Source organism: Psammomys obesus, unplaced genomic scaffold (genome assembly GCF_907164565.1).
Source record: "Psammomys obesus unplaced genomic scaffold, mPsaObe1.curated_primary_1811, whole genome shotgun sequence".
Taxonomy (NCBI): domain Eukaryota; kingdom Metazoa; phylum Chordata; class Mammalia; order Rodentia; family Muridae; genus Psammomys; species Psammomys obesus.
In genome coordinates, this window is record NW_026590767.1 from 1 (window position 1) to 65,935 (window position 65,935).

The 65,935-nt window shown below is 48.6% G+C and overlaps 6 protein-coding genes across 8 annotated transcripts in view; 3 read left to right on the forward strand and 3 right to left on the reverse strand.

The window, feature by feature from the left end:
* Positions 1 to 57: 57 nt before the first annotated feature.
* On the reverse strand, positions 58 to 505 carry LOC129678223 (cytochrome c oxidase subunit 6A2, mitochondrial; the record flags this gene model as incomplete). Its single annotated transcript, XM_055608956.1, is given in 2 exon segments — positions 58 to 194; positions 367 to 505. Coding segments are annotated over 2 exon segments (210 nt in total), but the record flags the coding sequence as incomplete, so codon positions are not given.
* A 19,952-nt stretch (positions 506 to 20,457) lies between these two features.
* On the reverse strand, positions 20,458 to 23,755 carry LOC129678147 (zinc finger protein 239-like). Its single transcript, XM_055608844.1, has one exon. It carries the CDS (start codon positions 23,742 to 23,744, stop codon positions 22,734 to 22,736), a length of 1,011 nt encoding a protein of 336 aa, XP_055464819.1. The 5' UTR covers positions 23,745 to 23,755; the 3' UTR covers positions 20,458 to 22,733.
* Positions 23,756 to 24,355: 600 nt separating this feature from the next.
* Positions 24,356 to 31,059, forward strand: Armc5 (armadillo repeat containing 5). The gene is made up of 6 exons (XM_055608842.1): positions 24,356 to 24,849; positions 26,214 to 26,321; positions 26,407 to 27,193; positions 28,593 to 29,089; positions 29,735 to 29,867; positions 29,967 to 31,059. Exons 1-6 carry the CDS (start codon positions 24,387 to 24,389, stop codon positions 30,757 to 30,759), a joined length of 2,781 nt encoding a protein of 926 aa, XP_055464817.1. The 5' UTR covers positions 24,356 to 24,386; the 3' UTR covers positions 30,760 to 31,059.
* Positions 31,060 to 32,800: 1,741 nt separating this feature from the next.
* On the forward strand, positions 32,801 to 39,800 carry Tgfb1i1 (transforming growth factor beta 1 induced transcript 1). Of its 2 annotated transcripts, none has more exons than XM_055608974.1 (11): positions 32,801 to 32,859; positions 33,954 to 34,069; positions 34,197 to 34,249; positions 34,361 to 34,503; positions 34,669 to 34,756; positions 34,871 to 34,976; positions 35,089 to 35,283; positions 38,203 to 38,376; positions 38,592 to 38,673; positions 38,860 to 39,008; positions 39,175 to 39,800. In XM_055608974.1, exons 1-11 carry the CDS (start codon positions 32,847 to 32,849, stop codon positions 39,439 to 39,441), a joined length of 1,386 nt encoding a protein of 461 aa, XP_055464949.1. In that variant the 5' UTR covers positions 32,801 to 32,846; the 3' UTR covers positions 39,442 to 39,800. The 2 variants fall into 2 exon arrangements, with proteins under 2 accessions (XP_055464949.1, XP_055464951.1); XM_055608976.1 differs by lacking the exon at positions 32,801 to 32,859 and adding an exon at positions 33,584 to 33,602.
* A 7,875-nt stretch (positions 39,801 to 47,675) lies between these two features.
* On the forward strand, positions 47,676 to 53,415 carry Slc5a2 (solute carrier family 5 member 2). Its single transcript, XM_055608874.1, has 14 exons — positions 47,676 to 47,806; positions 48,237 to 48,308; positions 48,382 to 48,486; positions 49,178 to 49,342; positions 49,639 to 49,744; positions 50,421 to 50,501; positions 50,652 to 50,881; positions 51,173 to 51,308; positions 51,533 to 51,640; positions 51,738 to 51,888; positions 51,985 to 52,153; positions 52,225 to 52,440; positions 52,980 to 53,109; positions 53,192 to 53,415. The coding sequence occupies exons 1-14, from the start codon at positions 47,687 to 47,689 to the stop codon at positions 53,413 to 53,415; spliced, it is 2,013 nt and encodes a 670-aa protein (XP_055464849.1). The 5' UTR covers positions 47,676 to 47,686.
* Positions 52,612 to 65,935, reverse strand: part of Rusf1 (RUS family member 1) — a 25,064-nt gene continuing 11,740 nt past the window's right edge. Inside the window, exons 4-13 of one of the 2 annotated variants that reach the window (XM_055608875.1) lie at positions 65,310 to 65,342; positions 65,104 to 65,209; positions 62,775 to 62,876; positions 57,264 to 57,334; positions 56,996 to 57,180; positions 56,856 to 56,913; positions 55,498 to 55,568; positions 54,538 to 54,681; positions 54,360 to 54,437; positions 52,612 to 53,816 (exon numbers count right to left, since the gene is read on the reverse strand). In XM_055608875.1, the coding sequence (XP_055464850.1) occupies positions 53,719 to 53,816; positions 54,360 to 54,437; positions 54,538 to 54,681; positions 55,498 to 55,568; positions 56,856 to 56,913; positions 56,996 to 57,180; positions 57,264 to 57,334; positions 62,775 to 62,876; positions 65,104 to 65,209; positions 65,310 to 65,342 (946 nt within the window). In that variant the 3' untranslated portion in view covers positions 52,612 to 53,718. The remainder of the gene's footprint in view (positions 53,817 to 54,359; positions 54,438 to 54,537; positions 54,682 to 55,497; positions 55,569 to 56,855; positions 56,914 to 56,995; positions 57,181 to 57,263; positions 57,335 to 62,774; positions 62,877 to 65,103; positions 65,210 to 65,309; positions 65,343 to 65,935) is intronic. The other variant, XM_055608876.1, reaches the window with a different exon arrangement.

Sequence of the window (65,935 nt, forward strand, 5' to 3'; positions counted from 1 at the left end):
CCCCCCCCCCGTGTCGTCCCCTCCCCACCGCACGCTCTCACTCATCCTCTGGCATACCTTGGTGCGGATGCGCAGGTGGTGGTAAGGGATGAACTCCGGGCGCTCTCGGTGGCCAGCGTGCATCCAGCAGTTGAAGGTGCAGAGGGCCACGCTGGGCAGAGCCAGCACAAAGGTCAGGAAGCGCCAGGTGTTGGCTGGGGGAGCAAAGGTGAGGGTGAGAGAGAAGCTATCACTGGGCCTAGAGGTGTGAAAGATCACTGCCTGGTGGGTCAGGAGAGAGGAGGCAGGAGAGGGAGGGGGAAGGAGCAGAGCAAGAGAGCAGATGGGCTAGGCTACTAGGTCAGAGCTAGGCCTGGCCCCACTCACCTCCTGCCCCTCCATGGTCTCCTTTAGCTGCGCTGGCCAAGCCCCGACTCAAGACCTTAAGAGGCAGAGCCATCGCTGAAGGGAAGCTGGAAATGGCGCTGTCCTTTTCTCTCTCCTTCACCTAACCCTGGAGGCTCGCCTCCCCTCTCTGAGCCAATCACCTGTTGAGCCGGCACATAGATGGCTATTTTTAGGGGCTCTCTCTATCTAAAGTGGGTCTGACTGGCAGGAGATCCTCTTCGGGCAGCTGACGCAATATGCCTTTTATTTTGGCAAGAGAACATTTAAAGTAAAATAGGCACTTGGCTTGGTGATACAAGCTTGTGGTCCCAGCACTTGAAATGTGTAGGATAAGAGTTCAAGGCTACCTTTGTCTGCTTAGCTTGAACTACGTGGTGCTGGGAGGCTGTGGATGTAGTTCAGCTGGCAGAATGCCTGTTATGTCTGCCTACCTGGTACCCGCAATGCCCTGAGTTCTCTCCCTAGTGCTACATAATCTCAGTGCAGTGGCACATATCTTTAATGCTAGCACTTGGGATATGAAGGCAGGAGCATCAGGAGTTCAAGGCCATGCTAGACTACATACCAAGATCAAAGCTATCCTGGCCTACACTATCTATCTATCTAAATAAATAAAAATATACTATTTTTCATAGTGGCGGGGAATGATTTGGGTTAATATTCTGTTCTCAATGGCTAGCGCAGTGTAAACCTGTAACATGCATAAAGGTAATGAGGTGCCCACTCTAAAAATTATTTCTCTGGCTGGAGAGATGGCTCAGCAGTTAAGAGCACTGGCTGTTCTTCCTAAAGGTCCTGAGTTCAATTCCCAGTAACCACATGGTGGCTCAGAACCATCTATAATGAGATCTGGTGCCCTCTTCTGGTGTGTAGGCACACATGCAGGCAGAATAGTGTATAAATAAATCTTTAAAATTTTTTTTTTCTCAGTGCTGGGAGTTGAATCCCTGGGTTGTGTATGCTAACTAAATGCTCTTCTGCTGAGCTCAGTCCTGGTCTTTGCTTGGTTTCGCTTTGTATTAGTGTGTGTGCTCACACGTGGCATAGCACTGCGTAGAGGTCAGAGAACAACCTCGTGGGGTTTGTTCTCTCCTGCTACCTTTAAGTGGATTCTGGGAACCAAGAGCAGGTCACAGGTTTGCATAGTGAGCACCTTTGCCCACCGCTCCATCCAGCTGGCTCAAGAAACGCTGAGGCACAGGGGGAGAAAAAGAGTGTGAGACCCGGAAGTGGAGAGTGCGGACAAGCTCTACCCTCAGCTGCTGGACTTTCTGTTCCTTCTCTCTGAGATGGACGCTCACTCTGTAGGCTGGGCTGGAGCCAAACTCATGACGTGTCTGCATTAGTTTTGTAAGCATTGAGGTTACAGGTGCGGATTCTATTCCGCTCTGAGTACAGTCTAGCAGGGTGCCCCCAGCTTTGAGCAAAGTCTGAGGTGTCTAACCAACTTATAAAAGAAAAGTGAATGAGGCGCATTTTCAAGAAAGGGCTCTACACCTATACCTCCTATTGACTTTAAACTCAGGCCAGTGGGGCAGCTCGGCTCAGCAGATCCGGATGCCTGAGGTTACACCTGATGACCGGAGTTTGATTCCCAAGACCCAAGAGTTAGGAGGAGAGACTCCTGAACATCGTCTCCACTCTCCCACGAATGAACAAACGTAAATGTAATAGAAGCTGAATGGTTTCCGCCTACCCAGGCTCCTCCTCCAGCTTGTCCTCCTTTTGACTTCTCCCTGAGCTGTAATGGATTCTTCAGTCACTTTTGCTCTGTTTTAGGGCTGCTGTGGCAACACAGGACTTTACGTTTTCCTGTCTCGTCCCTCTCTATACTACACATAGCTCCCTCTAATCCCCTTCCTTTTTATTACCACTTTGGCTATTGAAGAATACAGAAAGAGGGACAGAGTCTAGGCCCCCCTTCCCTCCTCAGTAGTCACTCAGGTTTGCTGAGAAGTTCCACCCCTGCTTTCTCTGCCTGTCTCAGCCACTCGGTGACTGCGCCAAATGTCACTACTGTCCTCTGCTGCCATCGTGTGGTGCACTTGGCCACGTACTGGAAGATTTTTATTTAAGATTCTCTACAGAATCACGTGGGGTTGTTGATTTTTGTGCTGCCGGGACTGAACCTAGAGGCTAGACACCCTCTGCAGACTCACATTCCCAGCCCCTGTTTTGTTTCTTTTTCCCTTGCTTGTTTTTGTTTTCAGACAAGCTTTCACTGTGTACCCCTGTCTGGCCTGGCTTGTAAATCCTCCTGAGAGGCACGCCAGCGGGGTTTTGTCTTAACTGCTTCTGTGTGGAAACTGTGGCATCTTCACCCATCACTGTCCTGAGCTCTCCACTGCACCATTCATTAGAATCCCAACCCTGGAAGTCTAGATTGTTCTTTGCTTCAGGCTGAGAAAAACAAGCAAACAAACAAACCAAAACAAAAACAAACTCACCAATTGCCAAGCTCTGCTGTGCAGCATCCCAGCCTTCTGTTAGACATTTGCCAAGTGGTGATGGTGAAGGGCTTGGAGGGATGAGCCATACCAGTCTTGCTTATGCCTCTTCCTTGGGACACTACATGGTATTTTTAGCGGGAGCTCTGTGGGTTCCTGTTAATGTCACCACATGTTCCTGGGGAAACAAGAAGGAGTAGATGTGGTACAGAAATGACCTGTCCCCTATCATTTTTAAAGAACATTAATGGACAAGGACAGGATGTTCTCTGGATGTATAGGCATAAATCATTAGTGAAAGCAAATAGTTTCCCCAGAATATCTGTCCTCACAGGTACAGCAAGGCTAACATTAATTCTTTGAGCTAGGCGCCACACTTTGGAGCATGGTGGCTATGCCTATAGAAAACATTTAGTCAACAGTACTGTGTGGCCAAGGGGAAGAAGCGGCTCTGTGCTTACCATTTGCAAATGTCCCCTTGAGTTCCTCAAGATTCTGCCATCGGCTTCTGGGTTTGTTGCTGGAGCCAGGCTGTAGAGCTCTTCAACCTTTGCCATGCACTGACCAACCAGCTTCTGGGTGAGGTGGGGGCAGGGCTGACGAGCCTGCCTTCCTCCCTGGATGCTGACTTGGAGGGAACGAACTCAGTGGGCTTTTGCAGTCCAAGGCTCTCCTTCCTCCGGGTGGGGGAGGGTTGCTGTCTTTACCTAGGCATGGTGGGGACACCTGCAACGTTTTGTTTAAACGAGCCCAGAGTTCAGCCTGTTGCTCTGGCTGGTCCTCTGCAGAAGTGTCTGCATTATATTTCTTTGGAACTGGCCTGGGGACTCCTCATAAAACCAGGTGTTAACTGCCCAGCCCCAGGACTGCCTTTGCGAAGAGGAGAAGTGACTGTAGATGAGAGGATGTGCCAATTGAGCTACATACAGGGCTCTTTCCAGCTGGGCAGTAGCTTTAGGAGCCAGGCTTCTCTGCTGACACTCTCATCATGTGACAGTTCAGGAAACAAACTGCTGTTCAGATCTTCGTCACTTGAGATATTTATGATGTGGGTAGAGACTCTCTGAGAGGAAAATCTGTCCCCTGTCAGGTGAGACAGGAGGAGCAGTTCGTCTTCCCTACAGATGAGGAGGGGATCTCTCTGGCCCAGCCTCCTGGGACAGGGACAGGGGCAGTAGACTCCGGCAAGTCTCCGCTCCCGATGCTTCCCTGCTCTGACAGAGCCAGCGTCCCCTCCAAAGGAAAGGTGCTGCTGCTGTGGAGGTATACCACCCAGGTACTCTTACATAGCACACAGGCTATAAATCAACCCCATTTTGTTCAAGTATTCAATTCTCCATAACCAGGTCGTATTTTTGTAATTTTTATTGCTAAAACTACTCTTGGTTTCAAGTACTATTTCAGATTAGTAAACTTCAAGATTACCTTCAAACTTGCCCTGCTTTGCCATCATTAGGCTTTACTTTGACATTTTTACAACATTTACATGAGACTGTATAATGGGAGACATAAATTGCCCTCTGCCTCCTACTGTGTCTCTGTAAAGAAATTACATTTAAATTTAGAATGATTACAAGTATAGTTCTAGGCATATTAAAAACATTTACTTACTTACTTATGGGGTGATTATTAACTCATATTTTAACTACCTTTGTTTTAAGAATTAATAGTAAACTAGAAACTCCCATAAGATTAGTATTTTATAAATTAGGGTAATTTGTCTTTGTTAAAATTTTGAGCCTTAATGAATAACAAATTGTGAATTGAAGCTCTTTTTTAGTACCTAAATAAACTTCAAACCATAAATACAAGCCACAGAGAAACTTGGAACCTCGTTTTGATGATTCTTTTATAGTACTCCTCTATAAAATCTAAGTTTACCAGATCATACATTAAGTATGCTGTTTTCTTTAATTGTATACATTTTGTTTTGCTAGTTTCCATAGTAAAAACTATTTCAGAAACTCTTAAAGTTGGAAGTTACTTCAGTTCTTATTATATTCAAAAGATGAAAGGTGGCTTTATCCATTTTTAGCATTTATTTTCCCCCAAACTGGCATTTTATTTTCTTATTTTAAAATTCTTGTTTCTAAAGAAAGATCTCCTGGAATGTCAAGATCTGACATTATCACTCTATCAAGCAACCTCATCTTTATCATAAGTCTATGATTCAGGAGAGAGGATCAGATTGATTTTCATACGTAGACTTTCATAAGTATAAAGTTGTGTGCAATGAATCTCAGTTTTCCCAAAGAGCAAGGTTTAACAAAATTAATGAAGCCTCAGTGATTAGACACACACGTTAAGTAAGTCTTTGCTATCATAACTAGATCATTATAACCTTTAGAACATTAAAAGCTCTTATCAGTAAACATATTATCAATCCCCACCCCTCATAAACCTTATATTACTTATTCAGATCTTCTGTGACTTTGATTTATGTTTTTTTGTTTGTTTGTTTGTTTTAGCTTTGGGCCATTGTTTTATTTTTAGTTTTAGGACAAAACTCATGTATTGTATCTATATGTGATTCACTTTAATCTAAAATATTTAAATTATTTTTATTAAAGATATAGTTATATCCTTCCTTTGCAACATTTTAACTTCTTATTTCTTGTAACTTTTAAGTAAACTTGTTTCTGCTTGCAAGTTTTTAAATTATTTTTATTTTTATTAATTACAGTTTATTGACTTTGTATCACCCCTGTAGCTCCCTCCCTCCTCCCCTCTCAATACTGTCCTCCCTCCCTCTTCTCCACTGTGCCTCTCCCTGAGTCCACTGATAGGGGAGGTCCTCCTCCTCTTCTCTCTGATCCTAGTCTATCAGGTCTCAACAACAGAAGTGGCTGCATTGTCTTCCTCTGTGGCCTGGTAAGGCTGTTCCCCCCTCAGGGGGACGTGATCAAAGAGCAGGCCAATCAGTTCATGTCAGAGACAGTCCCTGTCCCCATTACTGTGGAACCCACTTGGACACTGAACTGCCATGGGCTACATCTGTGCAGGGGTTCCAGGCCATCACCATGAGTGGTCCTTGGTTGAAGCATCAGTCTCAGGAAAGACCCCTGTGCCCAGACTTTTTGAATCTGTTGCTCTCCTTGTAGAGCTCCTGTCCTCTCCAGGTCTTACTACCTTCCACTTCTCTCATAAGATTCCCTGCACTCTGCCCAAAGTTTGGCTGAGTTTCAGCATCTGCCTCAATACCCTGCAGGGTAGAGCCTTTCAGAGGCCCTCTGTGGTAGGCTCCTGTCCTGTTCCCTGTTTTCTCCCTCTTCTGATGTCTATCCTCTTTGCCTTTCTGAATGGGGATTGAGCATCTTAGCCAGAGTCCTCCTTCTTGATTAGCTTTGTTAGGTGTACAGATTTTAGTATGTTTATCTTATATTATATGTCTAATATCCACTTATGAGTGAGTATATACCCTGTGTGTCTTTCTGCTTCTGGGATACCTCACTCAGGATGATCTTTTCCAGTTCCCACCATTTACCTGCAAATTTCATGATTTCTTTGTTGTTGTTGTTGTTTTTTTTTTTTTTTCTGAGTAATATTCCATTGTGTAGATGTACCACACTTTCTGTATCCATTCCTCAACTGAGGGGCATCTGGGCTGTTTCCAGCTTCTGGCTATTACAAATAAAGCTGCTACAAACATGGTTGAGCAGATGTCCTTGTTGTGTACTTGAGCATCTGCTTGCACTTTTATATCCTTTTAACCTTTACCTGTGGTCTCAGACTCTTAGCAAATTCAAACCTCAGCAAGAACTTTGGAGAGATATTTTGAACAAGGAACATTTTTTTATACCCAAGAACTTTCAGGAAAAAAGTATTTAGGACTAAAGATCTTTACAGACTGTATTAGTGTTCTCTAGAGAAAAAAACAAACAGAATATATGCATATATTAGAGTGACTTACAGGTTATGGTCCAACTGGACCATAAAAGGAAAAGTATTGCCTCATGATCTCCAAGACCAAGTTCTCAGGACAAAAGAGATTTATTTTCCCCAGAGGGACAAAGGGCAGAGAATAAGAGACAAAGAGAGACAAAGGAGATAGAGAATGAGAAAGAAGGGGAAGGGAATAAGACAGAGGGAAGAGGGGTGTTTGTCCTGGGGGACAAAGGACTATCTCTGGCACATAGGAAAAAAAAACAGTCATTTATAAAGTATGAGGGGAAACCTTGTGTCAGAATGAGGTGTTTAATTTTAATTGGACGTGTTAACTAGGTGAGCCAAAGGAACCTCTGATTGCTGGACTTCAATACTTTGATTGATGGACCTTGGTAGTCAGCCTCAGAAAGAGGAAGTGGCCAAATAAGGGAATAGACCTTGGTGGCTAGCTTTAGGAATGTGGGAATTTAGGAATGTAATCTAACAGTTCTTAGCAAGGCAGAGGGAATGCTGGAGAAGGTCAAGGCCTGCCAGAGCCATGCTCAGGCTGGCCAAAGTCCCTTTAGCAACTGTTCCAGCAATGGCTATCTCGGATGGAAAGTCCAGAATCCAGTAGTCCACAAGGCTGGATGTCTTGGCTGGTCTTCAGTATGTCTGGGAATCCTGAAGAAGTAGGCTCTAATGCCAGTGTAGAACTGAACGTGCCAGGGAGGGGGTGTAAGCAGGCAGAGTAAAAACTTTCTTTGTCTTTTGGATAAGCTGCCACTAGAAGGTGTGGCTGAGATTTAGGGTGGATCCTCCTGCCGCGGAAGATCTGGATTTAGGGTGGATCTTCCCAAATTTAGTTAAGAAAAGCTCGTCACGAGTGTTCTTAGCCACTTGGGTTTTAGTTCCCTCCAGATGCAGTCACGCCGACAACCCAGAATAGCCATCCCTCATGTCAACCCTGTAATTACATCTTCAGATGACAAGTCATATATATTACGTTTTTCTCATTAAAAATCATGTGAAATGTTACCTCTTATTTTCTGTCTGAGTTCTGGACACATCCAGCCTTCTTAACTTTTATATGTAAGTCCTTTAAAACAAAACAAAACAAGTTTTAATACCATGAGATAAAGTTAACAAATACATTGTTAGAAAGTTTCCTATGAGGGTGGCCTAAACAATATCTATTTCTATTAGAGTCTTCATCCAGTATGCACTCCAGCTCCCTGATAGCTGCATACTTTGCAACCCCCTTTTCTTAATCTTTCCTAAGCTATATTGGCCTGGTGTGTCCCCAAATTCTTGAGGTTGTATGCTATTGGGGCCTAATTCCTATAACTGGCTGGGCAGAGTGACTGGCCACTGTGCTGGATGTTAAGTGACCCCGTCCATCTTTCCTTTCATGAAGGAATATTAAGACTTAACAAGCCAAGCTGTGATCATTTCAGGCAGGGACAAGTGGGAATAGATGTCAGTTGTTTCTATCAGAGATTCTATGTAACATCTATGTAAATGAAAACAGTGCCCAAATTACATATGCAGGACCATCTAATTGAATGGCTCCTCCACTGATGAGATCAATCCAATTGAAACAAATTAAAAACAAAAGCAGGCTTGTTGGGGGCAGCTCTTTGGCAGGTTCTTCAGTTCCAAAGAATGGGGCTGAGAAAGTCACGCCCCAGGGCTAGGGTGGGGACATTTTCTTGAATGTAGGCAAAGGGCGATGACATATGTCAGCCATGGCTGGGACTGTGCCCAAGTACGGTCAAGAGCTGAGGACTTTCGATGCCTGGCAGCACCAGGGGAAGAGGCTGGAACAGCTGGGAGGAACGTGGAACTGGGCTGTTGGTGCCTTTCCTTTGTTCGGAAGCTTCCTAGTGGGGCTGGGGGTCCCAGTGGGGCTGGGGGAAAGAAGGCAGATGGAGTTTCCCCAGCTTGTACAGGAGCCAGCACAAGTTTCAGCCAAACACTAATAAACTAATATCACCCGTGAGGAAATTTGAACCAAAACTGTTTGGTTCTAAAGTGGGCAGGTCAGATTCCATTTCCTCGAGCAGCTTCTCGGCAATCTTAAACAGCATATGGCAATTTACCGATATTACCAATGCCCCATTTTAAATAAAAATGAACCCAGTGGTTTACATTGGATAGCAAACTCATTGTTGTGTCCAGTGACACTTATAAGGACCCAAAGCAACTGCCCTGTTTTATTCTGTGTAGAGTTGTCCAAATGTGTCTTATCTGCCGGGTCTTATGGGGACTCACAAGAGACAAACAGCATCTTGCTTTGAATAAAAAAATAATAATAACAAAATAAAGCCAGAACATTTGATTTTAAGAGATCTACAAATTAATAGGAGTATAGGTGCATGGTAGTTTGCACTCATGATCAAACAGGATCAAACTGATAGAGATGTCTTTTTTTTTTTTTTATTGATATTTAGACATTCCCTGACTGGAACTACTTGAAAGCCTATACTCATAATCAATTGTGTGTGCTTGCAGATGGGGGAAATCAACCTGAAAAGCTCAGGTATTTTCCCTTTAAATGCTCTCTTTTCCCTCCTCTTAAACTCATAAGTACCTGTAACAGGAGAACATTTAAAATAAAACCATTTTAAAAAATAACAGATATCTAAAGGGACTCAGAAAAGATGGTATAAGGTTGTTGCAGGAACACCAAGAGTATCCAGGCTTGGTGGGGAACAAAACAAAGACAGATGCATGGAGCAAAGGGGTTTCAAGAAGGGAAAAAAATATTCCATAGAAACAGCATGCATTAAGGGCGCCTCGTAGTTTACAGTTCCAGTCTTTCACAAACTGCAGAACCGATAGAATTCTATTGTGGTACACATGGGATCAGCAACCATATGGATCAGAACCATCTTGTTCTGGGCAGGATTTATAGGGTTTCTCAGGCGGAAGGAGGTTCTGGGTTTGATAGGTTCCTGACTGTTGTGTTGCAGTTTCTTCTGGGATCAAAACCTCATCTTGGAGAGAAATGGGAAATCTTAAAGACAGGATGCTTTCTAGGATGTGTAACTACAAGATATTCTAAGGGGAGGTGAAATACTGCTGCGAAGCTCTTTACCATGGAAAGTAAACAATTCAAAATAGCTTCAGGAAGTACATGAAGCTGACTAGTTTCACTAGACCGTCTTCCCCCGGAGTAAACAGTAAAGACTGCTGAGAGTCGCTCTCAGAGAAGACCTGCTGCCCGGAAGAAGCAGAAGCAGCTCAGCTGAGCCACCCGGAAAGAACACGCTGCAATCTATCGTGCTGCCTGTAGGCTGTGCACAGTGCTCCAGGTTTGCAGCTTTTGTGTCTTGTCACCCATGCTGGGGTGGCCTCAAAGATGCAGCTGTCTTTGAGTTATTTTTGCTCCTATAAGTAACCCCTCACCCATATTCCTGGGAAACTCATTGGTTCATCAGGCTCGACTTTGGTGGCACAGCGGTTTTAATGAAAATGGCCCCTCTAGGCTCCTCTATCTGAGTATGTGGGCTCCAGCTGATAGAACTGTTTGGGAACAATGAAGAGGCATGGCCTTGTTGGGGGAGGCGTATCAGTGCAGATGTGCTTTGAGGTTCCAAAGCCAGTGCCATTCTTAGTTCTCTGCCTTGTGGTACCTTACCTTATCCTGCAGGTTCCCTGGTGAGTTTTCTTTATCTCCAAAAGAATGTAGGGAGACAGCGAGCCATTCAGAGGAAGTTCCTAAAATACTGTCAGGGAGCTCTCTAGTTTCATTTTCCAAGACTGGGCTGAGCACAAAGGGTTAGCGTGGAAGAAATCATGCTGGACCTCCATTTGTTAAAGAGGGATCCCCCCCTTCCCAGTAATACATTCTCAGAGACAATCCAGCTCTTGAATTAGCACACAGTTGTAGCCTCTCCCAATAGCTTAAAAGCCTGACCAGAAATATTTCATAACTTGAATAGGATTAGACATTGCCACAGTCTTGTCTATGTGGCCATTAGCCATCCTAGGGTGATGTTTTTCATCCCACCCAAGGGAGATTTTCCCCAGAGCTAAGCAAGTTTTACAGAAGCTAAAATGTGCAGGTTTCTAGTTAAGGCAGTTTTATATTTAGCAAACAGAACTTGCTGTCCATGCTCTTTTCCAGAAAAAGAAGAGCACGCAGCAGGTTTAGAAAAGCAGGCAGGCACCAATCATTCAGTTTCAGATTTGTTGTCTCAGGTCAGAGACATTCCTACTGTGTTTCTTACTCTGCTGCAACCTGGTATTTTTTTTTAGTAAGCTTGTTAATCATGACTGATTAACATTAAAGCTTGATGTTTTCCTTCTCCTTCACCATAACATTCCAGCTTTTCTGTGCTGCCACAGCCGTCCCTTCCTATAAAACCTGTCACTAGTCTAATCCAGGCTTCCTTTATCTTACCTCTAAATTACAGTGTTTGCTACATGGCCTTCATTGGAGGTGTGACAGGATGGGGGTTGCGAGGTTTATTTGTTACCGTAGAGTTTCCTGTTCTGTGGCAAGGCATAGCAAGAACATGCTACAATTTGAGCAGCACACTGGGATAAAGAGTAAGGCACTCGTCTTCTGGCCAGGACTTTACCTATCCTGCTAGAGCCCCATCTGCTCTAGGAATTAACACAGTGGTCCTCTACCCTAGCTGCAGAACAGAACTATGCAGGACATTTACAAAATTGTTTTGCCTCAGCTATAGTGAAAATCAGCCAGTGTTGAGAAACTCCAAGCTAAAGGACTCGGCTTGCCCTTATTTACCTTCTAGCCTCAACCTCTTACTGCAGCTGCTTTCTGAGAAAGGGATCCTAGGATGTTGATAAACTGACAAACAAAGGCCAAAGCCCTAAATTGAGGTGTTCACGGCTGTCAGCATGGGCACAGATGACAATTGCTAACATCATTAAAACTGTCAGAGCTTAAGTAAGTGTCTCTGCTAAGATCACTGAACTTTTAGTCAAAATGATATGGTAGAAAGGTATGACAGAAAGCAGGCCCTGAGCGTGTGCGGTTATGCCAGAGTGACAGCAGTGCTGTGGTGAAGGACTTGGTCAGGTGGAAAACCTAGGGCCATCGTAGGAAGGAGTTGGTATTCTAAATGGGATAATCGAGTTCCAGGAAACAGAAGAGGGAAGCTACGAGGCTGGTGGAATTGCTTGCCTCACCCCTCCCACTGTGTGGAGACATGCAGTATCTCACTAAGTATTCTGGGGTGAGGTCTTCACAAAGACCCCTGTTTCCGCGTGGTACCATGTGAGGTTCCTCCCCTTCACAAGTCAGGCTCCCAAAGGTGCAGCCTGGCAGAGGAGCCCTCCAGTCTCTAGACAGGGTCCAGCCTCAGCTGGAGAAGGCTGTTGGCACGGGAGAGGGACCTGGCCTCACAGGGGCCGCCCAGAGGGAACGCTTGCCTTCACCAAAGAGAAGAATTTCAGGATGAGCCAGTATGAGGCAGAGTTGGGGTTCGTTAGAGGAGAACATGATGCAGATTTCAAGCACCAGACACACACCTGAGAGTTGGGGTGTGGGCTTCTCTGAGAGAGTTGTGCTGACTTGCTATGCTAGTCAGGATTTTGGGAGAATTCAAAGTCATCATTTTCAAAGTGTTCTCAAGGAAAGTAAGTGAGATCCTGGCATAGCACCTGGGTTTACACTTGATACAGTGAGACTCTAGATCACCAGAGTACAGAAAATTATCTCCACTGTAAACAGAGTTTCCCCAGAAAATGTTTGGGAGAAAAGTGAGGCCCTAGCAAGGTCAGGCATATTCGGGCCTTAAGCCTGGCTCGTGCTATTTTAATATTATTCATATCTAATACATAATATAGATATGGGGGCTTATCTCAATGCAACCTTCACAGCAAATGTGCTGGAATTCTTGCTTCAGGCAGGGAAGCAGCTTCAGTCTCCTGGGGAAGAGGGGCCCTCTCCCATCCAGAGCTTCATATATCACTTCCTTGCCTTTCTCTTCTGCCTCAGACTCCCTCTAATTGTGGTCCTACTAAAATGTTGATTACAAGAGTATGTGGCTTTCATAGGCTTGCTGATTTTTCTTATGTGCTGGGGCTAGGAGAGCTCTCTGCCACTGAATAGATCCCTAAATATCCCTTTCTCTACTGCTCTCATGAGATCACCGAGGCTAGTCTAAAGCTTCATCCTTCCTCCATCTCTGGACCAGAAGGCCGTGGAGCCCTGCGGGCTATTCTGGTTTAGTCCTCTTATTGCGTATCTCTGCTCTCTGGGTTGAACATGCTCACTGCCATCTTAAAGCAGGACAATGAGGTCAATCACACACATGAAACCCTCGGATGAACCTATTCACACCCCCTCATGGAGGGAAAGGGGTGTTTCACCATGCTCTTTCCTGAAGTTACATAAGACGTAACCAATTGAGGGACCTCCCTATCCTCAGGCTCTTCCGTAGTGTAGCTGTCTAAATGGCCCAGAGAATACCCAAATGTTTGGTTTATAGGTATGCTCCACCATTCTCAGCACTTGGCTGATTTTTTTTTAGCTTTGGGAGTCCCCTAAATTGTGTACAATAAACTGCTGGCTCTTTTCTGCCTCTGCCCTGGTACTGCATCTAGAAACAACTCCAATTAAATTTTGAGCTTTGCCAGAGCTTCAAGTAACTCTGGGTACGTCACATCCTTCCCCAAAACAAAGAAAAATATTCTATTCAAATCCATCTTGGTGAGCCACTGAGTTTATTGTGGTTATTTACTGGAGTATGAGCCAGTCTAATGCAGTTGTGGGACTGGGAAGTTCTATCCCCACATCTGGTTTAGAGGCAGTTGCATCACTAAAGATTTCCACCTGCATCATGGACGACTCCAGAAAAACTGCACCACTAAGGAGTTCCTTGGGCAATTTATTGACAGCCTCACTATGGACGAGCCTGAGAGCAGGGAGTTCCTTCAGTTGGTTGCCTTTTGCATAACTTCAGGGAAGAGTATCATGAAGCCCCCCTTCCCTCCATGAGAGAGTGCTGGTCCATGTGAGTGGTCGACTCTGGAACTCTGCTGGATAAGACTGAATGAAGAATGACCGACTAGCCAAACTGAGCTATTATGATGGACTCCCTTTTCTCAGTGGGGTTCTAAAGGTCCCCCCCCACTAATCTGGATACCCCAGGTCTTGTAAGGAGCATCACATAGCCCTTGGGGAGATTATAGGCCAGGCCCTATTCTGATTTAAAAAAAAAAAACAAACAAACAAACAAAAACACACACACACAAAAACAACCTAGAGATTCCTGGAGATACTATGCTAACAAGACACTGAGGTGTCTAGACTTTCCAAATGACCTTTGGCTGTACCTGAAGACTTTCCCCTGCCCAGCTTTCTTACAGAACCAAGGACCACCACCCCAGGGGCAGCATGACCCACAATGAGGTGGGGTCTCTCATGGAGTCACTACTTAAGAAAATGCCCTATAGGCTTGCCTACAGCCTGATCTTATGGAGGCATTTTCCCAATTGGGGTTCCCTCCTTTTAGATGACTCTAGTTTGTGTCAAGTTGACATAAAACTAGCCAGGACATGTAGCACTCATTTTTAAAACACTATTTTGGGGTTTCTTAAAGCCTCTTCCTTTTAACCCCCAACCTTAGGTAGGAGAGAGAAGGTTTGTGGGAAGAGGGGATGAAGAACCTTTTATTTCTGTTTAGGGTCAATGGGTTCCCTGGGGCTATACTAATCTTGGTCAACAGCAAACATAGCAGGCAGTCTCCTCCCAGCCGCTGTGTTGAAATGTTTCTCTATGTCTATCACACCATCCATCTCTGATCACTCCAAACTGCTACATGCCACATGCCAACACTGCACGCCACACTTTCTCCCTCCAGGTTCCCATATTTATATCCCTCAGAGTCCTAGACCACCACACACCTCTCCCTGCTTCAGGAGGAAGGCCTTTATCAGCTGACAAAGGCCATGCCCCACATGAGACAGCCATCACTTGTAGTCAAACTAAAGCCCACACTGAAATCTCACACTTGGGATTAAAACAAAAACATATTTACGTGACATAACTGAGTTTACAAAGAAACCAAAACTTCCATTATAAGAACACTAAACATGTATTTGGCTATTTCCAAAATCTTGTGAAAAGATTTTAGAACTTTGAGCCTTTAAAAGCCAGAGTGTTCAAATCGTAGTGGACTGCTCTGTGGCAGTGCAGAAGATAAAAGAGTTGATGGATGTCTGGCTGGTGAATTTCCAGAGGGAAGTTTAAAGGTCCCTCCAAGACTCTATAAGGGCCACTGTATGGTATTGTGAATTAATATCTACTAAAGTGAAGCTTTTGCTTTGCTGGGACAGCGGATACTGGTCAGCTAAGGCTGAAGAACTGAAAGAATCAGACTAACTTTGTAACCTATGTTTCTTTAATTGCCTTATAACTTATATTTTCAAGTTTTAGGCCCACATTAATTAAAGCCTCTTAGTGCTTCTCGAGAGCTGAGGAATGTAAAAGTTCCTGACATTAGCCATCTGTGAGGGCAGAGATAAGGAAGAGAACAAGCAGAGATCTCTACTAAATGGAGAGAAAATCACTGGCTGGCACCTGTGAGATGAGCTTTGTTTGGAAACTGGGCCAAATGGCCCCAATCCTTCTCCTGAATAGCTCCTGACCTTTGATCCAAAGCCTGTAACCCCCACTTCTCAGAACTGACAGGGGATGAGTTAATCATTTTCCCACCTTTAACTGTGGCTATATCTCATATGGCAGGAAATTCCACACTGACTTGAAGATCAGATATTTACGACAGGGATGATCGGACCTAAGGGTGCCCAGAACCAACAAATTATTTTAAAAGTTAAATACCTCATCCAATCATGAATTGCCAAGAAGGCAACCCCTAGAATTCCCCATGCCTTGTCTTTTAAAAACCTAAGGTCTTTGTCTCCCGGGGCCACTCCTTGCTGACCAGCAGGGGTGACCCCATTATACAATGGTCAAAATGAACCTTTTGCGACTTTGCAACTATGGATGATTAGTTTCCTGGGTTCTCTTCATACCTTCTTATATTTAGGCTCATGCTGGGCCTAACAGAACCAGTTGTGATTGAAAAGGGAGCTGCATCATCAAAGTGAAATTTCCTCAGGTTAACACACAGACGCTATGGTCCAGAATGGGCAGAAGCTGCATCTTATGCTGGCATGCTGATATTACAATCCAGAGATCAGAAAGCCTCTTAACACTGCCCTTGGAAAAGTTGGCAACTAGACACTGCAAACTACTACAGGAAATTCCCAGTTGCTTCTACTTTCTGATCACTGAAAAACAGCCAATTGCTGCATGAAAAAAAAAAATAGCTCCTTTCTAATTTCCACATTCTAGATCTCATGCAAGAATTCCCCAGCACTCCCTACCAAAAAAAAAAAAAAAAAAAAAAAAAAAAAAAAAAAAAAAAAAAAAAAAGCAAAAAACCAACATCTTACCAATTTGTTGTACAACAATTTCCTTTGAACTGAAACCTTTCACACCGCAGGGAGGATTCTTAAGACTCAGGAAACAAACAATTCGGTACTCTCAGGACATCCCTGAAACTTACCAGATGCATGTGGCCCGTCCCTCCCCAAGGTTATATAAGTAGCAGGGTCTGCTGCGGAGACTCTCCAGCCTTTGAGCTGTGTGTTACTTGTGCAGAGAGCTCTGAGGTTTCACCTTTCATGAATTATCACCCAAGCTGGTGTGAGCTTTTGGTGACCCTGTACATAACCCTTTACTCAGACTCTGGTAACTGCAATAAACGCAATGGTTCCAATCATATGCTGGTTTTCTATCTAGGGCAAGTAGACATCTGTACATGTCTCCCCAGGAAGACTGCCACACAACACTGTTATACTGGCCCTTCTTTCCCTTCCAGACTTGCTCACTGTCACCTGAGGTAAGGTAGGTGGTGAGAAGGGGCCAAACAAGACTATCTTTACATAATGCTGCCCAGCCCCAGGCTTCTGGAAGGCCATACACAGCTGTGCGTTGTTTGGAAAAACAATTTGCTTTGCTTACATATTATTGTATGGCATTTATTTAGGATTCTCTTATTGAATAGAGGAAAGCAGAGGGAGGACCTCAAGTCTTTCTGGTGAAGCTTACCTTCTCTGAAGAGCTTACCTGAATCTCCTGGGAATTGGTCCTTTTTGTTTCTCAAGGTACAATTCATACCACCAGTTGTGCTTATCATTCAGACTTACAGTCAAGCCTACTGATATCTCTAGTAGCAGTTTAACCTAACATTAAACTGAAGAAGCCTGTGTGTGACTGGGACTAAGGTTGGTATGCAAGAAGCCATGGGTCCAATTGTCAGCACCTCAACACTGCATAAATATTGGGTGTGGTTTGATTGCATCTGTAATAACAATATTTGGGGGATGTGGAGGCAGGAGGATTAGAAATTTAAGGTTGTCTCCAGCATATAGTGAATTAAAGGCCATCATGAATTATCTGAGATTCCGTCTCAAAACCCAAACAAAAAGCCCTGTGGGCTGAGATGTTTATTTCACCTATTGTTTTATTATCAGAAGCTAGCACAGTATATTTGTAAGTGAATGAGCAATCCATTAACAATCATTAAGGTCATCTTTTAATACAGTGGCAATTTTTGGCATATAGCCTACTGTCTTAAACTAAACATTCCCAAACCACCATACTATATGAGTCTGTGAATTTATATATTTACAGTAGAGATGGAAACTAGGGTCTGCAAGGCAAGAACTGCCCATAAGCCACAGCCTTCCCCTCTTTTAGACAGGGTCTCATGATGTAACCCAGGACAGCCTTGACCTTGTGGTTCTCCTCCTATTACTTCCTGTTCAGACCGATTTTCCTAAAATTATTTTTAAACGGAAAATCACAAAAGTGATTAAAATCCAATGCAAAACCAAAAACCTTTCCCTGCACAAATTGAGAATAATGTCCAAATGTACAGCCTCTGGATACTTTAGCACGTGTTTTCTTCATACAAGACCATTCTCTTGCTTAAGTAGTACCATCAAAATTAGGAAGCTAATTTTGGTATCAAAACCTTAGATCCAACTCCAGCTTTCCTAGCTAGCTTAAAATTATTTGCTATAGCAAAAAGGGTCTAGAACCTGTTGCATTAATCACCATGTCTCTTTAGTCTTCATTATTCTAGAACAGTGTATCAGCTTTCTTTGATTTTTATTACCTTAAAACCATTTATTGCTGGTATGGTGCTAATTCAGGGCCTTCCAGAGCTAGGGAATTCCCAAGCACAGGCACACAGATGTGTGTATGCACAATCATCTGTACTTATTTCTGTGTACACATTTACTGAAGACCTTGTCTGCTGGTATTTTTAGTTCTAATCTTAGGTTTCTTCTAAACTTAGGATTCTTTCTTTCATTTATGTTTCCTTTCCTGACAGAAAAATCTGACTTTCATTTTCCTTAATATATGTGCTTATTTTGTCAGTGGCCAGTTTATCGGTCTCTTATGGCTCCTGAATCCTTCCTTCGTTAATGCTCCCTATCCTATGCCAGCCCATCTGTCACGTGGATGGATACACTTTTCACTTGGCCAAGTATACTGCCCACAGAAGATGCTTATTTTGCTGTTTGCCCAGCTAGACACCTTTGAATCTAATTGTTCAGGAAGGGAAAGAAAGGGAAGTGGGGAATCAACATGGAAGAGCAGGTCTTTCTTTCCTCTTAACCTGCTATTAAAAACAAGTTCACTGGTTTAGAAACTGGGTTTCATTTCATTCAGTTTGATGCTACATTAAAAAAAAAAAGTGCATGAGCTTGAGCGCATGTCTGCTGTTTGAACACTCAGAGGCAAGGCCTCTTACTTCATTCCTGGAGAGCAGTGGATATTAGTAAACCTAGAGAGGCCTCATCTGGCAAGCATGACTTCTGTTCCTCTCTTTTAACCTGTCACTTATGTATCTTCTAGGATGTCTTAGAATCTGTGGTCAGTTCAAAGCTGACATGGTGAAGAGATTTAGATTGTGTGGGTGGGCCCCATGACCAGAAAAGGAGCCTGGGGTTCTCTTGTGAGAACCAAGGCTACCCATATTGGAATCCCCATCATGACTTCTTGCAGTTAATACTACAGGGAAACACTGTGAGCCTCCAGGTCAGAGCTAGTACTCAGAGCATCTTTGTATGCTGAATTGAAGTTCTCATTCCCACATTTTTCTAGTCATGGACCTAGATGGATCCTCCTCCTTTCTCCAACCTTCCACCTCTGAACACCTGTGGTATAGGGATGATGTGTGTCTGGGGTTGAGGGAAATGAGAAGCAACATGCTCATGATTCTGAATAGCTATGTGGGGGAAGCAATGGGAAGAAAGTTGATACAAGGCCCTGCTCAGAAGGCTTTGAGGTCCATACCCTAAGCCAAAATCAGGCTTACTCAGATCTTCACACACAGAATGTAGGTGGGGGATAGGAGCACATTACTAGAACATAGAGTTGGCTGAAAACTCATGCCTCTCTCCTGGAGAATTGGGATTAAAAGTATGTACCATGTCTGACATGAAACTCATTTGCTGGCCTTGCATCAGCCCTGCCCCCATTCTGTTTCCAACTGGTCCCTGAATCTGAGGATGTCCAGAGATTTACCTGTCTCCACCCTTGAAATTAAGAGCTCTGGGACTCTCAGTCCTGCGGCTCATGAGTGAGGTAGGAGATGGCACGTGTGCCCTAAGCCAACCCAACCTCATCCTTTCTTCAAACTGGCTTTTTCCCCTTTACTCCCCTAGGAAATGAATCCAAGCCTAGAGAGGAGAAATTGTAAATTATGTGGCTCCTTTTTAGGGCTGTCTGCCCCACAGTTGGATTGCTGGGACTCAGCAGGGCCATCACAGGCCTTCCTCTACTATAGTATGCCTAGGGACATGACCTGGCAGGGAGTAGGCACACCTCCCCAAAGGCCTGCCACACCAGAGGAGCCTGCAGCTGGTCCAGACTCTAGCTGCCAGGCACAGCCACACTTACCATACAGCAGGGGTCTTTATATACCAGCAGGATCACATGAGACAATCTGATGCCAGTACTTCAATCTAGAACTAGACAGGAGCTGGGCCATCCAGCCCACTTTGACACTCCGAGTTCCCTAGCCCCTAATAGTTAGAGTTTCCATATTTGCTTGATTTGCCCAACAGCTCAGTGAACCAACCAGGGCTTGATACTTAGACCTCTTCCTAACAAAGGCACAGAAAAGTCTGCCTTGCTGAATCTGTGTGCCCGGCCCATGTCCTCTCTCAGAGAAGGAAGCTCTAACGGGTGATAACTTGGGTGGAGAGGTATGCAGGGAAATATGCAGATTCAGAGGAGGAGGACAAGTCAGTCACTGAGCAGTGTTAGGGAAGGGGAAGAAAGAAAAAGAGTAGGATAGGAACACAATGGGTAAAGGGACGTTTTTGCTTCATTCTATGAAGGTTCCTTCTTATTCATGGCAGTGTTTGGGATATGGCTTCTATAGAGTTAGATGAATAATAAAAGTCTTCATGTTGAGTCAGAAATACAATAGGAATGATGGAATAACCACTACTATTCTAAAGATCTTATCTTGGGCTGGCAGTTAAGAGTACCTACCACTCTTGCCGAGGACTTGAGTTTGGTTCCCAGCATCAACATCAGGGTATTAATGCTTTTAACTCCAGTCCCAGGGAATCCAATACCCTCTGGCCAACAGACACCTGTATGTATGTGGTGCACACAAACTCACATAAAAAAAAAAAAAAGATAAAAAAAGGAAAAAAAAAAGATAAAACACTGATGAATACACAAACAGAAAAACTAATAATCTGTATTTGAATGTGCAATTTGATTGAAGTTTGCATCAGTTTAAACCATACACAAACATGGCCAAATGTTTGGCATTCCTGGCCTAAAGCTGGTCACATATTTGGGAAATGGTATTTGTTGGATCAAGCCCATCCTTCCTGCTTTTGAGAGCTGCTTCTATGGATGTTCAGGAAGTTTGATGCTGTTTTTTCCCCGTAATAGAGTAGGTCCGGAGATAGCTTGCTTCTGTGCCCACCTGTGCCATATGCACAACATATCTGCAGGTATGGGTACAACACTCACCTAAAGTAACAGTGCCAAAGGCCAAAAGCAAGCAGTGTAAGCAGAACCCGATCATAACAACTGTTTATTGAGTGCCAACTATGTATGTGCTATGCTCAGATATTCAACTCAAACTTTGGGTTGTGTTTTTTGAAGTGCTATTGATGAGAAACACATCAAGAATCATTTCTTTAATTACTTACTCCTGCTCAGAGTAACTTTCTCCTACCCAGCTTGAGGGGGCAGAATTGTTCGTTAGTTATCATGTGGGTCATCCCCTTTAGAGTTGCTCCAGGTGACACCCTTTCTCCAATGTCAGCACCATTCACTCTGTTATTACTGGTCCATTGCCTTTATGGGACAACAGGCTACTCTAGGACTGTATAGTTCATTTCTGCAATCTTAGAAGATGATCCATGAGTTCCCATGATGCTTTCTGAATGATAGAACCAGCAGGACTCCAGACTTGAGAACTGAGGTTTACTGAACCACTCCCCTAACCAGGTACTTCATGAAGGCAGGAATATCCATGGAGTATTCACAGCCTGGTGAGGTAGACTGCATGTTTCACAGATGATGAAACTAAGACCAGAGAGGCAACTAGGCACACAACTAGGAAGAGAAAAACCTGGATACTTAGAAATTGAGACTGGTAACTTGCTACTCCTCCTCTTCAGCCTATATAGAGTTCTAAATTCAGCAAGCTAAATGTCTGCAAAACTAGAGAGCAGGGGACCAGAGTCTGCAGTTAAGGACGAAAAGATGGTTACAAAGGTGTTACTACATCTTTGAACAGAGAACTCTATCCTCAACCTTAATAGGGTTAGTCCATGCCTCTCAGGAAAACAAGCAGTACCTCATTGCTTGGACTATGCTGAATCAAAGATTATGTGGTGTTCTGGGACTCTACAGACTCCCATATACACTAATTCTAGTAGTAGAAATACATCTGTGTGGGCAACCTGCCTTTATGTCAGACAAAAAGGCTACATGGAATCTCCAAAGCCTGGAAGTCTTCATTATTATTTCACTATTGGAAAAGGGGGCTGGGGGAACAGAGGGGTTTCCAAGAGAAGGGAATGAGAACTAGAAAAGGGCCAGATGACAAATCCTGGGCCTCTGCCCATGCCTAGAAATACCATAAAGCATCCTGAACTCAAAGTATGTTTTTTTTTGTCCCACCTCAGTCCCCAAGACCCTAGCATAAACAATAAAGATAGTTATTCCATGGTTAGAATTATTTGAATGGGATTCTACACCCAGAGATTATGTAACAATCTGAAGCGTGGATTTTCTTGTCCTTTTGCCAGAACATAACCTTTTATGATGCCCTTTGGTCCACCTTCAACCTCTGGCCTGTAGTCCTCTTCCTCTGGGGAAAAGCAATTGTTGCTTTTGTTATGGTTAACCTATTTTGAGCAGCTGGGGCAGAGCTATGTGGCCCTGGTCAGCAAAACTTCCCTCTATTGGACATAGTGAATGAAATCTCATAGAACAAGACCGCTGTGTGTGTTTTAAATCTTGACCGTCTGAAGGTGGTAGCCACAGCTCTAGTACTGTGTTTGTCTAGCCTGGGGTTCCTGTCTCAACCCAGATGGCATAAATCACCTCAGGGATGCAGAAAAGAGGTCTGCTTTAAAGCCATGTTCCCTTCAGGCTTTTCGGGACTGTACCAAACCCAGAAACAAAGTCTAAACTAAAATTGAAGCAGGGATAACTGTAGCTCTCGGGACATCCATTGGTGCTCGACAAGGCTGAGAGCTAAGAGCAAAGGCCTTGCCACATTCCAGGCAGGAGGTCTTCTTGCTGTGGTGGGTCACCTGGTGCAAGAGCAGGCGGGGAACCTGAGCGAAGTCCTTGGCCCACTTGCTGCAAATGCTAAGGCCTTTGGCCTGTGTGCACATGCTGGTCTTGTCCACAGGAAACTTCCTAGGGTTTCTTCCATGTGTGAACACTGAGGGGGCTGTGGTGTAAGATTTTGCCGCCTTCTGGAAAGGTCACTAGCTCAAGCGGATGCACCGGTGCTCGGTGAGCATGGCCCTCTCACTGAAGCCCCGCCCACATTCAAGACACCTGAAGGGCGGCTCTCCACTGTGAGTGCGCTGGTGCCGTAGGCAGTTTGAGCTGTTAGTGAAGTTCTTGCCACACTCACAGCAGTTGTAGGGCTTCTCGCCTGTATGTGAACGCTGGTGTTCCAGCAGATAGGAACTGCGCCCAAAGCTGTCTCCACACCAGGCACAGAAGTAGGGTTTCTCCCCAGTGTGACAGTGCTGGTGCTGTAAAAGGTTAGAGCTCAGGCTGAAACTCTTGCCACAGAGTCCACAGCGGTAGGGTTTCTCGCCAGTGTGAGTTCGCTGGTGCTGGATCAAGTTGGAGCTAACCCTGAAAGTCTTACCACACTCATCACAAGCATAGGGCTTTTCCCCCGTGTGCACCCGCTTATGTTTTGCTAGGTCTGCACTGCGACCAAAGGCCTCTCCGCACTCCGTGCACTTATGAGGCCGGAGACCTGAGTGAGAACGCCGGTGTTTAGTGAGGTTAGAGCTTAGGCTAAAGCAGCGGCCACATTCTGGGCAAGGGTACGGCTTCTCCCCAGTGTGCACTCTGTAATGCTTAACCAGATCTGAGCCACGCCGGAAGCTTTTGTCACACTCTGGACAGCTGTAAGGCCGGTCACACCCATGGCTGCTTTGATGGTGAATGAGGTCAGAGAGGCTGGCTACGGCTAGCACACAATTCCGGCACCTGAGAGCTTTGGGGACTGCGGGATCGCTAGTCTTGGCAAAGGCTTCTTCCTCAGGGCCAGAGCCTGACCTACATAGGTACTGCCGGCCTAGCAACTTTTCCTCGGCCGCTGGTCGCTCTGGTCTCGCCAGGAGGAGGCGCCCACGCAGTGCAGCCTCGCGACCGAGGGGCGACCTGGGGGCTCCCGGGAATTTTGACGTCCGGCTCTCCAGCAGCTTCGCCCCATCTTGATTCTCCCTGGCCACTTCTGGAGCCGCAAGTTCCATTGCGGGCGGAAAGCGCTCCGATTCTTAAAAGCCGCTTAACTCATCGGCCTAGCAGGAAAAAGAGGCGCTGGAGGCCAGCCCCGGAAACGGAAAGGTCCGAAAGCCCGAGCGGCTCTGGGAAGCGGCGGCGAACTTTCTCGGCAGGCTGAAGTCTCTCGTCTCGAACTTACCCCTTTGGATACGGCTTGGGGCTCTCCACCACCGCGCCCGAGGGTCGCCAAGAAAGCCTGAACCTCGCTGACAAGGACGTGCCGGAAGCGAAGTAGCTAAGACACGTCGGGCAGCCCAGGACAGCCCTGAGATGACAGAGCGGGGCGTGTGGGTCCGGAGGCCGCAGCTCGCGCTTCGACCCCGGGAGGAGGTTCTCACCCATCCTAAACTGCTCTAAGCTGGGCGCTGACTACATATCCCAGCATGCACCGCACGCGCCTTTTCCTCTCACCCAGATAAATACCATTCTCGCCATGTCTTCTGCGACTGTGCAAGTACCCGAGTTCCAGAATCTTGAACTTCAACTTCCGACTCGCATGATAACTGCGGCGGCGCTATTCGGAGCAGCAGCCTGGCCACGCCCCCCTCTTCCAGTTCCGCTCTCTCAGAGACCCGGCAAGGCGCGGGGCGGAGCCTTAGGCCCGGGCCAAGATGGCGGCTGCGAGACCGGCCCTCACAGACTCGCTCTCGTTTTGCCTCGCGCAGCTCGCGGCGGCGGCCGGGGAGGGGCCAGGTGGGGGAAAGGACCCAGCTACCAACGAGACACCCCTGGGCCGCGCGCTCTTAGCTCTTCGCACGCGCCACATCAAGGCGGCAGAGGGAATTGAGCGCTTCCGGGCACGCGGCGGACTCCGCCCCCTTCTCGCCCTGCTCCGCCGAACGGCTGCAGCGGGCCCCGACCCGTCCCAAGCAGGCTCTGGCTCCGCCCCTTCGTCGCTTGCGTCAGCGGGTTCTCCTCCCGGCCCCGCCCCCGCCGCCGAGTCGTCTCGGACGCCTTCGTCGCCAGTGCGCCTGCGCAAGACGCTAGATTTGGCGCTCAGCATTCTAGCCAACTGCTGCACGGAAGGGGCGTGCCGGGCCGAAGTGCGTAGACTTGGAGGCATTCTCTCTTTGGGTAAGTGCCCCGCCCCCGGTTTTTAGAAAGGCTCCACCCAAAGGACCTGTGCAGGCCTTAGGTCTTTAGGCCGCGCCTCTGAGTACGGGCTTTGTGAGGGTACCCAGCCACTCACTCCTCAGGTGTCATGCTGTGTGACGTCACCGCTCTCCCCGGAGACTATACCCGGACCTGCCCCCCTCCCCCGCGTCACTTTCAAGCAAATGCTTTGTGCTTTTTGTTTTTGTGGCTTATAACGGACAGTGCTTTACTGCTGTGTCAGTCCCTGTGCAAGGCTTTCTCGTGGGTGAGCTGGAGGCCAGAAAGGGTAGTTTTAAAAGTTCAGAAAATGGACTTAAAAAAGTGGTGCCCTCAGACAGCGTGCGAATCACCCAACCCCTCTGAAGATAGAATTCCTTCTGTAAGAACAATAGCTGCCCGGCAAGCCTGAAGTTGGGAATGAAATGAAATTCAAATGTAGAATGCCCAGACTCCAAGCCTAGGCCAGTAAACAGATTTCAGCCAAGGTTAAACCTTTCTGTGTATTGGTTGATTTGGCGCCTCCTAATGGTAATAATGGGAACAAAGTTGGGTCATTGCTTGTCCTCGGTTTTGACAAAAATCTTAATTTTTAAATTAAAAGGATTTTAAAAAAGATTAAAGTGAAACATCTAAAGCTTACATAGAATGGATGCACTTGTACAGTAATGCATTTGACAATAGACTTGACAGTAGTCCTCAGTAACCAAGGTGTCTCTAACACTGCTTTCACCTTGTCTACTGTACTGGGCGGTATTACCTTTTGATGGGCAGGAACGAAAGCTGACTCGGTTCAAGCCAAGTTACCTGGACTACCGTGACGACTACCGTGACCGCTCCCGTGGTTTTTCCTGCCCTCTGCCTTTCTCTTGTAATACCCCACCACCACAGTTGCCAGGCTGTGTCCTCTCATTCCCCTTCCTAAAGCCCCTCTGTGGCTTCTGTTCCCTTCATGTTTATATTTTGACTTCTTGGACAGGTATTTGAGGGGCTTTATAAAACCACTGGACAGACACTATTATCCTGGGGCATTTGGAAAAGCTGCTTCCAAACCTGAGGCACTCTAGCCTTTTCACTTACTATCCTTCTGGCCAATATCCAGTCAGTCCTCCAGCTCTTGCTCACCTTTTGGCATCTTCTGAAGACCTTTCCAATCCTCTCAAATCACACTTTTTTTCTCCCCTTCTTTCTTCGCCCCTCCCATCTCTCTTTGGATTGTTGGGGTTTGATACAAGCTAGACAAGCATTCTACCACTGACCTACATCCCCAGACATTTACATTCTTGAGATGATTGATTAGCGACCAATAAGGGACGGAGCCCTCAAGAAAACAAACTGTCTTGCAGTGACCATTCTTCAGTGTGTGAAGACAGACAGCATCCAGAACCGAACAGCCCGTGCTCTGGGGAACTTAGCCATGGAGCCTGAGAGCTGCGGAGATATCCACTCTGCTGGTGAGAAGGCTGTACGAGTGGGCTTACCTGAAGAAGGGCCTAGATGTCTACCCTTGCTCATTATGTACCTTCCTCCTCCTTCCAGGTGCTGTTCCCTTTCTTGTTGAGAGTCTGACAGCCTGCCAGGACTCACAGTGCCTACAGAGTATAGTCCGTGCCCTCCGCAACTTGGCAGACTCACCCCAGCACCGCCTAGCCCTGGCACAGCAGGGAGCAGTGCGGCCACTGGCTGAGCTCCTGGCTACTGCCCCAGACCCTGCACTGACCTCGGCCCTAGTCCGTGCTCTGTTGGAACTCAGCCGAGGCTGCTCCCGGGCCTGTGCTGAACAGCTAAGTCTGGGAGGGGGACTGGGCCCCCTTGTCAGCCTGGCCTCTCACCCAAAACGGGCAATTCGTGAGGCAGCCATCCTGATCCTTGCCAATCTGTGTGCTCAGGGCCTGGTGCGGCCTGCCCTGGGCAATGCTGGTGGTGTGGAGGTGCTACTGGGTGAACTTAGGAGGCGACGGGGTCCCAGTGGGACCAGCCCAGCTTCCCAGCAGCCCTTAGTACGGGCTGTGTGCCTCTTATGCCGGGAAGCCATCAACCGGGCCCGGCTTCGGGATGCTGGTGGTTTGGAGCTTCTGATGGGTCTGCTGCAGGACCCTGGTGCCAGTGCCTGGCATCCACGTGTTGTGGCTGCTCTTGTAGGCTTCCTTTATGATACTGGGGCCTTGGGCAAGTTACAGGCTCTGGGACTTGTACCTCTTCTGGCCAGGCAGCTATGTGGTAAAGCTGCTGAAGAGGAAGACGAAGGCATAGAAGCTGCTTCTTGGGACTTCCCTGAGGAACGAACCTCTGGGCAGGCAGAGGCAGGAAGCTTTCGAAGCCTCAGGTAAGTCCTCATATCAGGTCCTGAGGATGGATGGTACTTTGGGGAGGGAGCTTGTGTCTGCTACAGCCATCTTCCTTACCTCTGCCTCTCTTCTGTCTTAAAACGTTTACCAGGACTTATTCCTGATTCTTTCCTCTTCTCTAATATGACTTAGATCTGCTCTCTGACTTTGGCTCCACCCCATCACCTAGAACTCTGGGCCCTACACAAGTTGACTGAGGGGTGGCATGTGTCCTGGTTATAGTGGTATACTATGCAGCCCAACCCTTATTTTGTTTGTTTGTTTATATTTTTTTGAGATGGTGTTTTACCTTGGATCCCAGGCTACCTGTGTATCACTAGCCCAGGCTGTCCTTGAACTTGCAACTATCCTCCTGCCTATCTTAGCCTCTAGAAAAGTTCTCATTCTGTTACCATCACCAAAACATAACAAACTGACTTCTCTGAGCCACTGATTTCTTGTGTGTGCAATGGAGAATAACAGCATACATACCCACAGAGTTGTTGCAAAGACTGTCCCTTACTTAGCTCCAAGTGATGCTCAGTGAATGTCACTCCCTGATGGCCTTCTCTGTGGTTTCTAAACATCATGAGAAAGTGCTATCTGAGAGTTCCTATGTCTAGAACATTCTTCCTCCTGTATGCTTTCATCCCTCACTTCAATCTCTTTGGTTGCTCTTCTGTTAGAACACTCTTCCTCCTGTATGCTTTCATCGCTCACCTCCTTCAAGTCTTTGTTCGGTTCTTACCATCTTTGTAAGGGGTCATGATCACCATCTAAGTTCATATTTCACCATCTCTCCTCCTCAGTATCCCTTTTCTCCTACTGTTATCATACCACACTACACTGACATCACAACAGCATACCATGAAACATTTGTTTGTTTTGTTTTGTTTAAAGACAAGGGATCTCACTGTAGTCTAGGCTGATCTTAAACTTACTGTTCTCCTGGCATCAGCCCCCTGAGTGTTAGGAGTACAGGCGTAAAGCACTGTGCACCTGCTCATACGTGTGCTTGTGCTGTTTCTCCTCAGTATGTAATCTCTGGCAATAACATTTTGCTCATCGATTTTCTTGAGCACCTAATGCTGGACTTTGCACATGGTAAACATTAGTAATTCAGAATGAGATATGGCCCTGTCTCAGCTTTGTGTTCCCCCATTTACACACCTTTCTTTCACAGAAGCGTCCTTTTTCTTTTCTTTCCCTCTCGTCCCTTTCTTTCTTCCCTCCCATCTGTCTGCCTTTCTTTTTCTTTTTTGAGACAGCATCTCTTGAGGCTGTCCTGGAACTTACCCTCCCAGGCTTGCCTTGAACTTGTGATGCAGTTCGCCTTTGTGGTTCTGCTTCCTTGCGTTGGCTCTGGGTTCAGACTCCTTTTCTTCCTGTCCTCTGTAGGTTGTGGCTGATTTCTGAGGGTTATGCAGCAGGCCCTGGAGATATCTCCCCAGATTGGTCTCCTGAGCGTTGTCCGATGCCAGAGCCATCTGAGTCAGTCAGTCCTACCCCTGGCCAGACCTCAATGTCAACGCCCCGCACACTTCGCAAAATGGGCCGTGTCCCTGCTGCCACTCCTGAGGAGCCTTGGGGCCAAGAGGGGCCAGCACTGTTGCTGCTGTCACGCTTCTCCCAGGCTTCTGACCCGAGTGGAGCTCTAGTGACTGGCCCAGCACTGTGCGGTCTGTTGGCCTACGTGACGGGTGCACCAGGACCACCAAGCCCACGTGCACTGCGCATCTTGGCCCGTCTCACCTGTAACCCTGCCTGCCTTGAGGCCTTTGTGCGCAGCTATGGCGCAGCGCTGCTGCGTGCCTGGCTCATACTCGGTGTCTCACCAGATGACTGGCCTGTGGCACGTGCCCGGCCTGCACACCGAAGCCAGCACCGAGAGCTGGGTATGTTTCCCCTATCCCTGCCCACATGAAAGGCCCATTTCCTCCCGCACCTTTTGTGGATCTAGAGCCTCTACTTGCTACTCAGTTGCCCTCTTGATCTCTCCTGCTTACTGTCCAGGCTGCTCAGTCCCCAGGTGTTGGGGGCTTGGGGCCCTGGAAGGCAGGGAGCTTTCCCTTCTATTCCATAGCCCTGGGACACAGAGAGTTCTTCTCTGTCCTCTACCCAAACTTGGGGCCCAGATAACCTGGTACCAGGTTTGGCTCCCAGCACCTAAAATCTGACCCTTCTTCATTTCTTTACCCATTCTATTCTTGGTTCTGTACTGTCCTGGGCACACTCACTCACAGACCGAGGCGCCATGTCCTCCTGTAGACTTTCCATCATAGGCTACCCTGTCTTCTGTGCCTGGCTGTAGGCTGTGTCAGTCTTTAAGGGCCCAGATCTACACCCAGACCATCCACTTTCTGTTCTCACCTTTGATTTTTGGTTCCTCCTACCTAGTCCTGTTCTTGAGCAGTGCTCATCGGACTCCTATACTGATTTCTTGCCCTGAGATTTTACTCTCCCCCTTTCACGGACTCGTGCCCATAACACTGCAGACTTTGACACTGACTTCAGCCTGAACCGTTGTCCTGACCCTGCAGGTGAGATGCTGCTGCAGAACCTGACTGTTCAGGCTGAGTCCCCCTTTGGGGTAGGTGCCCTGACCCACCTGCTGCTCTCCGGGAGTCCTGAGGACCGAGTCGCCTGTGCACTGACCCTACCCTTCATCTGCCGGTGAGGAGGAAATGGGTGTCCTGCGGGGATTGTGAGCAAGATTGCAACTCTCCAGTCGGGCCTTTAGCCCCCAGCTGAAAAACCCTCTTTTCCCCACAGGAAGCCCATTCTGTGGCGCCGCTTACTTCTGGATCAGGGTGGCCTCCGCCTCCTCCTCACGGCACTAACCCAGCCAGCTCCACACCCACTCTTCCTCTTCTTTGCGGCAGACTCCCTTTCCTGCCTCCAAGGCCTGGTGTCCCCCACTGTGAGCCCAGTCCTTTTCCCGGCCATGCCCTTGGAGCTAGACTCGCCCTCCCCGTGCCTCTATGCACCTCTGCTGGCTCCAGCCCCTGTCCCAGCTCCGGACCTGCACTTCATTCTGGATTCAGGCCTACAGCTCCCTGCTCAGCGAGCTGCTTCAGCTACTGCCTCCCCTTTCTTCCGGGCCCTGCTATCCGGCAGCTTTGCTGAAGCGCAGATGGATTTGGTGCCACTTCGAGGCCTGTCTCCCAGTGCTGCGTGGCCTGTCCTACACCATTTGCATGGCTGCCGGGGCTGTGGGGCTGCTCTGGGACCCATACCCCCACCTGGCCAGCCCCTGCTGGGCTCCAAGGCTGAGGAGGCACTGGAAGCTGCTGGCCGATTTTTGCTACCTGCTCTGGAGGAGGAGCTAGAAGAGGCTGTTGGCCACATCCACTTGGGTCCCCGGGGTGGCCCTGAGTCGGTGGGTGAGGTGTTCCGCCTAGGGCGGCCCCGGCTGGCTGCCCACTGTGCACGATGGACGCTGGAGCCAGGGCAGTGCCCAAGAAAGCGGGCCCTGGCCCTTATGGGGCTTGTGGAAGCAGTAGGTGAGGAGGCAGGGCCCCTCACTGAGGCTTTGCTGGCTGTGATAATGGGGATTGAGTCCTAGTGCAGATGCCCTAGGCTAGATGCCCTAGGCTAACCTATTAGCGTCCCTGGGAGAGGACCCTGGGATGAGTCGGTTGTAAAGGAGGCTTCTCTCAGCATGGCATGAAAGGAGACTGCAGACGGAGCTATCCTCAGGGACTGAAGAGAAAATGGAACTGGATCCCAGGACAAAGATCTGAAGATCCATGACTAAAAGGCCAACACCAGAGCCTGTGCAAGGAGCCCAAGAGGGCAGCCCAGGCTGCAGGGTCTGGTCTGACCCAGACCTGTGGTGTTGAAAATAAAAGTCAGATTTGCACAATGCTGTTGTGTAGTGATTCTGCCTGCTTTCCTCCGGGGTATTCATTCCACCCATTCATCTTGACGTGTGCCATCCCTGGGCCTAGGAGTTACTGCAGACCTGGGTGTGGTGGGGTCCCTGGGGTGAGGGAGGGCCCTGGGAGGCCTGCTCTCTATTTGAGTCCTCCTTGCTCAGACACAGCCACTCATCCAAATACAGAACTTGGCCAGGGCTGAGAGGTTTTAGCTGAGGACAAGGATGACAGCATGTCATAACACTTCTGCCTTCTGACCGTCCTTTACCTGTCAGTCTCTGTCCCTATGTTTTGAACCAATTTCTAAAAGGCATTTATGTGTATGTGCCATAGAGGACAACATGAGGAAGTCAGTTCTCTGCTTCCATCATATGGGTCCCAGGGACCAAATTCAGGTCCTCTGGCTTAGAAGAAAGTACCTTTACCTGCTGAGCCATCTTACTGGCTCAGCTTTTAACTATCAGCTGCTTAAGGGGAGACCTACTTGGGTTTCTGGGGCCGATTCTTACTCGCATTCAGGTGGAAGAAGGTCGCTCAGAGCCTGCACTAAGCCTGCCAGGGTCTGGGCATTTTGGAACGGTAAGTTAAGGTGCTCTTGGTGACCTTGAGTCTCTGGGTGTTCAAATCTCTGGTTTAGGCTGTGCCTTAGGATGTGGTGGTGCATGCCTTTAACCCCAGGTGACAGAAGCAAGTGGATCTCTTGGTAGTTACAGGCCAGCCAGGGTTCCATAGTGAGATCCTATCTTAAAACAAAACAAAAATGCACTTACGGCTGATACCTTTCTGACTGATTTAAGCTGCCATGGAGGACTATGTTGGGCTTCAGTATTTTTACCAAACTTCCCAGGTTCTGACTTGTTCCTAGGCTGAGGAACAAGTCCATCTCTATTCTGTTGCTTAGAGCTGACCCCCAGGATGGCTGTAAGACAGCAGCCATCTGTCCATACCCACATCCAGGTCTTTCCAACTTGATTTCTTAGGAAGCCAGTCCAGGCACAGCTTCTTGTCACTCTGTGGCTGGCATCTGTTGCTTTCTTCTCTTTAACCGGTGCCTTGGGAAAGGGCTGTTTTGGAGCAGGCTCTGGGCACCTCCGTGTTAGGAAAGGGTTTTGTTTTACAAGTGTTTGTCATTCTGGGAGTTTACATGGGGCTTGGGTCTGGGTTTTGCTTTCCTTGTTCTATGTATCTATTTCCAGGTATGTCTTTCAGGGAAAGCCTTGCCCTAGAGTCTGGATTGCTGTTCTCTGTGTGAGACATTTCTTAGTGTGTATGCCTCTTGCCCTTCCATCTCTGTTTGGCTGGCTGTCAGAACTTGAGTCGGATAGATCCCTAGGAACATTACCCCTGTCCAACAAAACTCTGCAAAGGACGAGTCTCTTTAAAATGTCCGGGTGGGAGTGCGGCCCTGCGAGGACTGAGGTGCTGGCTTTGGAAGGTACGGCCTTGGGGCCCTCAGTTTAGGAGACTCCTTAAGGCAGGAGTTATGGAAGAACCACTTCTGACTTGGCTGCAGCTGCGGCTGAGGCAAAGGCTGGGGTGTGGCCTCCTCCGAGCAGAGCCAGAAGGCTGGGTTGGGTGGGCCCTGGTGCTGTCTTTCTTCGTGTCCCCGTGCTCCCCCTTCATCGCTCCCCCCCCCGACTGTATCCCAGCGGGTCCCGGCTTCCATACATGGTCACGGCCCTGCTTCTAACTCCCTGACGTACCCCCCCGCCCCCGCCCCCACCGGACACGGCCCCCGCCCTGCTCGCCCCAAGCTGTCCGCCAGCGCAACGCCATGGAGGATCTGGGTGAGTGGGGACCGGATCCCCCTAGCCTCTCACCCCTGCCTGCGTCTATCCTCTTCCCCACTCACACTCCCATAGCTCCCCATCCCAGTTTTCTCCCTCCATTTTCTGGCCTCAGCCTGCTTGTGCCTCCCTCCCAAATCCACGTACCCTTTCCTGCCTCTCCCTTCCTGCCTTGCTTGCGATGTCGCTCCCTCCGTTCTTCCCTGGCTCTGTTCCCTCAATCCTGCTTGTGCAATGGACTAAGCGTTAAGGCACCCACGGGGGCCTGGAATGAGAGGCTCTGGGAAGGAAGGGGTTAAAGGATCCTCGGGTCCTCGGACTGGGAAAATAGACTGGAGAGGGGAGCGTGACCTCAATTTTCGGAGATGAAAGGGGACCACAGTAGGATTTCAAAAAGAGAAGAGTTAAGTGCCCCTAAGTATAGCAGGGGTCAAGTAAGTCCTCAGGGCAAGAAAGAGAAAAACAGACAAAGCGTGCCAAGGCGATAGAAGTTTAAGGCTTCTACCGAAGATGCCCAGAAAAGAGTAAAGGGAGGGGGCTCGGAGGTTCAAAGCGCCCCGAGGCTGGGCTAGAAAGCTCTGCTCTCCGTGGCCGAATTTCTGGACTCAGCAGCAGAGGGCGCTCCTCAATAATAGTACACGGGTAAGAAGTACTCCAAAAAAGCCGCCCCCTGCCAGTGCTGCGTACCCCTAAGGAGGACAGGGTGGGCCAGGCTGGCCAGGCTGTTTAAACACGGGGAAGTGGTGAGTGTGGCTCGGAGAACAGCTAATCAGGAAGTGGGGTGTCAAACACAGCCAGCTGAACAATTTGGGTACAGTTAAGAGCCAGTCTGCGTCGGGAAAGATGGAGAGGATGAGTCAAGTGACTGGCGTGTCCTTGGCTCCCAGAAGTCAAGGGAGAGGTCTACCCCCTGCTACTCCCATCCCACTTTTTTGCCTTGGGCTAGCCCTCTTACTGTGTTTCTTGGCCGCTCGCTGCCTTTAACACCGGCTTTCTACTTTTTAAATACTGCCACTTAAACCCTAACTCTAACCTCCTAAGACCTTGGACACCCTCCCCCCAAAACCTCTCACCCTGAGGGCCTCTCACCACAGATGCCCTGCTCTCTGACCTGGAGACCACCACCTCACACATGTCACGGTTAGGGGCTCCCAAAGAGCGCCCACCAGAGCCGCTCACACCTCCCCCACCCTATGGCCACCAGCCACAGGTGAGATGAGATCTGGGGGTCTGGGGCAGCCACTGGGGCCTGAGTCGGTCTGGGCTTGGGGAAATTAGAGTCTGAGGGAGGCAAGAAAACAAGACTGTCCTTCCGCATACACCTCTACTCTCTGTAGACGGGGTCTGGAGAATCTTCAGGAGCCTCTGGGGACAAGGACCATCTATACAGGTGAGGGGCCTGGGAATTGGGGCATGGAGATAGGGAAGCCAGTTGAAGTTCAGGTGAGGGGACTCGGTTTACGTGAGGGACCCTAAACCCAGGTTCCCTCCTGTCCCTTAGCACAGTATGCAAGCCTCGGTCCCCAAAGCCTGTGGCCCCTGCGGCTCCTCCATTCTCCTCATCCAGTGGTGTCTTGGGCAGCGGGCTCTGTGAGCTAGACCGTTTGCTGCAGGAACTTAATGCCACCCAGTTCAACATTACAGGTATGAGGGGTTCTGAGCCAGCCTTTGTTGGGTTGGGGACAGGGCAAAGAAGGGCAGCGTAAGGGACACAGACCTCTCTGAGGGGCAGTTAAAGGACATGGATCCTTGACTGAGAGGATGGACTGAGGACGGCTCCTTGCCAGTGTTATTCTCTCATCTCTCCAGATGAAATCATGTCTCAGTTCCCATCTAGTAAGATGGCCGAAGGGGAAGAGAAGGAGGACCAGTCTGAAGACAAGAGCACACCCACTGTGTGAGTTTGTCATGGTTGGCAGGGCTGGGAAGGAGGCGATGGGCCTGGATGTCTGGGGTACCAGAGGGGGTGTTGTGCTGCCAGGCTCTGAGGCTATAACTGTATTCTCTACAGCCCTCCCAGCACATTCCCTGTCCCCTCAAAGCCTTCAGCCACCTCAGCCACTCAGGAGCTGGATAGACTGATGGCATCACTCTCTGACTTTCGAGTCCAGAACCATGTGAGTCGGAAGGATTTTGGCTGGGGTCACTTTGTGGCTCACCAATCCAGTTTTGACGCATCTAACATGTGGCTTTTTGTGGACTCAACTTCCTTGTCCTCTTCCCCTGCAGCTTCCAGGCTCGGGGCCTTCTCAGCCTCCGGCAGTGAGCTCCACCCGTGAGGGATGCTCATCTCCACCAGGACAGACGAGCAAGGGCAGCCTAGACACGATGCTGGGCCTGCTGCAGTCCGACCTGAGCCGCCGTGGTGTGCCCACTCAGGCCAAGGGCCTCTGTGGCTCCTGCAACAAGCCTATTGCTGGGCAAGTAAGTGCAGCCCCCAGAGAGGAGGTGTGTATTCACATACCTGCCTTTGAGAGCCAGGCTTGTGTTTCCCCCTTTAAAACTGTGTTTGTTTTTATTCTTTGAGAATTTAATACATGTATACAGTTTACTTTGCTTCTATCTAACCCCTCCTTCTAGTCCTTCCATTGCTCCCATATTTCTCCCAACTTCATACCATCTTTTATTTGTTTATTTTATTATTTTTTAATGGTTATTCAGCTTCTGTTAGCCATGACCAATTTTACTTCTTGAAGGCTATAGTCTGTCTCCCAAACTACAGCCCAACAGCAAAGACCTTTTATTTATTTACTTATTTATTTATTTAAAATGTGCATTGGTGTTTTGCCTGCTTGTATGTCTGTGTGAGAGGGTCAGATCTTGGAGTTATAGACGGTTCTGAGCTGCCATGTGGGTGCTGGGAGTTGAACCTGGGCCCTAGTGCTCTTAACCGCTGAGCAGTCTCTCCTGCCCCGAGAATTTTCATTTTAAATGGTTTATTTCTTTTATTGTATGTGAATTGGTGTTTTGCTGGCATGTATCTGTATGGATGGTGTTGGATCTCCCAGAACTGGAGTTACAGACAAGGGTGAGCTGCCATGTGGTTGTTGGGAATTGAACTCAGGTCCTCTGGAAGAGTCACCAGTGTTCTTAACTACTGAGATATCTCTCTCTCATCCCTTTAAATCCTACCAAGTACAGTTCGTGCTTCTGGTGGGTTCATGAGTGTGGGGCCATCCTTTGGAGCATTGCTCCTTTCAGGCGCCATGCCCCTGAAGAAAACAGAAGCGCCCTCACCCAGTAGCCAACAACTGCTAATTGCTCCTCTGATAGGGGTGGGGATGAGGGAACCCCTCCCTCATCCCTGATGGGGTTTGAACTGGCTTGATACTGTGTAAGTCTTGTGAAAGGTCCACGGCTGCCCTGGTTCATGGGTGTGATCACCCTGCCATGCAGAGAAGGCACTGGTTTGTAGAGTCCTCCCCAGCGTCTGGCTTTTACAAGCTTCCCACCCTCTTCTGACATCACAGATCACTGAGCCTGATGAGGAGACTGTGAGACAGATCTTCCATTTAGACCTGTGTGCTAGTCCCTTTCAACAAGTACTAGTGAGGTGGAAATCATTTTTTCTTGTAATGTTGAGACCTTTGCATATGCTAGGTAGACCCTCAGTCACTAAGCTACATGCTAACTCTCGAATCTTTTTTTTTTTTAACAGTGATTCGTGTATCCCATGCTGTCCTCAAATTCAATAGATAGTCAATGATAGAGTCCAATTACTGATCCTCTACTTTCTTCCCTGAGTCCTGGGATTATAGGCATGCACTCCTCCTTCACAGTTTATTTGTAATTCTTGGGAATGGAATTCAAGAATTTGTGTGTGCTAGGCAATCACTCTACTACCTAAGGCACAGCTCTAGCCCAGTCCTTGGAATTTTGAGTCAAAGTCTTACTATGTAGCACACCTAAAACCCATGATCATCTTGCTTTTCTCTCCCAAATTCTAGGATTTTCAGCATGTGCCACTATGTCCACCTGAAGTAGACATACTGTTTATATTTTGTGTGTGTGTGTTTAATTACTTTATTTTTGAGGAATTGTCTCACTGTAGCCTAGGCTGACCAAGAACTTACTCTGTAGCCCAGACTGGCCTTGAACTGATGGTAATCCTCCTATCTCAGCCTTCTAAGTGCTGGAAATACAGGTGTAAGCCATCATGCCCATCTATATTTTATGTTATCTTTCTTTTCTCTTTTTTAATTTTATGTGCATTGATGTTTTGCCTGAGCTAACAGACAGCTGTGAGCTGCCATGTGGGTGCTGGGAATTGAACCCAGGGCCTCTGGGAGAACAGCCAGAGCTTTTAACTGCTAAGCCATCTCTCCAACCTTCTATTCTGTTTTCTTAATTTAAAAATCTGTGTATGTGCAAGGGACTAAACCCAGGGCCTTCACACATGCTAAATACACCTTTGCCATTGAACTAACCCTTAGAACTTTGTATACTTATGGATGAGAAAACTGAGACTCTTAGTGATAAGCCGTAGGGTGAGAATTCCAACCTGGTTAGGATTTGGTGTGGCCCTACTGTGTGCCGGCCACTGTGCTAGTTCCTCTTCATAGCCCTATTTCATTTAATCTTTCCAAAAGGCTCACTAGTTTTTTCCTAGTATCTCGCAGGCATCATAAAAACTGTCTTCCCTTTCAGAGTCTGGTCTGGGAGTCCTGGTTCTTAGGTCATGGACTGAACAGATATAGATATATTCATAATAGCCGAGCCTGGTTGGCTAAAAGCATCTCGATTGACTAATTACCTGACTCCCATAGCAGCGTTGCCAACCTCAGAAAGCAGGGTGGTATGACTTCTGTAAGGCTCCAGGTACCTCAGTCTCTAGAGGTTGCACCCTCTACTAAAACTTTTGTCTGCACTGGCATGAAGATGACTCTGTTTTCTGGCAGGGTGGTGTTGCCTTAATTCCAGCGCCCTGGAGGCTGAGAGGTAGAGAATTAAGCTACAGAGAGTTTGAAGCCAGCACAGCATAGAAAGACTATCTCAAAAAAAAAAAAAAAAAAAAATTAAACACACACACACACACACACACACACACAAAACAAATACCCTGCACAGGCTTTAACTAAAGCCTTCGAAGGAGTGTGGGCCCAAATACACTATGCTTTATGTGAATGTAAACCCTGGAGGAAAGTATCTCTAACTCAGTTTGTAGCACCTTGGACACGTGTGTGTGTGTGTGTGTGTGTGTGTGTGTGTGTGTGTGCGCGCGCGCGTGCGTGTGTGTTTCCATCCTGATCTGTCAGGGTCAGGTGCCCGGGATGTAACCTTAGCTCACCTAGCACCTGCCTGGGGAGGGCCGCTCTGACAGGAACTTCCCGTTCCACTTCGCAGGTGGTCACGGCTCTGGGTAGAGCCTGGCACCCCGAGCACTTCCTCTGCAGCGGCTGTTCCTCCACCCTGGGAGGCAGCAGTTTCTTCGAGAAGGACGGGGCTCCCTTTTGCCCCGAGTGCTACTTTGAGCGCTTCTCCCCACGATGCGGCTTCTGCAACCAACCCATCCGACACGTAAGCTCCGCGGAGCCCCGCCCACTCCCCTGTCTCGCTTAGTCCTGCCTTGCCCGCCTACCTCCACGCCCACCCCACCTCTTCCGTTTTCCCTCTTTAATCCCTACAAGGCTCAAATTCCTCGTTAGTCCCTTAGCCCTCCCCAGGCTCCCAGAGGGAGGCGGAGGGAAGAAGGGACCGAAGGCGACAGAAATGCCCTTTTTCGTTTTCTGCAGAAGATGGTAACAGCCTTGGGCACCCACTGGCACCCAGAACATTTCTGCTGCGTCAGCTGCGGGGAGCCCTTCGGAGAAGAGGGTGAGAGCTGATGGTTAAGAGCTGCAGGCCCACTGTCCTCCGGCCTTGAGTTTTCTTCTACTCTGTCTGGCCCTCCCCATCCACCCATGGGTTCCCACCTCTCCCGCCGTTTCCTGGTCTTTCCTTCGCCACCTCCCACACCCAAGGCGGCTCTCGGTCCGCCACATGCTCTGTCCCCGCCCCCAGGTTTCCACGAGCGGGAGGGCCGCCCCTACTGCCGCCGGGACTTCATGCAGCTGTTCGCCCCGCGCTGCCAGGGCTGCCAAGGCCCCATCTTGGATAACTACATCTCTGCACTCAGCGCGCTCTGGCACCCGGACTGCTTCGTCTGCAGGGTGCGTGGCGGTGTGGGGGAGCGGGCTAGGAGCCCAGGGTGGGGCGATTCGTTGATTAGTCTGGTTGGCTTGCTCGAAGTGCTGCCTCGCTCCTGCTGCGTGGCCACAGGAGTCAGGTTACCTGGTCAGACTTTTGGCTCATTTTGTCAATTCCTCCTTCTGACAGGAATGCCTCACACCCTTCTCTGGAGGCAGCTTTTTCGAGCACGAGGGTCGCCCGCTATGTGAAAACCATTTCCATGCCCAGCGAGGTTCGTTGTGTGGCACGTGTGGCCTCCCCGTGACTGGCCGCTGCGTGTCTGCTCTGGGCCGCCGCTTCCACCCGGATCACTTCACCTGCACCTTCTGCCTGCGCCCACTCACCAAAGGCTCCTTCCAGGAGCGTGCCAGCAAGCCTTACTGCCAGCCTTGCTTCCTGAAGCTCTTTGGCTGACCTCCTCTTGGGATCACAGATCTCCAAAACCAAGCCTAAAACAAACAAACAAACAAACAAACAAACAAACAAACATTCGTGAAAAAGACTGAGTCCTCCAGATCCCCAGCTGGAGCTACCCAGACACCCTTGCCCCTACCCCTACGCTCCCCACTGTGGCCCAGCCACTGGAGAGACCCACCCCTAAAGTATTCTCAGAAAGGGCCACGCACAACCACTAGCCTGGAATGTAGCTCTCACCCTGACCTGATCCTGGTTTTTGTTATCTGACCAGTCAGAGGCCAGGATGTTCCTATTCCTCCATGGCTCACTATTCTGTACACTTTTTCTACAAACATAAAAACAAGCTCCACACCTCACAGTGCCAGAGAACCTTGCTTTACTACCCAGAACCCTCGGGCAGGCTCATGCTCTGAAGGCTCTGGGCCATAACCTTGTGGGAGGAGCCAAAACTGCCCTCTCCTGCCTTGGGGATGGCAACAAAGGCAGGCATGGAGAGGCATTCCTGTCATCCCTTGGTGGAGGGCAGGGCAGACTGTCCTCAGCTGCAGAGCAAAAACTGAAGCCAGGTTGGGTTTATGAAACTATCTTAAACAAAACAAACAAACCCCAAACACCTGGAAACTAAACTCCAAAGCAGTGTCGACAGAATGAACGGGCACGGTAGTTCATGCTGTAATCCAGCGTGAGGGACACAAGTTCAACACCAGCTCAAAAGCCATCTGCTTGTACATAGTGAGTTCCGGGCCAGCCTGGCTCCTGGACTTTAAGATCTAGTGTTAAGAGGTGGGGGCGGGGTACCAGAAAACCCAGGTTCAATTTCTAGCACCCTCAAGTGTCTGTAGCACTAGTTCCAGGGAATCCAACACCCTCTACAGGCACCAGTACATACGTGGTACAGACATATGATGGCAAAACAGCCATGCACATAAAACACAAATTTTTTAAAAGGGTTGGAAAAATGCCTCAGTAGTTAAGAGTGCTGCACATTCTGAAGATGTGTGTTCAGTTCCCAGCACCCACCCAATGGCTCACAACCATTTGTAACTCCAGTTCCAAGGAGCTGAGGACACCACAACTTACCATTTATTTAAAAAGACTTTTTTTTTTAAAGATAAGATTTAATCACAGGGTCAAAAGAGAGGCTTTGGCAAAGAAAGGAAGCCATGCCTCAAAACCATAGGTGTGGGGTTCTCAAAAACAGGTATAAGTCAGGCATATATGTTTGAATGATGAGTATATATAGGCTTTTAACTGCTTATGAGTCTCTCAGGCAGCCTCTACTTAACCATCTCTCTTCTTTTTGGTGCTTACGATTATTGGGTGAATCATTTGGACAAAGTGGGAGGCTTCAGAACAGGAAAAACTCTTTATCACACATCTGATAGAGGGTCAATATCAAATATAAAAAGAACTAAACACAAAACAAAACCAAAAGCCTGGATGTTAAGAAAACAAGCAACCCAATTAAAACTGAGGTACAGAATTAAACAGAGTTTTCAAAAGATGAAACACGGTGGCGGAGAAACATTTAAAGAAATGCCCATTATCCTTAGTTAGGAGGAAAATGCAAATCCAAACTACTTTGAGCAGCACTTGGGAGGCAAACACAAGCAGGTCTCTTGTGTTTGAGACCAGCCTCATCTGTAGAGTGAGCTCCAGGACAGCCAGAGCTACACAGAAAACCTGCCTTGAAAAACAAAAACAAAAAGCCAACACTACTTTGAGATTTCATCTTACTTTGGTCAGACTGCAGGATCAATAAAACAAATGGCAGCTCATGCTGCTGAGGATGTAGAGTAAGAGAAACACTTAGCCATTGCTGATGGGAGTGCAAACTCCCACAGCCTCTATGGAAATCAGTGTGGAGGTTCTGGAATAGATCTACGCCACGATCCTGCTTCACCACTCTTGGGCATACCAAAAGACTCTACATCCTACTGCAGAGACACTTGCTCATCCATGCTCATTGCTGCTCTAGCCATAGTATCTACAAGTTGGAAGCAGCAAGATATTTGTTGATATTTTTTGGTAGATATTTGTTGATGGATGAATGGATAAAGAAAATGTGTTACATCTGCACAATGGAATATTATTCACCTGTTTAAAGAAAAAAAAACAGTCGTGAAATTTACAGGTAAATGGATGGAACTAGAAAAAAAGTCATCCTGAGTAAGGTAACTCGGCTCCAAAAAGACAAATATGGCATGCATTTTCTTATATGTGGATAGACATGCCATAATTCATATAATCACAGAGGTAGATATGGAGTAAGGGATTTGGTGGTGGTGGGGATCTCCCAAGGAAGGGTAAATAGAATATATAATTGTGAAGAGGCAGGAGAAGGATAAACAAAAACATTAAACGGGAAAGGGAGGCTAACAGGGTAAGAGAGGTGATGTAAGAAAGACAACTAACCCTAACGGGCCATTGGAGGAGCCATATGGAAACCTGCTACTGTAGATGCTCCCCAATGTAGATACACATATGAAAGGACTCTTAGTGGAGTCGCCAAACGGTCAGAGACACGACACTTCAGCTATGCATCTTACACTACCAGGTGAAACATCCAGTGCCAGGAATGGTTACATCTATTTGAGTCATTGGCCAAAGGTGACCCACAGAAACCCCCAAACATCTCAGGCTATTACCAGGGATGTTCATTGCTCTCCACAAACTGATGGTAAGACCCTACTGCTCAAGACGGCACATAATTTCATTCAACATGGAGAAGTCAAGCTGTGCCTCACGAGAGCCTTTACCCTTAGTAGTAACTGGTGCCCATAGTATTGGAAGGTACTCTGCATGCTACCGGAGAAGAAAGGTAAGCAACGGCCCAGCCACAAACCCTTCAGTGTATAATATGGTGACCTGCCTGCACCGTAGGCTGGTGCAATGGCGGCACAAGCATTGTGGGAGTAACCGGCCACTATCTGGCAGGATCTAAGGTCCACCTGTGAGACGGAACCCATGCCTTATGCTGCTCAGGTGGTCAAGAACCCGAGACTACATAGGCTGTAGGCCTAGGGGAAAACCAAATGTTCTGCCAAAGCAGTGGCTCTCAACCGTCCTAATGCCGTGAATGACCCACAAACTGAGGAATTGCTAAGGAATGTAGCCGTTCTCCTGTACCCACAGATCAGTGTCTCACTCAGCTATCACCAGAGAAACTTTTTCCTGCGGTACATAGAAACCTGAACAGTGTGTAGAGAGTGAGAGACCTTGAAACACTCAGTCCCTAAGGTCATATCTTCGTGAAACCCCTCCTGTCAGGGCTCAGCAAACTAAGTAGAAGAGAAAGCAAAAAGATTGCATGAGACAGAGGGGACGAAAGACACAGGAAACAGCGTCTCCAGCCACAACGGGACTAATGAGCATGCGCACCCACAGAGCCTGGCAGCGTGCGCGGTGCCTCCACAGGCCCTAGCCAGATGGGGTCCCAGTGCCGAGAGGGGCTATCCCTCACCAAGAGGCTATCTGCAAGTGATAACCGCTCACAATGGAAAAATTCACTTTCTCCAGTGGAAACTCACTGGGTATATAACCCGTACTTAAGGGCCAGTCCCATGCATGTCCAGCAGTAGATGGATGGACACCATAAAATGAACTCGATGGTGTTAGGTTTTAAGCCCAGAACAAACAGCTGAGGTGCCTAGTTAACCTATCAAAGCAGACCTGGCCTCCTGCTTCTCCCAGCATCCCTCATCCCCTAGGTGTCGCAGGGTCCGCCTACTGGCATACTGCCCTCTACTTCTCCAGCCCGGGGACTGGACTGGGCTGCCCTTCCCTGTATAATCAAATCATATTCGTTGCCCCTATTCTCCTTTGGGCCTCCTGGCTACTGCATCCTGTTCCCCTCTCTCTCCTCCCCCACCCCCCCTCCTCACAGGGCTCAGTCTGGTCATGCCCACGCAGGACTCTCCCAGATGTCCCTGCCCCTGACTGTGCTCTCACATGGCTGTAACAAACGTTACAGCCACCACACCCAGGACCAGTCATGGCTTCCCCTTATTTCTTTTTCATTGAGATGATATGTTGGGAGATTTTTTTTTTTTTTAATTTTTACTGGTCTTTTGCTTGTATGTTACAATTTCCTATTTTGTGTTTTTATGGTTGTGTATGTGTGTCTCTGCATGTATATGTTTCTTATACTTTTTCTTTGTTTTGTTTTGTTCTGGTTTGTTTGTCTATTTTCTAAAGAGAGAAAGAAGGCATGGAGTTGGAAGGGTGTGGAGGTGGGAAGGATCTGAAAGTAGATGAGGGAGGAAAACTGATCAGAATATATTGCATGAAAAATTATTCTAAGTTATAAAAATTATTGGGTGGGCCTGGGGTGCCTTTTGGGTGCTGAGAATTGACTCTGGGTCTTCTGGAACAGAAGCCAGTGCTCTTAACTCTATCTTCAGACCTCTTGTTAGATTCTTGATTCTCAGATGGTTAGAGGCATTAACCAGTGTCTTGGGCGAGTGCCTCCTTTGACTTATGATCTATGTACTTGTCTGCATGCATGTCTCTCCCCACTGAGAGACAGGAATTGGGGACTCAATCACGCTGAGAGACAGGGCTGGTGAATAAATATCCCATTTCCTGGCCCATCAGTGGTCCATTCTGAGGTGCACAGTACAGCATCTCTGAGCACGGGGGGCTGGTCTCCAGCTTCTCATAGGTTCTACCTGTTAAACAGTGCATCACTTTCTGGCCTTTCTCCTTTGTCTTACCTCCTCCACTCCTTCACAGTCCTTCCCAAAATCACAGGTCCAAGGACACCTGGTTGGCCTTCTACATCTGTGGCATCTCACTCCCTCCTCTGAGGATTCTTCTCATATAAGAGACTCGGGAATCAGTGGAGACTCTGGGTGACTTGACTTTTTGTGGACTTTAAAGATGGTCCATGTGTATATGGGCAGGGCACTCAGCCTGCCTGCCTCAGATGATAGTGTAGATTCAACTAGCCTTTGAACAAAATCATTTGAGGGGAGAAAATTGCTTTTGTACTGGGGATATGCAGGCCTTTTCTGGTCACTTCTTAAACAGTGTGCTGTAACAACTATTTTCATAGCATGTACAACATTTTCGGTATTATAAGAATCTTGAGATAATTTATAATATTGAGGGATGATGTACGTGGGCCTGGAGCATCCTTAGATCATCTGTAATGAGTGCTGGAACTAAGACCTCACAGGCATTAAGGGATGCGTATAATTTAGTTATCTCATGCATTCTAGACTTAAGGTGGTGGTGACCTGTGTCATTCTATGCCGACAGTGGAACCAGGACAGAAACTCCAGCCGGGTTCCCACCAAAACATCTTTCTTCCATTCTCATGCCTTCAGAGACTGTATTTACTCTGCCTCCTGTCCTGCCTTTGCTCAGCTCCCAGCCTTTGCTTATCTTAAGGTCTGCTTTTGCAGCACTAGGTGCTCCTTAAACACAGGTCATAATATTCATTCAAAACCTCTTTCTCTGTTCCCTATTTCAAGGTTGTTTGCAACTGCCATAATCACACAAGTCCCCCTGACTCAACATGCCACTTTATAATTTCCAGTCTGGTCAATTCTAGAAAGCATATATGGATATTTTCCATCCCTTCCTATATTCAGCCTGTGCTAAGCAATGGGCCACCAAGAACGAATCCGGTCAGCCTCCTCTGAAGGAGTCTTTAATCTATTGGAGATAAAGACTTGAACCTAGACAAGTACCAAGAAAAATCCAGAACTATGTCAGGAAAGTAAAAAAAAAACCCACCCTTCTCACTCTGCCTCTCTCTCCAGGGCTCAGAATCAAAGCCAGGGCATTTGCTCATGCTGGGCTAGTGTTCTACCACACTATTATTAACTTCTGTGTCAGAGAGTCCAAAATATCTGCCAATGATGTAAATGAACAAAGGGTAATCTTGGCTCACAGTTTCACAGTTTATCCATCATGGTAGAGTAGTCATGGTGGACCAGCTCAGTGCACTCAGTGGAGCCTCTTCACGTCATGGAGAACAAGCAGGAATCAGGGACCGAGAATTGTCTTCAAAAGTCTCTAGCCTTCCAAGGTAATGTCACTATCAGGGGCTCAGACATTCAAAACATGTGGCTGTGAGGGACATTTCATATTTGCACCAAAACAACTACCAAGTTTTATCTTTAGCACTTGGGTTTTAGGGGACAGATCTTATTATGTAGTCCAAGCTGTTCTTGAACTTGGATCCTCATGTATCCACTTACTGAGTGCTGTGATTATAGCTGAACACCACCACCCCTTTATGGACCTCATAAAGCTAAAAAAAACTTCTGTATAGCAAAGGACTTTGAGTAAAAAAGTAGCCTACAGAATGAGAAAAATCTTTACCAATTATAACCCTACAAGAAGTTAGTATCTGGAACATAAAAAGAACTAAAAAGCCTGAACATCAGGAAAAAAAAATAACCCAATTTAAAAACAGAGTGTAGAATTAAGTAGAAAGTTATAAAAAGATGAAACACGAATTACAGAGAGACGATATTTTAAAAGCATGGAGAGGGACTGGTCTAAGCCTCTGGGGGATATAAATTTGAGAGGCCAGAAAGAGGTGGTGTGGCATGTGGGGTTGGAGTGTGGCATAGAGCAGCTTGGAGAGGCCTGAGAGACGGACAGTGTGGTGGTTTGGGGCAGGCAGACAGACAGACAGAGATGCTTTGGGTGCAGTGTCTTGGAGGAGACTGCTGGCTGCATTTGCTATTTCCGAAGACCAGCACAGCCCTAAAAGAACCCACCTACCCTAAACAGCCGGGAGAAGTCCATGGGCCTGCAACCCCTTTCCCCACTGACTTTCTCTCTCCTGCATAGGGCTGGGAGGTTGGAAAAGAGGTGGAGTCCTAAACACCCCAAAATAAAGTAGACCTTTAAAAATAGGCGCTAAAATGACTTCTAATAACCACGGCTGTATCCATTGATCCGTGCTTCACTGAAAGCTCATTAGAGGAGCTCAGTGAAGTAGACGGTAATTGACACAGACACCCATGACTGGACAATGTGCAAAGTGAGAGACTTTGGAGCCTCACCTTTAAATGGGGTGTTGTATCGCACCCCTCCCCTCAAGGCTCGGGGTTCCAGGTAAGAAGAGGAGAAGGAAAGATTGAAAGAGCTTTGGAGGTTGTCTTCAAGGAAGCAGAGTTTTCCAGACACAACAGGGCTGGGACATACAGATGATGTGACAGCGTGTACAAGTTCAAACCAAACAAAATCGAGCATGGAGAAGGGTAAATAGGCACAAAGCCCAATTCCTAACCAAGAAACTTTTTGCAGTTGACAGCTACTGGGAGAGGAAGTCAGTTTTCTTCAAGGGAAGGACACTGGGTGTATTGACTATACCCCAGGACCACATCCTCAGGAATAGACGGCCAACGCAAAGCAGACTCCATGTTCTGTTTTCTCCTGTTGTGTACTCTGCTTCCTTCCTTCCTTCTCTCCTTCCTTCCTTCCTTGCTTCTTTCCTTCCTTCCTTCCATAGAGAAAAGGAATATGAAGTTGAGTAGAAAAGATATGAAAGAAGTTGAGGGAAGAAAAAGAATATGCCCAAAATATAATGCATGAAAAAAAATTTAAATTAATTTAAAATGGGCTGGAGAGATGGCTCAGAGGTTAAGAGCACTGGCTGTTCTTCCAAAGGTCCTGAGTTCAATTCCCAGCAACCACACGGTGGCTCACAACCATCTATAGGGATATTCCGGTGCACAGGCAGAATGCTGTATAAATAATAAATCAATCTTTTTAAAAATTAATTTAAAATAATTCCTGGGATAGAACAAACAGAAACCAGGAAGTATTTGGGTCGGGAAGGGCAAGGAGGGTGGTCAGGGGAGGTTTTGTAGGTTTTGTAGGTTTTGTAGAATGGCTTCTGAAGGGCAGGAGTCAGGGCACGGCAAGCTTGGCAGTCAGGCTGAGGGGCACACACTCCCTCCTGACCGTCATGGGGAGCTATAGACTAAGCCAGGCCCCCTACATGGAAGCTAGAGAGATTATTTTCAGAAGATGCTGGAAGTGACTCTGCCTGGAACACTGGGTATAGGATGGAGCCTAAGCCCAGGAAGGAACACTCCTGAACTCAGAAGGGTCCAGCGCCCCTTCGGCCTTGATAGAACCTGATTCAGCTAAATAACGCTGGGGAGGGAGGCTGAGACCCAGAAGACTTGTCGGCTCAGTGCTCCTGAGGTAACCATTAATCTCTCCCCTGGGGGAATCCAGGGACTAGCCCTTTGAGGGGCAGATGCTGGAGAGAATGGAGGAGCACGTAGAGGAAGGCCCTGAACTTGGGGAGCAGAAGGTCCTGATTGACAATCCTGCTGATATTATGGTCATTGCTGCGTATTTCCTGCTGGTCATTGGTGTTGGCTTGTGGGTGAGAAGTTGAAGGGGTTTTAATAGGAAGCTGCCTCCGGGGTTTGAGGGTAAAGATTTAAGGAGACCTCAGAGAGGGGTGGGAGGAGGGTGCCTGGATATTTGAGGGAGAAACCTAGGTCCAGCAGGCAAGCAGATCTTTAATTCGTTGTCTTCATACCTTCTGGATTGTGCAAAAGAGGGTTGGGGGATCAGTGGGTTTTCATTAAGCTCAGCATTCTAAATGAGTCTGTTTCCCTGTCTGCCTGATGGCTGAGCAGGGCCTGGGCTGTTCGGAGCATCTGGGAGGAGGTTAGGGGTGAGGGGATAGACAATCTGGGGAGCCGAGTGCTGGTTAATCTTCAGCCAGAAACAAGGCTGAGGAATGTGGTGAGGAAGCTAATGGAGTCCAGAGATGTGCCCCAATCCCAGTACCCCCCCCCCTTTCCCAGTCCATGTTCAGAACCAACAGAGGCACAGTTGGTGGCTACTTCCTGGCAGGACGAAGCATGGTGTGGTGGCCGGTGAGAGAGGCTGGGCCGGGGGATGGGAGGGACCCTGGAGGAACAGCCCAGCTCACCCCCATTTCTCATGCAGGTTGGAGCCTCTCTGTTCGCCAGCAACATCGGCAGCGGTCATTTCGTGGGCCTGGCAGGGACCGGTGCAGCGAGCGGCTTGGCTGTGGCTGGATTTGAGTGGAATGTGAGGTCTTCTTTTCTAGAATAACCCACCCCAGGGGACACTCCTGGAAAGATCATACTGTAGGGAAGCTCCTGGCATGGGGATAGGAACGAGCTGGAACAGCCCAGTTGGGGCGCGAGGTCGGACTGGGAGCAAGGATCACGTGCTAGCTTCCAGGCAGCAGGGCACAGGCAGGCCCTGCTCCTGAGTTTCTGTAGCATCAGCATCAGTCCTCGGTGGGCCCTGACCCACGTGCTCCACTCCAAAGTGGGGCAGGAGGTCACAGATGGAGTACCTGTCCCGATGTTCTCTGACGCTGTGGGCATCCCTAGACTGAACTGAAGTTCTTTGCAAGAACAAGGAGACCAAGCCCTGGGCCTGGGTTCACCTTGGAGGGTTGGAGAGATGAGTTTGAGCCTTCCAGCATAAAGTTGCTGGGTGGGTGAAGGAGGAAGGGCAGCTCCGCCCAGCAGATGCCGGGGACCGTCTGAAAAGTCTGCACACACAGGTTCATTTGCTAGAGAGGCAGGGAGGGGCGGTAGAGACGTTCCTGGGAGAGATGGACCGGCAGCGCCAGGAAGATGCCCAGATTCTGTTCCCTGCCTGCCGGGGCCCAGGCTCCTCCGCTGTAGTCCTCTGGGTCGTGGGTGTGAGGACAGGCCTGCTTAGGACGCTAAGACAGAGTCACTCTGGCTGTCACTTGTTCCCGCAGGCGCTCTTCGTGGTGCTGCTCCTCGGCTGGCTCTTCGTGCCTGTGTATCTGACGGCCGGCGTGATTACCATGCCTCAGTACCTGCGAAAGCGCTTTGGCGGGCACCGTATTCGCCTCTACCTGTCGGTGCTCTCGCTTTTTTTGTACATCTTCACCAAGATCTCGGTGAGCACGTGCGGTGGGCAGTACAGACTCTTCGACAGGTAGACCCACCAATGAGGTCTCAGAGACCTCTGGAGGGGGCGGGACCAAGGAGAAGAGCAAGGGGGAGCACGAGGGGGAGGGCCTGGAGAGAGCAGGTCTCCAAGGCTGTGGGCAGTGGAAAACTGGGAAGACCAGGCCATTGAAAAACGAGTGGACTTTCGGGGTGGGGCCACATAGGATGGGTGGTTTCGGGGGCAGGAGGCCGATCTGGGTCACTGCCTTTGCCGCTGATCTATGTGTTTGCTCTCTCCTGAAAGGTGGACATGTTCTCCGGGGCAGTATTCATACAGCAGGCCCTGGGCTGGAACATTTACGCTTCTGTCATTGCCCTCTTGGGCATCACCATGATTTATACTGTGACAGGTGGCTGCACGCGAGAGGTGGTGGGGAGGAGGGGTGCTCAGTGGTGGGAAGAGAGAGCTGGCCTGGAACGGAAGTGGGGGAACAGGCAAGTGGGACAGAGAGATGTGGAAGTGTGACATAGTCCAAGTGGAGTCAGATCTGTGGAAAACAAAGCCGCTTTCTTCCAGTGTCCCTGGGACTGGATTGAAAGGTCAGACACCCGGCTAGTACTGGGTGAGCCTCCAGAGTGAGAATGAGGGAAAATTCAGCAACGCCTGCCCTTCTTGCATGTCAGAAGAGTTGACTTGGTCAGTCTCCTAGACCTTTGGCTAAATCCAGTGCAGTTCCCGGATCCCGGATCCCGGATCACACAGTGAATGGGTAGAATGGTGCCAAAGTGGGCCTGGAGGCCTACTGCAGGATAGGATGTAAACAGGGCTGGTCTTGGAGGAATCATCCCCGACCCACTACCCAGTATCCAGTTGCGAGAACAGACCAAGCAGTGTATTGTGGGAATCTGGCACCACACGGATTCCCGGCCAAGAAAGTATTAAGTCTGTTTTCTGGTGCCCAAGTATACAAGGCTAGCACCAGTTTTTATAGAATTTGTCCTCTAGAACGGGTCCTTTTCTTAGTCTGGAAAACATGGTGCCGGGACCAGCAGCCGTGCTGTCCTCCTGACTCAGGCTTGTTGCAGGGGGCCTGGCAGCACTCATGTACACAGATACCGTGCAGACCTTTGTCATTCTTGCCGGGGCCTTCATCCTCACTGGTTACGGTATGGGCTTACCCCGTGTGGGCAGGACATGGGTCTTTGCTGTCACGGAGCTTTCAGTGTAGGGGCTGGAACCTTGTGTGTCTCTCCATGTGGGTCCTAAGGTGGGCCTTCACACCGGGGCCAGGTCCCTTCACGACTTTGCCTGCACAGCTTTCCATGAAGTGGGCGGGTACTCGGGTCTCTTCGACAAATACCTGGACGCAGTGACTTCCCTGACGGTGTCCACGGATCCAGCTGTTGGCAACATCTCCAGCACCTGCTATCAGCCAAGGCCGGACTCCTACCACCTACTGCGTGACCCCGTGACGGGAGACCTGCCGTGGCCTGCACTGCTCCTGGGGCTCACCATTGTCTCCGGCTGGTATTGGTGTAGCGACCAGGTGAGGTCGAGGTGTGGGGTGGTGTGTGTGCGCATGCCTGGGACACAGCCCTAAATGCCCTGTGCTGGAGTCGGGCTGAAGGCAGGGCCTGAGCTGGTGGACTCATGCCGGGGAGGACTAACAAGTCAGAAACCAGCAGGAGGATTGGAGGATGGAGATGTAGGAGGAGCTAGAGGTTGGTATGAACTGGAGTCGGGGTGATGGTTGGTGTTAAGGGGCCATGGAGCATGGAGGCGAGGCCTGCAGGGGTGAGCTACAGGGATGACCCACGGAGCTGGCCGCTTCTCACAGGTAATTGTGCAGCGCTGCCTGGCCGGGAAGAACCTGACTCACATCAAAGCTGGATGCATCTTGTGTGGCTACCTGAAGCTGATGCCCATGTTCCTCATGGTCATGCCCGGCATGATCAGCCGCATTCTTTACCCAGGTAATGTCTGCATCACACCAGGCTCAACAGTCCTGTGTCCCGTCCAGCACCCCCCCCCTCCATTTTGTGCAAAGATCCAAGTGTCTGTCTCTTATACCTGCTACTGCACTAAGACTTGGGAACCTGGCATCTCAGTCCTGCTTCCCACCAGGAGTGCCATCTCTAGGACTCCCAGCTCACAGGTCCTAGTCTTTCCTGGCCACCGTGTGGCTTCTTTCTTGCAGATGAAGTGGCGTGTGTGGTGCCCGAGGTGTGTAAGCGGGTGTGCGGCACTGAGGTGGGCTGCTCTAACATCGCCTACCCACGGCTTGTCGTGAAGCTCATGCCCAATGGTGAGGGCTGGAAGCGGGTCGCCCTTGGCCTCTTGCCAAGCCTTCACTACCTTGAACGCGCTAACGGGGCCGGCCTGACGGCTCTTGTTGGCCACAGGTCTGCGTGGACTCATGCTAGCGGTCATGCTGGCTGCCCTCATGTCCTCCCTAGCATCAATCTTTAACAGCAGCAGCACACTTTTCACCATGGACATCTACACGCGTCTGCGGCCTCGTGCAGGTGATAAGGAGCTGCTGCTAGTTGGAAGGTGTGGCCCGGGCCCCCACCCCTGCTCCACGGACGCACAGCAGAGGCTAATGGGGAAAGCGGGCGCTCGGTGAAGCCTGACTGTCTTCTGCTGCAGGCTCTGGGTGGTCTTCATCGTGGCAGTGTCGGTGGCCTGGCTGCCGGTCGTGCAGGCAGCTCAGGGCGGGCAGCTCTTCGATTACATCCAGTCCGTCTCCAGCTACCTGGCACCTCCAGTGTCTGCAGTCTTCGTGCTCGCACTCTTCGTGCCCCGGGTCAATGAGAAGGTGAGAGGGCGCGCGCCCGTGAACCTGGGTGACAGGGTCATCCTGGGAAGCTAATGCTGCTTCTCTTACAGGGTGCTTTCTGGGGCCTGGTTGGGGGCCTGCTGATGGGCCTCGCTCGTCTCATACCCGAGTTCTTCTTTGGCACGGGCAGCTGCGTGCGGCCCTCGGCGTGCCCGGCGTTCCTCTGCCGGGTGCACTACCTCTACTTTGCCATCGTGCTCTTCGTCTGCTCCGGCCTCCTCACACTTGTAATCTCCCTGTGCACTGCACCCATCCCTCAAAAGCATGTAAGTGCCAGCCCCCAGAGGAAACGGAAGACCAAACATCAACTGTGTGGGGACGGATGAACCATTTCTCCCCCCACTCCCCCCTTAGCCAGTCTGCTTCAAGGAATGCCCGCAGATAAAGACTCAACATTTCACATCAAGTGTTGGAAGGAGAAGGCAGGGAGTTGAGTATGAGGTTGTATGTCCAGGGCAAGCACATTTACTTAACTAAAGTTTCTAGGAAGCAGAGCAAATGACACAAAAATACATTGATCAGAACTTAAGACCAGCCTGAAGAAGTACAATTCTGGGTGTCAACAATTCTTGGGGTAAAGCATGGGAGTGGACAGGGCCAATGACTTAATACTAGATGAGGATCTTGGGGTTCAGTGTGGAGGCAAAGGCTACCCTGGAAAGGAGAGTCTGAGTGACCTGAGCCCAAGCAAGTGCACATGCCAGAAGAGGGAGGCTGGGCAGGGCATCGACAAAGCTGCTGTGCCAGTGTGGACCTGGCATGGAGGGCACAACTCCCACCTGGTCCCTTCTCCCTAACTCCCCAGCTCCACCGCCTGGTTTACAGTCTCCGACACAGCAAGGAGGAGCGGGAGGACCTGGATGCTCAGGAGTTAGAAAGTCCAGCGCCTCCCCCTGTGCAGAATGGGTGTCAGGAGCACGCAGTGGGGATCGAAGGTAAGGCACGCCCAGGAGCATGTCCTGGGAGGCTAGTGAGCTAACTCCCTTCAAACTAACTGTGCACTGGCATTTCTTCCAGAGGTCCAGGCCCCAGCTCCAGGCCCGCTCCGCCAGTGCCTGCTCTGGTTCTGCGGGATGAGCAGGAGTGGGTCAGGGAGCCCTCCGCCCACTACTGAGGAGGCAGCTGCAGCAACCAGGAGGCTAGAGGATATCAGGGAGGATCCCAGCTGGGCCCAGGTCGTCAACCTCAACGCCCTGCTCATGATGACCGTAGCTGTGTTCCTCTGGGGCTTTTATGCCTGAAGTCAAACGTGCTGTACACCATGCGCTGCAGCCATGGCATGTCTGCGCCTCACAGAGTGAAGGGAGGGAGCTTGCAGTGGATCGTGGAAAGGGGGCGAGAATGTGGCAGGAAGGAACTGGTTCCCTTCCTCTTTACCTGGGGTCCAGCCCATTTGATTGTGTGTCACTGCCCACAAGATGGTGACCAACTTGTTGTAGCAGTTTGCCCGTGCAAAAATAAAGCTGCCCTTCCAACATCCTGTTGAAGCCGACATGTCCTTGTTCAGGGCCCCTGTCCTGGGCTCGGGGCCCCAGCCGGGCTGCTCATGACACCTTCTTTTCTGGAGACAGAGGCCATGTGGCTCTCCACTCATTCACCTCTAGATGGTGCTTCTCCGTCTTCCAGCCAGCAGCTTGCAGCCCTAGGAAAAGGTCACAGGATGAGGCAGGGCGGAAGCTCTGGGCTGAGCCTGGGATGGGTTATGTGAGCAGAGGCACAGGCTGTGCAGCCTTTCACTCTCTATGGGCTCCCCTGCTGGCAGAAAATGGAGCTCAAGTTTCATTTGGGGAGTGAGAAATCAGCCATAGCATACGGAAAAGAGGTAGAATGAAGTAGATGCTTTAAGACTAACTAGGTTTATGGACTACCAATATCAACAGAGTGTCAGAGACCATCCTAAACTCCAATCCTGAAGGTAGGGGAACAGTGACCCAGACTGAAGACCACAGATAAAAGCAGTTGTTTAGCCGGGCTTGGTGGCTCATGCCTGTAATCCCAGCACTCAGGGAGGCAGAGGCAGATGGATCTTTGTGAGTTCCAGGCTAGCCTGGCCTACGAAGTGAATCCAGGATAGCCAAGGGCTATACAGAGAAACCCTGTCTTGAAAAATAACAACAACAACAAAAAGCAGCCCTTTCTCTCCCATGCAGGACCCAAGCTTGAAGAACCCAGGGGCTGATGTTACCTTTCAAGAACTTTGGAAACAGTGTGTCCAACACTTGATGTGTCTCCTTGACAAGAATCCAGCTTGCTTTCATAGGACCTGGTGGTGTAAAATCAGGGATTCTCACATCCTCAGTAGAACAGCTAGTCCACCCTTTCTCACCTCTGCTGTAATCAGCACTAGACCATGAAGCTCTTACCAGCCCGAACCTGGTCCCTCAGCTCCGCTAGCTCTCCTGGAAGTGGTCCATCTTCCTGGAGGGCTCCGAGAACCAGCCCATGAGTGGCAGCCCTTAAAACAGTCTCAGGGCCTGCATCTTGGCTCAGAGCAACCTGTACCTGGTCTGGGGAGACCCAAGGGACAAAGATCAGAAAAGAACTATTATTTCTCAAATGCCTTCAAGCCATCTTTCTGATTCACTCATGTGCCTGAGGCCATTGTAAACATGGATGTCCCCATTCCTTCCTTTCCAACTTCAATTTCAGTTGTTTCTTTAACCAAACTGAAATGCTTAGTTCGAAGTATGATTTCATAGTAGCTCTATGAGGTAATTTCTTTCACCAGTGAAAATTAATGCCTTTAACACAACACAAACAATCGGCAATCCTAAGGACCTGTTTCCCTCACAAGGACTCAGGGTAAGAGACAAAATGATCTCCAGAGGAGCCAACGGTCATAGTCTTTTCTGAACATGTTACGATGTATAAAGTCCTTTTTACAATCACCCTATTCAATCCTCACAAAAAGCCACAAGTAATAGGGCAACGTCTGTAGCTTCCTGTTATAGAGCAGTTCTCAGCCTTGTAATGCTGGGACCTTCACTACAGCTCTTCAAATTGTGGTGACTTCCAACTACAAAATTATTTTCATTGCTACTTCCAAACTGTAATTTTACTACTATTTATAAGTCATACTGTAGAGGTCTGATACACAGGATATCTGATCTGTTGAACCTGCAAAAGCATTGTTGGACCCACAAACGGGGTCACCACCCACAGGTTGAGAACCATTGTTATAGACAGTAAATTCATTAGGGCATGCACTAAAATTTCGGTGTGGAGCACTCTCTAGGACTCTAGGCAACCTCCAGACTATCCGGGAATTGGAGGCCTGGGGTCACAGAAACTGGGGAGGCTGGAGGAATGCAGCACACACTCACTCTGTGACTGGTTCCAGCAAAGGAGGTATGGTTCCTGATGGCCCTCAACCAGCTGCTTCAGCTCAGAGACACTGAGGGAGAGAAGAGCGCACTAGGGCCGGGGAAAGCAAGGCAGGAGGACCCACTTGGTCAAACTGTTGGCTTTAACTCTCTATTTGCCATTGACCTTCTCCTTGCTGCCCTTTTTTTTCCTAGCTACTACCTTTACCCCTCTCCCACACCTTCTTCCTTCCTGTATACAGTCCACCCGGGTGCACCCTTCCTTCCTCTGTAAGCATCTCTTTCACTGAAATTATTATTTACAGCTTTACATATATACATCATGCGTACTGACCACTTACACCCTCCCACCCCCTTCTCTTCCTTCTCCCACAAATCCCTCTCTCATATTACTGTCCATTTGTTTTGCTTTGTGGCCCCCTGAGATTAGCCAGGGCCTTCTTTATGACCACGGTCTTGGAGCTCAGCAGTGGATACATTCCCCTTCTCACAGAATCCATTAACAGATAAGTGTCCTCTCCCCTGGCTGGCCGGCCAGCTCTGTGTGGGCTTAGCGCAGGTGGCGACCGCTGTGCGCTAATGACTGCTGGGTGTGCTCGGTGAGGCTTAGTTTTTGTCAACTTGACACGACGTAGGGTCACCAGAGAAGAGGGAGCCTCGACCGAAGGCCTGCCCTGAGCAGACTGGCCTGTGGCTATGTCTGTGAGAGATTCTCCTGACTGAAAATTGATTTGGGAAGTCCAGCCCACTAAGAGAGACACCATCCATAGGCCAGCAGGCCAGTGTTCCACAAAAAAGCCAGTTGAGCATGAGCCAGTGAGTGAGCCAGTTAACAGCATGACTTTAGTCTTAGTTCCTGCCTGATTGATTATGACCGGGAACTATAAGCCAAATAAACCCTTTCCTCCCCAGTTGGCTTTGGTCACAGTGTTTATGACAGAAAGAAAAAAAAAAAAGGTAAAGCAGGTCATACCAGGCATAGAAAATGGCATCTCAGAGCTCTTTGCTCCATCTTCCATCCTTCCTACCCCCATGTTCTATGAGCCTTAGAGGGGATAGTGTAAGCGACTTGTTTCAGGGGGCCACATCTTTCATTTATTCTGTACATCTTGAGTGGCCATGAGTTTCTACATTCACCACCATTCACTGTAAGGAGGCTGAGGGGTGCTTTTGTCGGTGGGCATATTAGACAGGGTATTTAGAAGGCAGTTCTCTGCTGAAACATATCTACTCTCTTCTGTTCCCTGCTTCCCAACCTAAAACAGGATATACAGTGAGACTTGACCAAAATCGGTGTATAACTAAAGACAGGAGCGTATGTGGGAAGTGTGTGGAGCAGCAGGTACTGGGCCACTTACCTCGAGACCAAGTGGTGTAAGGGAGCACCCAGGGACAGAGATAGGGATGGCCAGAAACCTGTTGAAAGCTGGAGTCAGGAGGCTCAGGCAGAGGAGAAAGGCTGGGAAACACTGGGACACAGACCAAAGGGTTGAGTCACCTGTCCACAATGGCTCCATCTGATTGGCTAAAGCAGGCTCAAGCACCTCTCCCCTCTCAAGGAAGTGCTTTAGGACCAGTTGGAGGCGGCTTTCATTCAAGGTCTCCAGGACGATGGCTCGGACTGCCCGGTAGTTGGCATAGATGTGGAGAGCAGTGAGGAGGATGAAACATCCGAAGCTGAGGCTGGGGCAAGAGAGTGAGGTAGCCAACATACACAGGTAGAGGCTGAGCGGGGAATCTTCACCCTAGCCTCACTCCTGGCTTACCTTGGGCAATCTGATACCAGAGGAAGCATCAAAAGGCTGACCAGGAGCCCAGCGAGGTTCACCACTGTCTCCTGGAAAATAGAGAAGTTGAGCATTAGAGGGCTTCCTGTCAATCAGGAGGAATGGCCTCTGGTGGGTTTTTTTTTATTATAAACCTTACTGCTTTAGAACCAACCAGTGTTCCCTACCCTGATGGGAGAGCCAACTACATTTTAAATGTTTTGTTGAGTGAGCTGCTATTTAAAAGATGCTGGGGATGTCTCTGCTCAGTAGACACAGGACCCTTAGAACACCCTTGGGACACATCTTTGTTGTTTTCCATGACTCATCCAAATAACCTACACGGGGCACTCTTGGCTGTACACAACTAGTTCTACAGGGCATTAGAAAAAGTGGGTCCCTCTTAATCGTTTGGTATCCAATACTGGCAAACAAGGGACCCCAGGAAGGCAATGAACAGGCCTTGACCTTTTGCTTGTGGACCAGTGTATCCAGAGTCTTCTAATAGCTGGAATGAAGACACCCTAGGGAAAGAACCCTGCTGCCTGCCCCAATGCATTAGAGAAGAATGCACTGGGGTTCCGAACCATTGGAATTCTAGGGAAAGCTGGTCTTGACAGAGAGGACCCCTGAGGCTCAAAAGCTCTTTCTGCTCCCAGCTTTCCTTGCAAGGAGATAGGCTGTGGGGATACTGGCTTCATACGGAGTAGTAAAGGAGCGATCAAGGCGGCTGGGTGCTCAGAAGCAGAAAGGGCCTCTGCTTTCGTAGGTAAAGTCAGTCCTAGCAGCCATGTGAGGTTGCAACAATACAACATGAGCATGTGAGCATAGAAACTGGCGTGAAAGGAGCCAGGTTTCAAGGACGACTGGGGTTTTTCTTTATCTTGGCATCATCCAACAAACAGCATTCTCAGAAACAGAGCCACAGAGATAAAAAGGTGCGGTGTGGGGGCATAGGAACACACAGCTTGGCTGGGTGCTTTTTGGACTCTCCTCAGCTCGCTAGCCCACTTCCATTCTTGGTAGACCTTTACCCTTTGAAAATAATCTATTTCTAGTCTGTGCCTAACTTAAAGGATGTGACCTTTTCTCCATCTTCCCTTCTGGAGGCTGCTGAGACTTTTCATTTAACTTGTACTGTGTTTTTCTCTTAAACTCTAATAAAATTATCTTTGGGCTTCCCTCTTAGTCTGTTTCTAAAGTCCTTCACTCATGTGACTAAGAACCCCTAAAAGGAACCTTAGTTTCCCCGGTAACACGTGGGATCCAGGAAGGGGTCCCAAGGAGGTTCCTCGAAAGCCTCAGCTAACTGTTGTCCAAGATTCTCTTTGAAACATTCTGTCTCCAGGCTTTATCTTCTCTTCTGCCTCAGGCCTTGAAGCACACCTACATTCCTGGTGTGCCCACAAACTTGGGAGTTCTGTAGGGGCTGGAGGACTGTGATGGCAGAGCCCACTTTGAGGGCCCAGAGCCCAAGTGAGGGTGATGATGACAGAGCCAGCGTCTGCTTCCTCATGGGCCTGGCTTTCAAAGGTGGGATGTGGCTACAGGGTATGTGCAGGCAGCAGTGGCAGCCAAATCATGCGGGCAGGAAAAGAAGGCCGCTGCCCACAGGGTCCCCAATGGCACCGGCAGTCCACTCTGCCAGCATTCATTTATATATCCCAGGCTTCTCTGCATTCCCTTTGCCCTCCTCATCCTTTAAACCTTCTACACTTCTACCCACCATGAGAAGTGGCTCTGGACACAGAGGCTGCTGTGAGCTCTGTGCCTGACCCCAAGGGTCCAGGCATGCGGGGCCCAGGCAGGTTATCTTTATAGGACTGGAAGTACCACAAAAAGCATGTTGCGGCTTTAAATCAAGATCAACTCCATTTAAACAAAATGTTATCTGTATATTCCTAACAATTCTGGTAATGTTTTTGCTTTATAAGATCTATAAAATCAGACTGAGACCATGCCAAATACCTCATTCATAAACAGATTAAGAACTGGATCTCTAGATATTTTTTGGCAGAAGTGGATTATATTCATTATAATCTTGATAGTGGTAGACACTGTGTACTTAACAGTTGTTTTTACTTTATGTCTTGTTTATAGTCAATTCACACTCAGATGGTCCTGTGAAACTCTTAACTTCTGGCTTGAAAGTTTACAAGCCAGAAGGGAACCCCAAACTCCCCCACACCCTGCTGTATGCAATGCCGTCCCCAATTTCTCTTCCTTTTATTCCTGCTTTTGGTCTCTATTCATTAAGAAGAGGTCGTGATATCTCCCAGGCGTCCCCACCACTATACAATAAAGTCCTTGTAGGATCTTACTGCCTACAGCTTTGAATGCTGGTACCTGCAGGTGTCTCCAAGCTTACATTTCTGTTCTCTACAGGGACAATTCTAAGCAGGGACAAGGGCTTACAGTCTGGGGTTCTTAAGAGTGGCACTAGTAAAGGGTAATTCCAGAAGTGGGTGGTAATATGGCAACTTGTGGGTCCTGAGCCCTGATGCTCAGGAAACTCAAACTCAAATCTCTCTGCAGTGGAGATAACTCTGGAATCTACTGGTTCACCTCTCAGATGTTTTCTCTGTAACAGGAAAACATTTATTCCCAAGCAAAATGATCCTAGAGGTAAAATCCAAACAGACAACCGCACCCACTGTACTTTTAACCCACACTCTTTTAAAACAAAGAGCTTGAACCATTCGGTTTTCGGTTCTCTCCATTTCTGTTTACTTTTTAGAGAGTCTTAGAGACTGGATTCAACTTCAGCACAGGAGATACTTCCAAAATGCCGGCAGCAGAGATCCAATGGTCTGGGATGAGAGAGGGAGGAAGAGGTATGGGGAGGGGAACAAACCACTGTTTCTATTTCTTTGGGGCTATACTTAGGGGCTTATCCCCAGGGGTTTTAGGTAGCTGAAGACAGGATGCTTGGTCTCGGGCCCAGAGTGTACTCCCGAGGCTCTTGTGAGGCAGCAAGCACAGGAGGTACTTCAGCGTGCAGGGCTCCCACTTGGTTTTGGTTTATGCTCATCTGTCTCTTGTTATAAGGCACTCAATAGCCTGGCTCCTTCACCTGCACGCACTGCACACTCCATCCTGCTCCAAACACTGCACCTAGTGTCCTTAAAGAATGAAGATTTTGTTTTGTTAAAGTTTCTACTAAATGTGACAGGCTTCACATTTTAACTAAAGAACTGACTCTTAAGGCAGGTTCATTAAAAAAACAAAAACAAAAACAAAAACAACCTTGTCTCTGTTGAGCCTCTCTGATATATCCACCAATGTATTTTAAACTTGCCTTGATACATGTCTTTCTTTATTCTGCAAAACTATAAAAACTTCATAAAGTTGCTTCCATGTTGGGACATGGAATTTGGAGCAACCTAGTTCTGTGTTCCTGGGCTATGGTTACTTAGAATGGCTCCAGAATAAATTATCTCTTGTTTCCTTTAAGATGACAGCTGTGGTTTTAACTCGACAATTTCTGCCTTTCCTCACCCTGGCATCCTCTGACAGAGTGTATGTGAAGCGAAGCCTGCAAGCACACACGGGTGGGGCCGTGCAGACCGCACACTGTGTGCCCTGTATGGCTGGGCGCTTTCTGGACTCTTTCCCTAGCTTGCGTGAGCCGCCTACATTCTTGGGAGGGCTTTCTCCTTTTTTTAAAAAAGCTTTTTCTTTCCATGCCTAACTTAAAGGGTGTTAACCTTTCTCTATCCCTCCTCCCAGAGGCTGCTGGGATTTCTACCTAACCTGTGCTATGCATTTCTCTTATCTCTTACACTAATTACTCCTGACCTTCCTTCTGAGCGTCATGTCTCAGGCAGTCCGCATGTCCAGAAATGAGCACACTGGACTATAGACACATTTCTGGTGTTGAGATAAAAGCCAGCATTCCTCAGGACCTTGTAATACAGGTTTTCTGTTCTCAAAAAGAATCACTTCCCCTGCTTCTGGCAGAAGGGACACATGGCTCTCCACTGACACTCAGCCGTGGGTGGCACATCAAGTCCATGCTGACCTCCAGGCTCCTTAGTCTCTACGCACAAGTGCTTGTTATACATTTCAAAGCCCCTGCACTAGCACCCCCCACTCCTGCTACTCTCTCTATCCCCCTCCTGCTGTCTTTCTAGTCTCTATCTCTTGCTATCTCCACTATTCTCTCCTGCTCTCTCACCTGTCTTGAAGATAGCCCTGGCTATGTCCATTCTGCTGGCCACGTCCAGTCTACTTCCTCTCTCTTTGTTCCGGACTCTCCTAGATGTCTCTGGATATTCTCTCTCTTATTTACCTATAATAAAAACCTTCCTCCAATAATAAAGCAGTTGTTTTAGTAGTTTTTTCACTGTGCCCCTTCACATACACAGAGTCTGTTTCTAAATTCTTATATGAGTCTTATAAGTCTTCTAAATTCTTAATAAGTCTAAGAACCACCAAAGAAAACCACTTTCCCTGGAAACAAGCAAAAAGGAGGGGCTGGTTATGGGACTGGGTGAGTGGTCATAGCCCTTATAATGCATTCTGCCTCACTGAGGAAGCGTTACAGAAGCAAAGTTTGGGGCTCAGGCAGGATGGGGATCCAGGCAGAGCAAACAGGAGAAGCTGGGAGGTGCTGGAGAGAAGGGCCTGGCTTTTACTTACTTGGCTTAGTTCAACCATTTCCTGCGAGGAGGGATTTGCCCAAGGGTGGACTCTGGGCCTTTCTGTACTTGGTCACAATGGGTACAATAACTTTGTAAGAACTAATGAGTTCATGGAGAGGACACACTGGCATGTGACTTCTGCTTTACAAATATTAGGAGTACTGAGCAAAACAATGTGAGACTAGGCAGAACAGGACTGGGTAGAATGGGTTCTTAACCTGATTCAGTGTCAACAATTACAACAAGAAATAAACAAGTAAACAGCAACAGAATCAACCCTTCACATTCCTAGACCTGACCAGACCTTCTGTTCCTCATCTGTCTGACAGTGATAATAGTGTCGACTTCACAGGGTGGGTGTGAATTAAATGACAAAACCCAGAGAGTACTTAGCACAGAAGTTTGGGGGACAGTCTCATACCTGTGGAGTTCAGTCTTAGGGATGCCCCTCCCAGCCCCATTCTACCCGATTCCCTCAGTCAGAAGAGGGTACTGGGCCAGAGGACCTTCCAAATTACTAAGTGAGACCTCTGGCTGGCGACCCTAACAACCTCAACTTGCCAACTGTGACCAGGACATCCAGCTCCCAGGGAGGGATATGGCCTACAGAGGGCAAAGGTTCGCTCTTGGTCACAGAGGCAGTGAGCAGGGGCTGCCATCATCTTGAACTTGTCTCCAAGACTGCAGTCAGCTCTGACCCCACCCCTGAGGGACAGCAGGGGCACTGCAGTTCTCCCTGTATGTGCCCTCCTCACCTTCTTCCCAGGGGCACTCAGAGGCCTCTTTCCAAACTTTCAAGCTGTGGTCTGCCCTGCCCCCTCCTTCCCCCCTCCCCTCCCCCCACCACTTCCCAGTGTTTGATGCACACCTGGCTACTGTCCTTGGCTGACACATCAGCCATGTTGTTTCTTCGGGCCTGATGCATAGTCAGTGCAGCTCGAGTGGCCCCACCAGCCACACCCACAATGCACTGGGCAGGAAAAAGAGAAGAGTGAGGGTCAGAGCAGCCAACTGCTGTGGAAACACAGACCCTTCTGTGGGTGAGCACATAAATAACTCACAGCAGCCAGAGAAAAGCAGGTCTCTGGTGACACCTCCCCTCCAGCAAACTCCAAACCCAGCCCTTGGCTTTTAGTTCTTGCTTCCATGGCTGAAGGCACATGTTCCCCACCTTGTTCCAAGAGAAAACGAAAGTCTCGCCTGCCACCACCACCCTGTGACCCCGACTATAAGGAATTCCAACTTCCTTTCCCCAAAGACCTTTTTTCTTGCTATGCAACCTAGGCCACCCTAGAACTTGGAGCAGTCGTGACTCAGAGTCCAGAATGCTAGGCTCGCAGGTGTGTGCCTCTGCAGAGATCTTCCGTAAGCCATACCTCCCCTCTCCAGCTTCTCCCTGACTGAATGATGGGTCCAGGTGGGTCTCCACCTTCCTGCTTCCATTCTACTTATAATCCTTTCTTCCTCCTGGCCAGGTTAGCTCCACTTAGCCTGTCAGGCTGATCCAAGCTTACTCCAGCGGCCCTGGATTAAGGCCCTTACATCTCTCCTGAGATCTCTAGATAGCAAAGGCCATCAGCTAGAGCTACTGCTAACTTTGTTCATCAAGTCTCTTCTAGATGACACAGAATAATACACTGTGATAAAATCAGACAGTTTCTTGATGGAACTTATGTATAGCTATAAAGGTGAAGGAACTGATTTGTTCACAATCAGGAGAAAAGTGGTATAAGATGAGGCTTGAGTGGCTGCCAGGGAACAGTATGGTTCTGAGTAGAACCTCGAAGTCTTTAAGGTCCCCAAAGAACAATGGGTCAGATAAGTAACCTAATTAGATTTCCACCTTTACTATTTTTTGATTAAAATATGCATTTACTGTGTATGTGGGCATGTGTGGGATGATGCATGCATGCATGGAGGTTGGAGGAGAACTTGTAGGAGTCCCTGCTTTCCTTCCGCCATGCTGGTTCCAGAAACTGAACTCACATTGGTAGTCACCACCTTGCTGGCCCACTGACTTCCACTCTCTCAGAGCTGGGCTGGTTAAGGACTAAAGAGGGATGAGACCACCTAGGGAAGAACTTCTCCAGCAGAGGTGCTGGCAAGGAGACAGGCGGAGCGGATGGAAAGGAGGAGAACTGTGAAGAACAGCAGGTAACAGCTGATGGGGAGGAGGTATGGACGACAGCCACCTTTACTGCTGTAGCTGTGGATGGAGCACTGGCCACAGAGACCGAAACTCTGTCGACAGCGATCTTCAGGAGAAAGACCATGCCTTGCTCTAGCACAGTATTTGACACATTTGGGCTAGTTCGCTGCAGAATTTGAAAGACACAATCCTCAGTCCACAGCTACAACAGTGTTTCTCTCGGGGGCTTCCTACCTTGGTAACAAAAACAGGGGTGAAGGGTAAGGTGTGTGTAGCATTTACTGCTAAACAGAAAGACTGCTTTACCCCAAATACCCAAGTGCCTGGTGACAAGATGCTGCTTGGATGTGGTGTTACAGACAGGCCTGTGAGATGTACTCAGTCTTGGAGCTTCACTGTGTTCCACATCCCTGACAGCAGTGAGCTTTTCTTCCTGACCTCACTAGGCTCTGTTTCCCCATCCGAAGGAGCTGTGAGCCCCCATCACAGAAGGAAAGCTTTCATTTGCTTCAGGGGTAATTTGTGGTATTGCTGTGTGTGGCTGCTTGGTCCCAGAACACCCTCGCTCCAGCATAAAGTCCTCTCCTTCTTCAGGACTCAGCTCAGGCGGGGCCTTTCTACATCTCCAGACCACTCCCCACTGGTATACCCAGAACTGTAACCCCATAAATATTTGTGTAATTATGTGTCATTTCCTTTAAAGATGGGAGAGTTTGTGGCCTGTGTCATCCATGCAGGGGGCATTACAAAGATGTTATACTCAAGAATGAAAAGTAGCAGGAAGCTAGCCCCACACCACCGTGTCAGAGTGATCCTTCACCTCTCATCTCAGAGCGCTCTCACTAGTATGTGTTCCAACATGGCCTTGCACTGGCTGGCTGAGGTACGAGGACTATCTGGTCGAAAGAGGATCAGAAAACTTGTCTGTGTCTGAGTAGAAACATAGGAACTTTGCCCCCCCCCCTTTTTTTTTGAAGTGCCTTCAGTACAGGCCCAAGTAAGCCACACACAGCATCGTGAAGGATAGAAGTGCCCCAGATGTGGGTACCTTGGCTAGGTTGCTGGTACTGACAGTCATGGTGAAAAAGATTGGATACATGGGAGCCATAATCTCTAGGAACATGGCTATATCATTGAGGATGTCAGCAAAGAGCCTAGGGAAAGGAGCAGAGGTTAGAGGTCATAAACAAGAGACTTTACAGCAGGTTTCTCCCTCCTTCCTCATCCTCTCCCCTCTCTCCCATCCCTTCTCACCTCCACTGCTTTGCATTACAGTCCAATTTGCTCCTGTTGGGGATAAGAAGTTGTTGCAATTTAGAACGAAGAGAAAATGCTGTGGGCTATAAGGGATCTAGGTCATGGTGAGGTCTTAAGGGCTCAGGGTAGAAATAAAGCGAAGGGACTCTGGCCAGCTCAGGTATGGCAGCATGGCTCTGGCAGGCCTGGCCCTCCTCCCCCATTCCCTCCGCCTTGCTAAAAACCATTAGACTACATTCCTAAAGTTAACCAACAAGGTCTAGTCCCTTATTTGGCCACTTTCTCCTCCTGAGGATGACTACCACCAAAAGCCCCCTTTGGCTTTTTAAACATGCCCAATTAAAACGAAACACCTCATTCTAACATGGGGTTTCCCCTTTTATCTTTATAAACCACCATTTGCCTAAGGGCCACATCTGTCTCCTCTCTATCCTGAGGCGTCCTTTGTCTCCAGCACAAACACCCCCGTGACCTCCCCCTTTGCTCCTTTCCCGTCTCCCTCATCCTCTATCTCCTGTCTCTGTCTCCTATCCCCTGCCCTTTGTCTCTCTAGGACAAATAAACCCCCTTTGTGCTGAGAACTTGGCCTTGGGGCCCTGAGGAGATACAGGGGAGAACTTGGC

Bases quoted from the DNA above. Each gene is read 5' to 3' on its own strand.
- Slc5a2 (XM_055608874.1), top strand. From the start codon at position 47,687: ATGGAGGAGCACGTAGAGGAAGGCCCTGAACTTGGGGAGCAGAAGGTC. The intron at 47,807-48,236 runs GTGAGAAGTTGA...CCCCTTTCCCAG, and splicing joins TCATTGGTGTTGGCTTGTGG to TCCATGTTCAGAACCAACAG. The intron at 49,745-50,420 runs GTGGCTGCACGC...GGCTTGTTGCAG, and splicing joins CATGATTTATACTGTGACAG to GGGGCCTGGCAGCACTCATG.
- Armc5 (XM_055608842.1), top strand. From the start codon at position 24,387: ATGGCGGCTGCGAGACCGGCCCTCACAGACTCGCTCTCGTTTTGCCTC. The intron at 27,194-28,592 runs GTAAGTCCTCAT...TGTCCTCTGTAG, and splicing joins GGAAGCTTTCGAAGCCTCAG to GTTGTGGCTGATTTCTGAGG. The intron at 29,868-29,966 runs GTGAGGAGGAAA...TTTTCCCCACAG, and splicing joins ACCCTACCCTTCATCTGCCG to GAAGCCCATTCTGTGGCGCC.
- LOC129678147 (XM_055608844.1), bottom strand. From the start codon at position 23,744: ATGGAACTTGCGGCTCCAGAAGTGGCCAGGGAGAATCAAGATGGGGCG.
- Tgfb1i1 (XM_055608974.1), top strand. The intron at 34,504-34,668 runs GTATGAGGGGTT...TCATCTCTCCAG, and splicing joins CACCCAGTTCAACATTACAG to ATGAAATCATGTCTCAGTTC. The intron at 38,674-38,859 runs GTGAGAGCTGAT...CCCCGCCCCCAG, and splicing joins GGAGCCCTTCGGAGAAGAGG to GTTTCCACGAGCGGGAGGGC.